Below are 72,089 nucleotides of genomic sequence, written 5' to 3' on the forward strand. Positions count from 1 at the left end.
CTCCCCAAACTAGTCCCACTGCCCTGCTCGCTCCCCATAGTCCTGTATCAATCCCCTAACTAATGCCACTGCCCCGCTCTCTCCCCATAGCCCTGTATCAATCCCCAAACTAGTCCCACTGCCCTGCTCTCTCCCCATAGTCCTGTATCAATCCCCTAACTAATGCCACTGCCCCGCTCTCTCCCCATAGTCCTGTATCAATCACAAACTAATCCCACTGTCCCGCTCTCTCCCCATAGCTCTGTATCAATCCCAAACTAATCCCACTGCCCCGCTCTCTCCCCATAGCCCTGTATCAATCCCCAAACTATTCCCACTGTCCCGCTCTCTCCCCGTAGCCCTGTATCAATCCCATAATCTAAACAGACAGAGACAGATAGAGGGACACATACACACACATACCGACACATAGATTATATATATATATGTATATATAGAGCGAGAGAGAGAGACACACATGCACACTCTCTCTCTCTAACTCTCTGTCTGTCTCCCGCTCATTGTCTCTCTCTCTCTCGCTGTCTCTTTCTACATCTCTGACTCTCTGTGTCCCCCTCTCTCTCTCTCTCTCTCTGTCTGTCTCTCTTTCTGTCTCGCTCTCTCTATCTCTCGCTGCCTATCTCTCTCGGTCTCTCTCTCTCTCGCTATCTCTCTTTCTCTGTCTCTTTCTGTCTCTATCTCTCTATCTCTTTTTGTCTATCTGTCTCTCTGTTTTTCTCTCTCTCTGACACCCTCTCTCCGTCTCTCTCTCTGACTCTCTCGCTCTGTCACTCTTTCTGACTCTTTCTCAGTCTGACTCTCTCGCTCTGTCACTCAATCTGACTCTCTCTCTCAGTCCGTCTCTCTTGCTGTCTGGCTCCTTCTCATTCTCTCTCGATGTCCCTCTCTCTCTGAGTCTCTCTATGTCTCTTTGTCTGCCTATCTCTGTCCCCTATCTCTCTCCATCAATCCCTCTCTTTCTCCATCTCTCTCTCTATATCCCTCTGTCTCTCTGTGTATCTTTCTATAACTCTCTCTCTCTCTCTGTCTCTCACTCTCCCACTCGCTGTCCCTCTCAGTCTGTGTCTCTCTCTCTCGCTCTGTCTGTCGATCTCGCTCTGTCTCTCTCTCTGTCTCTTTCTCTCTCTCGGTCTCTCTCTCTGTCTCTGTCTCTCACTCTCGCTTGCTCTCTCTTACTCTCAGTCTCTCTCTCGCTCTGTCTCTCTCTCTCAATCTCTCTCTCTGTCTTTCTTTCTCTCTCTCTGTCTCTCTGTCTATGTCTCTCTCTTTCTCTCTCTCTCACTGCCTCGATCCTGCTCTATATATCTCTTTCTCTCTATCTGTCTCTCAGCCTGTCTCTCTCCCTTTCTCTCTTTTTCTCTCTCTCTCTCAGTATCTCTCGCTCTCTATATTTCTCTGTCTCTCTATCTCTGTCCACTCTCTCTCACTCTCTATCTCTCTCACTGCATCTCTTTGTCTCTCTCTCTCTCTCTCGCTTGCTCTCTCTCTCTCTCTGTCTCTCTCTCCATCTGTCTATATATCTCTCTCTCGCTTTCTCTTTACCTGTCTCTCTTTTTCTCTCTCTCAGACTTTCTCTCTGTCTCCCTCTCTGCCTTTCCTTCTCTCTCACTCTCTCTCTCTTTCTCTCTGTCTCTCTCAGTCTCTCCGTCGTTCTATCTTTCTCTCCCTCTCTCTGTCACTCTTTCTATCTCACTTGCTCTCTCTCTCTGTCTCTCTGGCTGTCTGTCTACCTCTCTGTCTCTCTCTCTCTCTCTGATTCTCACGTTCATTCTCTCTCTCTCTCTCTCTCTCTCTGTCTCTCTCTCTCTGTCTCTCACTCTCTCTGCCTATGTCTCTCTCTCTCTTTTTCCTACTCTGTCTGATTCGCTCTCTGTCTCGCTCTCTCTCGCTATCTCTCTCTCTCTCTCTCTGTCTCGGAAACACGAATCCTGGTATAAAATGGTCATCACGCATCTCATGTAAAATGGATGCTCAATCTCACCCAAACTAATCCCACTGTCCCGCTCTCTCCCCATAGCCCTGTATTAATCCCAAAACTAATCCCACTGCCCCGCTCTCTCCCCATAGCACTGTATCAATCCCCAAACTAATCCCACTGCCCCGCTCTCTCCCCATAGCCCTGTATTAATCCCAAAACTAAACCCACTGCCCCGCTCTCTCCCCATAGCCCTGTATCAATCCCCAAACTAATCCCACTGCCCCGCTCTCTCCCCATAGTCCTGCATCAATCCCCAAACTAATCCCACTGCCCCGCTCTCTCCCCATAGACCTGTATCAATCCCAAAACTAATCTCACTGCCCCGCTCTCTCCCCAACGCCCTGTATCAATCCCAAAACTAATCCCACTGCCCCGCTCTCTCCGCATAGGCCTGTATCAATCCCCAAACTAATCCCACTGCCACGCTCTCTACCCATAGTCCTGTATCAATTCCCAAACTAATCCCACTCTCCCGCTCTCTCCCCATAGTCCTGTATCAATCCCCAAACTAATCCCACTGCCCCGCTCTCTCCACGTAGGCCTGTATCAATCCCCGAACTAATCACACTGCCCCGCTCCCCATAATCCTTTATCATTCCCCAAACTAATCCCACTGCCCCGCTCTCTCCCCATAGGCCTGTATCAATCCCCAAACTAATCCCACTGCCCAGCTCTCTCCCCATAGTCCTGTATCAATCCCCAAACTAATCCCACTGCCGCGCTCTCTCCCCATAGTCCTGTATCAATCTCCAAACTAATCCCACTGCCCCGCTCTCTCCCCATGGGCTTGTATCAATCCCCAAACTAATCCCACTGCCCCGCTCTCTCCCCATAGTCCTGTATCAATCCCCAAACTAATCCCACTGCCCCGCTCTCTCCCCATAGTCCTGTTTCAATCCCCAAACTAATCCCACTGCCCCGCTCTCTCCCCATAGTCCTGTATCAATCCCCAAACTAATCCCACTGCCCCGCTCTCTCCCCATAGTCCTTTATCAATCCCCAAACTAATCCCACTGCCCCGCTCTCTCCCCATAGTCCTGTATCAATCCCCAAACTAATCCCACCGCCTCGCTCTCTCCCCATAGTCCTGTATCAATCCTCAAACTAATCTCACTGCCCCGCTCTCTCCCCATAGGCCTGTATCAATCCCCAAACTAATCCCACTGCTCCGCTCTCTCCCCATAGTCCTGTGTCAATCGCAGAATCTATACAGAGAGACAGATAGAGACACACACACACTCTCCCTCTCTCTCTCTCTCTCTCTGTCTCTCACTCTCTCTCGCTCACTCTCTCTCGCTCACTCTCTCTCTCTCTCTGTCTCTCTCTCTCTTGCTTTGTCTTTCTGTGTCTCTGTTTTTCTCGATCTGTATTTCCCTCTCTCTCTCTGTCTGTCTCTCTCTCTCTATCGCTCTCTCTGTCTCTCTTTCTGTCTCTCTCTCTCTCTCTATCTCTGTCTCTCTCTTTGTCTCTCTCTCTCTGTCTCTCTCTCTCTCTTTATCTGTTGGCCTTCATAGCAAGAGGATTTGAGTATAGGAGCAGGGAGGTCTTACTGCAGTTGTACAGGGCCTTGGTGAGGCCTCACCTGGAATATTGTGTTCAGTTTTGGTCTAATCTGAGGAAGGATGTTCTTGCTATCGAGGGAGTACAGCGAAGGCTCACCAGACTGAATCCCGGGATGGCAGGACTGACAAAGGAGGAGAGACTGGATCAACTGGGCCTTTATACACTGGAGTTTAGAAGAATGAGAGGGGATCTCACATAAACATGTAAACTTCTGACGGGACTGGACAGGTTAGAGGCAGGAAGAATGTTCCCGTTGCTGGGGAGTTCCAGAACCAGGGGTCACAGTCTAAGAATAAGGCGTAAGCCATTTCTGACCCAGATGAGGAGTAACTTCTTCACTCAGAGAGTGGTTAACCTGTGGAATTCTCTACCGCAGCGAGTTGTTGATGTCAATTCATTGGATATATTCAAAAGGCAATCGGATATGGCCCTTACAGCCAAAGGGATCAAGGGGTATGGAGAGAATGCAGGACAGGGGTACTGAGGGAATGATCAGACATGATCTTACTGAATAGTGGTGCAGGCTCGATGGGCCGAATGTCCTGCACCTGTACCTATTTTTTTTGTTTCTACGTTTCTATGTCTATATGGCTCTCTCTGTTTTACACTCTCTCTGAATCTCTCTCTCAGTCTCATTCATTCTCTCTGTCTTGCTTTCATTCTCTCTTTCCTTCTGTCTCTCTCTATCTGTCTCTCTCTCTCTCACTCTCTCGATGTCTCTCTCTCTCTCTCTTTCTCTGCCTCTCTATATATCTCTGTCTCTCTATCTCTCTCTCTCTGTCTCTCTCTGTCTCCCACTCTCTCTCTCTCTCTCTCTCTCTCTCTCTCTCTTTCAGTCTCCCTGTCTCTCTCCATCTCTGCATCTTTGTCCCTTTCTCTCTCTCGCTCTCTCTTTCAGTCTCCCTGTCTCTCTCTCCCTCTCTGTATCTCTGTCCCTCTCTCTCGCGCTCTCTCGCTTTCAGTCTCACTGTCTCTCTCCCTCTCTGTATCTGTGTCCCTGTCTCTCTCTCCCTCTCTGTATCTCTGTCAGTCTCTCTGTCTCCCTCTCTCCGTCTTGCTTCCTCACTCTCTCCCTCGCTCACAATTTCTATCCATCCATCTCTCTTTCACTTTTTCCTCTGTCTCTGCTGCTGTCCGTTTCAGATCTTTCTCTTTCTTTCTCTTTTCTGCCAACACGCTCCCTCTATCCCTAATTCTCTCACTCCTTGTCCACCTCTCTTTTTCTCTCTCCCTGTCTCTCATTCCCATTCTGATGTTTCCTTGATTGAAAAGTACCCCGACATATTGCAGCCTGATGGTTGAAACCCACAGCAAGAAATCACATTTCTGGGACATTTTTGATTTGCTCACCATCCAATTGTGGCTTGGAATGTGTGGGCTAAATCTAGTTTCTCCATCGGAAAACTGAGTGTTTCAGATTGAGCAATATATGGGATCAAAGGCTGATTCAGACAATGCTGCATTGTGGAACGGTGTGATATCTTCACAGGGCAGGACATGGAGAAGCAAGTTTTGTTGGTTTGAATAAGGTGTAAATACGATTGTGTCGCCCCGTCACAGATACACAGGATTGAAGCTGTTTACCATCAATGCCCTGAAAGAATGAAATGGTTCAACAAGGTGTGACTGACTTCAAACTCTTCAAACACATGAAGGACCCAGAGACTGGGACCAATACACAAAGCCCCGAGCCCAGGCAGGCAAACCAGGTCTGTTCACAGATCACCCAGACACGTGTCCTGGTGTAAAATGATCACCACGCATCTCATGTAAAATGGGTGCTCAATTTCACCCAAACTAATCCCACTGTCCCGCTCTCTCCCCATAGTCCTGTATCAATCCCCAAACTAATCCCACTGCCCCGCTCTGACCGCATAGTCCTGTATCAATCCGCAAACTAATCCCACTGCCCCGCTCTCTCCCCATAGTCCTGTATCAATCCTCAAACTAATCCAACTGCCCCGCTCTCTCCCCATAGTCCTGTATCAATCTTCAAACTAATCCCACTGCCCCGCTCTCTCCCCATAGTCCTGTATCAATCCTCAAACTAATCCCACTGCCCCGCTCTCTCCCCATAGTCCTTTACCAATCCTCAAACTAATCCCACTGCCCCGCTCTCTCCCCATAGTCCTGTGTCAATCCTCAAACTAATCCCACTGCCCCGCTCTCTCCCCATAGTCCTGTATCAATCTCCAAACTAATCCCACTGCCCCGCTCACTCCCCATAGCCCTTTATCAATCCTCAAACTAATCCCACTGCCCCACTCTCTCCCCATAGTCCTGTATCAATCCCCAAACTAATCCCACTGCCCCGCTCTCTACCCAGAGTCCTGTATCAATCCCCAAACTAATCTCACTGCCCCGCAGTCTCCCCATAGCCTGTATCAATCCCCAAACTAATCCCACTGCCCCGCTCTCGCCATAGCCCTGTATCAATCCCCAAACTAATCCCACTGCCCCGCTCTCTCCCCATAGCCCTGTATCAATCCCCAAACTAATCCCACTGTCCCGACCTCTCCCCATAGCCCTGTATCAATCCCCAAACTAATCCCACTGCCCCACTCTCTCCCCATAGCCCTGTATCAAACCCAGAATCTATACAGAAAGAGAGCGAGAGTAGAGACACAGAATCTCTCTCTCTCTCTGTCACTCTCTCTATGTCTCTCACTCTTTGTCTCGCTCTCTGTCTCTCTCTCTGTGTCTGTCTCTCTCCCTGTCTATCTTTATCTGTCACTCTCTCTCTGTCTACCTCCCTCTCTCTCTGTCTCCCTCTCTGCATCTCTCTCACCCTCTCTCTCTCTTTGTCTCTATCTGTCACTCTCTCTGTCATTGTATGTCTCAGTCTCTCTCTCGCTCTCTCTCGCTATCTGTGACTTTCTCTGTCTCTTTCTCTGTTTCACTCTCTCTGTCTTTCACACTCTCTCTCTGTCCATCTCTCTCTCTCTCCATCACTCTCTCTATGTATCTCTCTGTAACTGTCTCTCTCTCTGTCACTCTGTCCCTCTCTCTCATTGCCCTGTTTCAATCTCCAAACTAATCCCACTGCCCCACTCTATCCCCATAGCTCTGGATCAATCCCCAAACTAATCCACTGTCCCGCTCTATCCCCATAGCTCTGTATCAAACACGAAATTAATCCCACTGCCCTGCGCTCTCCCCATAGCCCTGTATCAATCCCAAACTAATCCCACTGCCCCGCTCTCCCTCACTCTATGTCTCTCATCTTCTCTCTCTCTCCCGCTCTATCTCTCTCTAACTCTCTGTCTCTCTCTTTCTCCCTCTCTCTCTGTCTCCCTCTCTCTATGTCTGTCTGTCTCTCTCTCTCTCTCTCTCTCTCTCTGTCTCTCTCTGTCTCTCTCTCTGCCTGTATCATCTGTGAACTCACAATAACTTGACCCCGAGCGGATAGGGTCAGGAGCAGAGGCCAGAGGTCAGGAGTTAGAAAATGTGATACCAAATGACTCATTGTAAATCCCAGTAAGACTGCAAATAAACCGATACAAATATAAAATGTGAGAAGACTTTAATAAAAACTAAACGCAGACAGCAGCTCCATCCCCGCCCTTTCTCATCACTGCAATAAGTTGTGCTCTGAAAGTGAGCACATTGCTCAGGTATCAGCACCACGCACCATTGGTGATGGGTAATACACAAACTATCTCTCTTCACAGAGACCCGCAGTTTGTAAACCTTCGCTTTAAAGGGCTGAATTTTCACATTTCCTCCGTGCGGGCTGTAAACCTGGAGCCGATCCCCTAACACCCGAGTTGTGGGAGGTAAAAGTGAGAATTCACCCCAGAGTGTTTAACCTTCCCTTGTAGTACATTGTAGACCACTGACAGTCAGGAGATGGGGATAGTGAGCTGGGCAAAGTTCTGTAAAGTTTTACTGTACAATATCACCTGCTGCTGGTGTACATCAGTACTGCAGTAATACCAACATTGGAGAAACATTCGCCTCATTTCACAATTCAGGCAACGTCTTTCTTCACAACTGAGAGATAATTGGATCAGAGAGAAGGTAAAATAAACAGGGGCCTGGAAAGCTGTAATTAAATCCCCTCACCTTTCTGAGTACATAACTAACTCAGAGAATTGTGAACCTGCGGAATTCTCTGCCTGACTCCAATGACTGAGTGAATCCCTTCCCACACTCAGAGAGGTGAACGGTATCTCCCCAGTGTGAACTATCTGGTGTATCAGCCGGTGGGATAACTGAGTGAATCCCTTCCCACACACAGAGAGGTGGACAGTCTCTCCCCAGTGTGAACTCGCTGGTGTATCAGCAGGTGGGATAACTGAGTGAATCCCTTCCCACACTCAGAGAGGTGAACGGTCTCTCCCCAGTGTGAACTCTCTGGTGTATCAGCAGGTGGGATAACTGAGTGAATCCCATCCCACACTCAGAGAGACGAACAGTCTCTCGCCAGTGTGAACTCTCTGGTGTATCAGTAGGTGGGATAACTGAGTGAATCCCTTCCCACACTCACTGAGGTGAACGGCCTCTCCCCAGTGTGAAGTCACTGGTGTATCAGCAGGTGGGATAACTGAGTGAATCCCTTCCCACACTCAGAGAGGTGAACGGCCTCTCCCCAGTGTGAACTCTCTGGTGTATCAGTCGGTGGGATAACTGAGTGAATCCCTTCCCACACTCAGAGAAGTTAACGGCCTCTCCCCAGTGTGAACTCACTGGTGTATCAGCAGGTTGGATAACTGTGTGAATCTCTTCCCACACTCAGAGAGGTGAACAGTCTCTCCCCAGTGTGAATTCGCTGGTGTATCAGCAGGTGGGATAACTGATTGAATCCCTTCCCACACTCAGAGAGGTGAACAGTCTCTCCCCAGTGTGAACTCGCTGGTGTATCAGCAGATGGGATAACTGAGTGAATCCCTTCCCACACTCAGAGAGGTGAACAGTCTCTCCCCAGTGTGAACTCGCTGGTGTATCAGCAGGTGGGATAACTGAGTGAATCCCTTCCACACTCAGAGAGGTGAACGGTCTCTCCCCAGTGTGAACTCACTGGTGTATCACCAGGTGGGATAACTGAGTGAATCCCTTCCCACACTCAGAGAGGTGAACAGTCTCTCCCCAGTGTGAACTCTCTGGTGTATCAGTAGGTGGGATGACTGAGTGAATCCCTTCCCACACTCAGAGAGGTGAACGGCCTCTCCCCAGTGTGAACTCACTGGTGTATCAGCAGGTGGGATAACTGAGTGAATCCCTTCCCACACTCAGAGAGGTGAACGGCCTCTCCCCAGTGTGACCTCGCTGGTGTATCAGTAGGTGGGATAACTGAGTGAATCCCTTCCCACACTCAGAGAGGTGAACGGTCTCTCCCCAGTGTGAACTCGCTGGTGTATCAGTAGGTGGGATAACTGAGTGAATCCCTTACCACACTCAGAGAGGTGAACGGCCTCTCCCCAGTGTGAACTCACTGGTGTATCAGCAGGTGGGATAACTGAGTGAATCCCTTCCCACACTCAGAGAGTTGAACGGTCTCTCCCCAGTGTGAACTCACCGATGTGTTTATAGCTGGGACGGATAGTTGAATCGTTTCCCACAGTCCCCACATTTACAGGTTTTTCTCCAGTGTGACTGCGCTTGTGTCTCTCCAGGTTGGATGATTGGCTGAATCCTTGCCCACACACACAGCAAGTGTACAGTTTATCCCCGCTGTGAACAGTGTTTTTTGCTTACATGGTCAAAGGCCGAAGATATTCAGGTCCCGATGAATCGAGTGACTCCATCAGGTCTGGATGTGATGTTTATTTCGAGCCTCTGGTCGACAATTCCTCCCCGTTTAATACCCTGTAAAGTGAACTTCTGTAAAGTAAAGTGAAAGAATAAGAATAGAACATAAGAAATAGGAGCAGGAGAAGGCAATACAGCCCCTCGAGCCTGCTCCACCATTCAATAAGATCATGGCTGATCTGATCATGGACTCAGCTCCACTTCGCTGCCCACTCCCTATAAACCTTTACTCCCATAATCGCTCAAAAATCTGTCTATCTCCGCCTTAAATATATTCAATGTCCCGTCTTCCACAGCTCTCTGGGACAGAGAATTCCACAGATTTATAACCCTCTGAGAAAAAATTCCTCCTCATCTCAGTTTTAAATGGGCGACCCCTTACTCTGAAACTATGCCCCCTCGTTTTAGTTTCCCCTATGAGTGTGAACATCCTCTCTGCATCCACCTTGTCAAGCCCCCTCAGTATCTTTTATGTTTCAATAAGATCACCTCTCATTCTTCTTAACTCCAATGTGTAAAGGCCCAAACTACTCAAACATTTCTTAATAAGTCAAACCCCTCACCTAAGGAATCAACCTCGTGAACCTTCTCTGAACGGTCTGCAATGCAAGTATATCCTTCCTTAAATACAGAGACCAAAACTGCACGCAGTACTCCAGGTGTGGCCTCATCAATACCCTGTACAGTTGTAGCAGGACTTCTCTGCTTTTCTTGTCTATCCCCCTTGCAATCCCAACTTCTCCAGTCTATCCAGGTAACTGAAGTTCCTCATCCCTGGAATCATTCTCGTAAATCTTTCCTGCACCCTCTCTAAGGCTTTCATATTCTTCCTAAACTGCGTTGCCCAAAGCTGGGTCTGGATCACTGGAACCTGAGACTAGTCCCTCACACACTGAGCCTCACATTCACACACAGTTCAGCTGGGTCTGGATCACCAGACCCTGAGACTGGTCCCTCACACACTGAGCCTCACATTCACAAACATTTCAGCTGGGTCTGGATCACTGGACCCTGAGATTGGTCCCTCACACACTGAGCCTCGTTTCACACACACTTCAGCTGGGTCTGGATCACTGGACCCTGAGACTGGTCCCTCACACACGGAGCCTCATATTCACACACAATTCAGCTGGGTCTGGATCACTGGACCCTCAGACTGGTCCCTCACACACTGAGCCTCACATTCACACACACTTCAGCTGGGTCTGGATCACTGGACACTGAGACTGGTCCCTCACACACTGAGCCTCACATTCACACACACTTCAGCTGGGTCTGGATCACTAGTCCCTGAGACTGGTCCCTCACACACTGAGCCTCACATTCACACACACTTCAGCTGGGTCTGGATCACTGGACACTGAGACTGGTCCCTCACACACTGAGCCTCACATTCACACACACTTCAGCTGGTACTGGATCACTGGACCCTGAGACTGGTCCCTGACACACTGAGCCCCACATTCACACACACTTCAGCTGGGTCTGGATCACTAGACCCTGAGACTGGTCCCTCACACACTGAGCCTCACACTCACACACACTTCAGCTGGGTCTGGATCACTAGACCCTGAGACTGGTCCCTCACACACTGAGCCTCACATTCACACACACTTCAGCTGGGTCTGGATCAGTGGAACCTGAGACTGGTCCCTCACACACTAAGCCTCACATTCACACACACTTCAGCTGGGTCTGGATCACTGGACCCTGAGGCTGGTCCCTCACACACTGAGCCTCACATTCACACACACTTCAGCTGGGTCTGGATCACTGGACCCTGAGACTAGTCCCTCACACACTGAGCCTCACATTCACACACACTTCAGCTGGGTCTGGATCACTGGACCCTGAGACTGGTCCCTCACACACTGAACCTCACATTCACACACACTTCAGCTGGGTCTGAATCACTGGACGCTGAGACTGGTCCCTCACACACTGAGGCTCACATTCACACACACTTCAGCTGGGTCTGGATCACTCGACCCTGAGACTGGTCCCTCACACACTGAGCCACACATTCACACACCCTTCAGCTGGGTCTGGATCACTCGACCCTGAGACTGGTCCCTCACACACTGATCCTCACATTCACACACACTTCAGCTGGACCTGGATCACTGGACTCTGAGACTGGTCCCTCACACACTGAGCCTCACATTCACACACACTTCAGCTGGGTCTGGATCACTGGACCCTGAGACTGGTCCCTCACACATAGAGCCTCACATTCACATAATTCAGCTGGCTCTGGATCACTGGACCCTGAGACTGGTCCCTCACACACTGATCCTCACATTCACACACACTTCAGTTGGGTCTGGATCACTGGACCCTGAGACTGGTCCCTCACACACTGAGCCTCACAATCACACACACTTCAGCTGGGTCTGGATCACTAGACCCTGAGACTGGTCCCTCACACACTGAGCCCCATATTCACACACACTTCAGCTGGGTCTGGATCACTCGACCCTGAGACTGGTCCCTCACACACTGATCCTCACATTCACACACACTTCAGCTGGGTCTGGATCACTGGACCCTGAGACTGGTCCCTCACACACTGAGCCCCACATTCACACACACTTCAGCTGGGTCTGGATCACTAGACCCTGAGACTGGTCCCTCACACACTGAGCCCCATATTCACACACACTTCAGCTGGGTCTGGATCACTCGACCCTGAGACTGGTCCCTCACACACTGAGCCTCACATTCACACACACTTCAGCTGGATCTGGATCACTGGACCCTCAGACTGGTCCCTCACACACTGAGCCTCACATTCACACACACTTCAGCTGGGTCTGGATCACTGGACCCTGAGACTGGTCCCTCACACACTGAGCCTCACATTCACACACACTTCAGCTGGGTCTGGATCACTGGACCCTGAGGCTGGTTCCTCACACACTGAGCCTCACATTCACACACACTTCAGCTGGTACTGGATCACTGGACCCTGAGACTGGTCCCTGACACACTGAGCCCCACATTCACACACACTTCAGCTGGATCTGGATCACTAGACCCTGAGACTGGTCCCTCACACACTGAGCCTCACACTCACACACACTTCAGCTGGGTCTGGATCACTAGACCCTGAGACTGGTCCCTCACACACTGAGCCTCACATTCACACACACTTCAGCTGGGTCTGGATCAGTGGACCCTGAGACTGGTCCCTCACACACTAAGCCTCACATTCACACACACTTCAGCTGGGTCTGGATCACTGGACCCTGAGGCTGGTCCCTCACACACTGAGCCTCACATTCACACACACTTCAGCTGGGTCTGGATCACTGGACCCTGAGACTAGTCCCTCACACACTGAGCCTCACATTCACACACACTTCAGCTGGGTCTGGATCACTGGACCCTGAGACTGGTCCCTCACACACTGAACCTCACATTCACACACACTTCAGCTGGGTCTGAATCACTGGACGCTGAGACTGGTCCCTCACACACTGAGGCTCACATTCACACACACTTCAGCTGGGTCTGGATCACTCGACCCTGAGACTGGTCCCTCACACACTGAGCCCCACATTCACACACACTTCAGCTGGGTCTGGATCACTCGACCCTGAGACTGGTCCCTCACACACTGATCCTCACATTCACACACACTTCAGCTGGACCTGGATCACTGGACTCTGAGACTGGTCCCTCACACACTGAGCCTCACATTCACACACACTTCAGCTGGGTCTGGAATCACTGGACCCTGAGACTGGTCCCTCACACATAGAGCCTCACATTCACATAATTCAGCTGGCTCTGGATCACTGGACCCTGAGACTGGTCCCTCACACACTGATCCTCACATTCACATACACTTCATTTGGTCTGGATCACTGGACCCTGAGACTGGTCCCTCACACACTGAGCCTCACAATCACACACACTTCAGCTGGGTCTGGATCACTAGACCCTGAGACTGGTCCCTCACACACTGAGCCCCATATTCACACACACTTCAGCTGGGTCTGGATCACTCGACCCTGAGACTGGTCCCTCACACACTGATCCTCACATTCACACACACTTCAGCTGGGTCTGGATCACTGGACCCTGAGACTGGTCCCTCACACACTGAGCCCCACATTCACACACACTTCAGCTGGCTCTGGATCACTAGACCCTGAGACTGGTCCCTCACACACTGAGCCCCATATTCACACACACTTCAGCTGGGTCTGGATCACTCGACCCTGAGACTGGTCCCTCACACACTGATCCTCACATTCACACACACTTCAGCTGGATCTGGATCACTGGACCCTCAGACTGGTCCCTCACACACTGAGCCTCACATTCACACACACTTCAGCTGGGTCTGGATCACTGGACCCTGAGACTGGTCCCTCACACACTGAGCCTCACATTCACACACACTTCAGCTGGGTCTGGATCACTGGACCCTGAGGCTGGTCCCTCACACACTGAGCCTCACATTCACACACACTTCAGCTGGGTCTGGATCACTGGACCCTGAGACTGGTCCCTCACACACTCATCCTCACATTCACACACATTTCAGGTGGGTCTGTGTCGAAATCTCGACCTCCGAAAAGAATGACTACGACACTTACAGCTCCGGTAGAAGTTTCTTTAATTTACTTGCGAGCAAGGGGCAGATTACACTCAGTCAAGGGCTAAGTGAACACCTCCGAAATGGTTCAGTTTAACAAGTTATTTATACAGTAAAACCCAAGTTATGGCCTCTCCCTGTGTATTGCTCTGTCTCACAGTTAGTGAATACAGATAAAGAGTTAATTACTATATCCTGGTCCTGACATGGTATCCAGATATTTCCTTTTGTCAGGGTTATCAGTTGGCCAGCCGGCCATTACTCCATGAGTCATAGGTAATGGGCTATCACCTGTCTTGTATTGTGTCAGGAAAGTCCAATTTCCTGGTCAGTTTATCTGTTTGCATCAAATGGATGAGTTCTCTGCAAGAGATAATGGCTAGAAGATAAGGGTGGGGTGACATGGAACTTCTGTAGTGTAGTCAATAGGAGAGCACCATGGGGGTTACTTGTGTCAGCAGGACTTGTCTCCTAGCTGTCTGATGGCCATCAGCCATCTCAAACCAGGTTTAGCTGTTTGTGCAAGCTGACTGCTTAAATGCAGAAAGTTCTGGAAGGGCCAGGACTCCATTTTGATATATATATATTGCAAAGGGCACACAAATACCGTATGGTATCAGCTTAGATAAAAATACATTTCCACATTCCCCCATTTTGTCCTTCACAAGGACAACTCAATCCATTCTGATCTTGTACAGTCTCTCCATTTCCATTTCCACACAAGAGCCTTCAGCAGTTTTTGCTACCATAACTCTAGCCGTGGTCTCGGTAGGTAACATAGTTTCTCCAACCCTGGCACAGCAACACTTAACGATGACAAATAATAGATACATGGCGAAGACTATCAGCAGGAATATGATCAAACCCTGTACCACAGATTTCCCCAGGGCTCCCAACCATCCTGATGCCCAACCCCACAAGGTGATACCGTCCTGGCCAAATGTCTGTTTATACTCTATTACCTTTTTCCTGATGTTTTCAGCTAGACTGCCGATATCTTCTGATTTATCTGGGATATACATACAGCATTCTCCACCTATTAATGCGCATGTTCCTCCCTCCTTGGCTAGGAGATAATCTAAGGCCATACGATTTTGGAGAGCCACTGTTACCATAGCTACCATTTCGTCATTTATCCCTTCAAAGGCTTGGGAAGTTGCGTTGGCTACTGATTCGACTAAGTTAGCCAGTTCCCGTAACTGCCATTCGGTCGATGCTATTCCATAGGGTGGCACCATTACCTTGAGTATTCCGTTTAGCCACGTCAAATCCCGTTTAAACCTGTGGCTTCCATAGGCCTCCCTTAGAGTCCTTACTGATCTGATAAGGGGTACCACATAACCTAAGTAACAGGACCCTGTCCAGTCGGCTGGTAACCATGGGTAGGCTTTATGGCCACAAATAAAGTAGGTGCAATTATAGGACGTCAGCTCCTGGTCCTTTTGCACTGTCCCGACTCGAGTGGTCTCACCTTCCCACCCTTCACCTGGGGCTTTGTTATGGACCGTTGTCCAGCCAACGGTTGCTATCTTTCTCTCAGTGGGATTAGTTGTGGCTTGCCATTTAATCATTTGGGAACACTTGCTGCGTCCCATTTCTGGTCCTGTCGTCTCATTACTCACTCGGCATATTATACCTTCAGGATTTCTTATTCTGGGAGTAATGCTTTGGAAGGGAGGCTGATGGTTATTATCATAATTGGGCTGGTACCATCCCTGGAAGGCTGTAAGTTTATACCCTGCCGACCTCCATTCTGTTTGCTCCTTCATTTCTGGCCCCTTAGTTAGTTTTGTCCTATTTTGCACTGTCAACCATTCTACCATTTCTGATTCGTTAAAGGGGACAGATCTCAGGGGAATACCCCCCCCTGGAGTGGACATATACATGGGAACATATCCAACAACTCAACAAGTTACTTTCTTAAGCATACTTATGACTCAGTGCCATAAATACGTTTACGTGCAGTTCCCTTCGGTGGTGGGTCTGTACCCCTGGTGTAATCAATAATGTGAAGTAAAACCCTGTCAATCCCAGCACCATCAGTCCCCATAGTCCATACAGTTCCTTATTCAGTCTTCCTTTTTCTGTTCCTCTGGTTCCTTCTTCCCTTCCTCCTGGTCGGGTGCCCGTTTGCAATGGGATGCGTGGATCCATGTTGTTCTTTCCTTTACCTTGATTGCAGTATTGGTCGCCAGCAAGACCTGGTATGGTCCTTCGAATCTTGGCTGCAGACTGCTTTTTCTTTTAAAAATCTTGATGTAAACGAATTCCCCTGGCTCCAGGTTATGACACTTCCCTTCCGCTGGCTTGACTTGGGCTTCCTTTACCTGTGAATGAAAGCTGGAAATACATGTGGTTAGTGCAATACAATAATTCAACATATTTTCCTCCATTTTGTGGATGTCCATCTGTTTTGCAGTAAATGGTGCTGTAAAAGGTAGTCGTTGGGGATGTTCCATAACTATCTCATGCGCTGACAGGCCTGTTGTTCTGTTGGTTGCAGATCGCATTACCATCAAAGCTGAGGGCAGCAGTTCTGTCCATTTCAGTCCAGTGTCATTGCATAGTTTTGCCAGCTTATTTTTAAGCATTCCATTATATCTTTCAACAAGTCCAGCTGATTGTGGATGATAACTGCAATGAAAACGTTGATTAATCTGTAAAGCTTTACACATTTCTCTTATAACAGTTCCCGTGAAATGTGACCCGTTATCACTAGAAAGCTTAGCAGGGATTCCGAAGCGCGGTACGATTTATTTTAACAAACATTTAGAGAACACATCTACAATAACTAATACATACTTGAATCCCATACACATAGCTAATTCAATAAAATCAATTTGTCAATGTACAAAAGGCCCGACTGGATTTGGGTGGAAGGCAGATTCAACTTTTTCCGTCTTACCCGGATTCATTGTCTGACAGGTAACACAATTTTCACAGATTTGTTTTGCAATTGCCGAAATACCTTGTGCATACCAAGTTGCCAAAATATAATCTGCCAATCCCCCTTTGCCCGCATGTGTGAATGTATGAACACATCGGGCAATCCATGGAAGTAAGGATCTGGGGGCCACCACGCGGCCGTCATGGTGAACCCATATTCCTTCTGGATTCTTATAACATTGATCCTTCATCCAGGTCACCACCTCCTCCATACTGGCCTGTGTCTGAAAGTTCAGCACGTCATTAATAGTGGGTGGCGGGTCTGAGCAATTATTTTTCCTTAGTGGGAACAATGACACCTGCATCCCCCCTTTTGACAGAGCTGCTGACTTAGCTACATTATCAGCTCTGGCATTCCCAAGTGCCACCTCATTCGACTGGCCTGTATGTGCTTGGCATTTCATAATGGCAAGTTTCAAGGGGCATGGAATGGCTCGCAGGAGATTTTCCACTTGTTCTGCATTTTTGATAGGGGTTCCTGAAGAAGTCAGGTACCCGCGAATCTTCCAAATTTGTCCATAGTCATGTGATACCCCAAAAGCATACCTGGAGTCAGTGTAGATATTAACTGTGTGTCCTTCAGCCAGAATACAGGCTCGAGTTAACGCAAACAATTCGGCTTATTGGGCTGAAAACTAGTCTGGAATAGAGGCTGTTTCGACAACATTAAACTGAGTTACAATTGCATAAGCCGCTCTAGGTTGGCCCCTATCATTTCGTAGGGCTGATCCGTCAACATAGTACACTAGATCAGGATTACACATTGGTACATCTGTTAAATTGATACATGGTTTAGTCACTAATTCGGTTACCATTTCACATGAATGGGGTTCGCCGTCGTCTTCCGTGGGGAGTAGAGTGGCTGGATTTAAGGTAGTGCATCATTTGATGATAAGGTTCGGATTTGATAACAGTTCGACCTCGTATTTAGTGGTTCTTGCAGAGGTTAGGTGTTGGGTGGCACACTTAGTAAGTAAAATCTCGACAGAGTGTGGGATAGACAAAATGGTCTGATGATTTAGAGTTATTGTCTGAGCCTGTTGCATAGCATAATAAGCTGCTGCCAATGAAGGAAGACATCCTGGTAGTCCGCGTGCCACTGGGTCTAGTTGGGTACTGAAATATGCTACCGGTCGCTGCCTGTCCCCATGTAACTGAGTCAAAACAGATTGTGCAAAACCCGACCTTGTGATGCACAAATAAGTTGAATAGCTTAGTGTAATCTGATAATCCCAAGGCTGGTGCTGAAGTGAGGGGCTGCTTAAGACTCTGGAAAGCATTCCGGGATACTTCATTCCAAATCCTTCTTTAAGAATTGTGAGAATATAGTAGATTCATTCACAGCTCGTAGGTCATTGACAAACCTCCATTTGTCACTGTTGGGCTTCTGAACTGGAAGAATCGGTGTGTTGCACGGACTTATCATTTATGCCTATAGTGATTCCCAGATCACAGAATGTAAAGTACTTGTTTTCTAATCTTATTAAAGGCGTCCAAACCCAAGATTTTTCCAATACACCCAAAATGTTGATCAAGGAGATCACCTGAAATATCTCAAAATCCCAATTCAACTATTGTACTGCCACTCTTTATCTAAAAAAACAAATCCTCTGACTGAGCTAGAAGCTTTTGTACCAAGATTTTACACCAAGGACAATGAGAGTGTACTCCCCCAGCCTGCACCTCGAGAGACCCACAAAGGCTTTTAAAAAAAAAAGTCATTACAACTTTTAACCAGCGGGACAATGTCTCAACAAACCTATCCTTTGTGCATTTCCTAGCTCCGTAACTTCTCATCCGAATAAATCCACACCTGCGCATCTAACTTAAAATGTCTTAAACTTCCCACATACAGGGCAACACTATGAAGGGTTAAAAAACGTCACTTTGTTTGAAAAAGTGGGTGGAGCTAAAACAAACAGGCAGTTACACAACCTTTCCAAACAGGCTTCCAGACACAAGGAAAAAAGACAGAAGCACTCTCATTCAAAGACAAGACATTCACAAAAGTCTCTCTCCATTCAATAAAGCTTTTTTTTTTGGCTAGCTTTATTTTTTTTGAATCCATAAGTCACTATCAGGTTCTCTTTTTTTTTACATTTGTTTTACTTCCTCTGTTAATTTTACATGGGCTTGAAGAATCGGAACCCAGGCCTTTTCTATTACTTTCCTTTTTTTTTCTAACTGGATCTCTGTTTATAAGACACTCCTCTAGACATGTTGTTCTCTCTAAATTAAATGAACCATCGGGTGGAAATGGCCTGTTTTCACCCTCAGTCCACTTTACCGTTTTTGTTTCTTTGGTCAATAGAAGACTGACCACAATTCTGGAGCATGACATAGGCTGCTGTGCCTTTTGAGGTGTTTTAACTTGCTCGGGAACCTATTCTGGATGATTAACATTTTCCACAGTTTCTGATCTCACAATCCTTTCGGCCAAACGAGTTCTCTACGCCCACTTCTCCTGGCCGTTACGTGGCCTGAAAAGGCTCTTAATTCGGGCTCAGTCTGGGTGTGTGAGATATGTTGGCACGAACCAACCGTAGTTGATCAATCAGTTACTGTTTCTTTTCTTAATCAATCCTTGTGTTTTTTTTTCCCGAGTCACAACTTTCCCGAGTGACTCTTCCCGTTTCTCTAATGGCAATGACTCACAAAGGTATTGCACACAACAGTATAACAAGGACAACAAACAATATTCTCAGTCTGCGTTGTACGCCACTACAGACCGAGTCCTTAACTTATCCTAATAAAAAAAACTGATAAAACTTATGGTTCCGTACCCAAACTCTTTGATCGATTGCGCTTTCTTTTTTTTTCTGTACTCTTATCACATAAGAACCCCTTCCGAATTAAAAACAATAAAAATCTTGTCACATAAGAACCTGGAACCCTTTTAGATCGACTAGCGCTCCCTTACCTACTGAAACCTTCCCCGGGCTGTTTCTAGATTTTTCCAGAACCTGTTCTCTTCTGCTGGCGAGCTGAGAAAGAAATGGTTACAAAAAATACCTTTAGCTTTTAAATGCCGAGTGTTGTAGATTGCAGTACCTCAGCTGTGGACAACAGTTTACATGTGCGATTCAACAGTGAAGAAACCTCTTGTGAGCAAAGGCTCACCTTGTTTGGCCACTGAAGCCTTTCACTGGAGAGGCAATATGCCTGTATCCGTTTTACTCACAGGACAGATAGTATGCATCTCGGTGGAACCTCCAAGAAGTAACTGTCGAAATCTCGACCTGCGAAAAGAATGACTCCGACACTTACAGCTCCGGCAGAAGTTTCTTTAATTTACTTGCTACCAAGGGGCAAGTTACACTCAATCAAGGGCGAAGTGAACACCTCCGAAATGGTTCAGTGTAACAAGATATTTATACAGTAAAACCCAAGTTCTGGCCTCTCCCTGTGTATTGCTCTGTCTCACAGTCAGTGAATACAGATAAAGAGTTAATTACTATATCCTGGTCCTGACATGGTATCCAGATATTTACTTTTGTCAGGGTTATCAGTTGGCCATCCATCCATTACTCCATGAGTCATAGGTAATGGGCTATCACCTGTCTTGTATTGTGTCAGGAAAGTTCAATTTCCTGGTCAGTTTATCTGTTTGCATCAAATGGATGAGGTCTCTGCAAGAGATAATGGCTAGAAGATAAGGGTGGGGTGACATGAAACTTCTGTAGTGCAGACAATAGGAGAGCACCATGGGGGTTACTTGTCTCAGCATGACTTGTCTCCTAGCTGTCTGATGGCCATCAGCCATTTCAAACCAGGTTTAGCTGTTTATGCAAGCTGACTGCTAAAATGCAGAAAGTTCTGGAAGGGCCAGGACTCCATTTTGATATATATATATTGCAAAGGGCACACAAATACCGTATGGTATCAACTTAGATAAAAATACATTTCCAAATCTGGATCACTAGACCCTGAGACTGGTCCCTCACACACCGAGCCTCGCATTCACACACACTTCAGCTGGGTCCGGATCACTGGACCCTGAGACTGGTCCCTCACACACTGAGCCTCACATTCACACACACTTCAGCTGGGTCTGGATCACTAGACCCTGAGACTGGTCCCTCACACACTGAGCCTCACATTCACACACACTTCAGCTAGGTCTGGACCCTGAGACTGGTCCCTCACACACTGAGCCTCACATTCACACACTCTTCAGCTGGGTCTGGATCACTGGACCCTGAGACTAGTCCCTCACACACTGAGCCTCACATTCACACAAACTTCAGCTGGGTCTGGATCACTGGACCCTGAGACTCGTCCCTCACACACTGAGCCTCACATTCACACACACTTCAGCTGGGTCTGGATCACTGGACCCTGAGACTGGTCCCTCACACACTGATCCTCACATTCACACACACTTCAGCTGGGTCTGGATCACTGGACCCTGAGACTGGTCCCTCACACACTGAGCTTCACATTCACACACACTTCAGCTGGGTCTGGATCACTGGACCCTGATACCGGATATGCAGCGAATGAGTTAGGACAATGGCGGGGTTTTCCTGCAGAAAGTGAGCCTCAGTATGTTTTCGGTGAAGGAGAGCTCGATAAATGTGACACTATTTTACTGCTCACAAGGTTAGAATCACATTGCTGTCACGGTGCCCAATCTGACCTTCGGTCACAGATATCTGACAGCACGCAATGGCCACCTGGGTCATTTCTTCCTGAGAAGAGTCTGCAGCTGCCCACACACTGTCCTACTGGTTCTCATTGCCAGTGGTGTTGTTACTCTGCAAACACCATTGTACATCGACAGCGGGAAAGGGGACTCGCTGCTGGAAACACCACCGTTCACGGACACCAGGACAATAGACTCACGTCCGGAATTAACATCACTTCAGTTCCAATAAATTCCACAGAGCCGCAGGTGATGGAGAAGCTGTTCGTGAACTGGAGAATGTAAACTTTCAAAGACAATTCATGCTGATTGATATAATGATCTGTTTATTATTCTCCAGGCAATTCCACACACAAAAACCAATACAGTTATCATTCACTTCCTGATATTCTTCAGCTATTAAATCGAAAGGTGTATTCTCCTTTTACACTCCCCTGGGATAACCCATGTGTTCTGATGTTCTTTCGGCAATAAACATTCCATGGTCACAACATCCTAAACCTCAATGCTGGGACTTGTATCTCTTTGTGTCCACGAGCATGATTTTATCCAATTAAACTGCCACTGCTGTTATAACCCACTGTCTACATAATGGTCTTCTACCTTGTTCACAGACACTTACATAGGAAACCGCAGGCCTTGTCAGATATTGTCCAGTGTGATGTCTGAAGAAGCCTGGGCCTGAGTTGGAGCCTGCTGAGGTTCAGGTAAAATATAACTCAGGATACGATATGTGATGTAATGCAGGTCTTATGTTGGGAATTGCTCTGAACTTTTCTTTCCTGAACTAAATTAAATAATATTCTCAGAGGATACTTCAATCCATTTTTTAGTTCATCTCTGAATTTAGTCTGGGTTACTGCATAAATACACGTGTTTGTACAGCAACTCAAAAGCAGCAGCATGTAGCTGGTAAAGTCTGCAATGAGCATCGGGTCATTGAAACCTGTAGAATAATAGTGGTTTGTAATTCGGTACAATAAGAAATATATCACATACGCCATCCAGAGCAGTATGAAGTTACCGGATATAGCGAAGAGTAAGATGATGGATTTCCTTCGGTTCTCCATCTCCGGATCATTGTGATTCACATCTTTCTTGCTGCCCCTCAGCCTCCTGCGGACTCTGCTGGCCGCCAAAATGTATCGTACAGTCAGAGCATTGAGCAGCAGTATCAGGAATATTGGGAGCAGTGGGGTAAAACAGCGGTTAATCCAGTCAAATGCTACCCAAGCAGTTACAGTGTAATACTCGGGTTTTGCATTACAGCCCCAGGGTACATGGTCGATTGTATAGTAGGGTTCAAAAGTAAAGAACCAGGGGATGTTTTTTATACAGAACAGCAGGCACACGGTTCCTATAACCAGGGATGCAGTTTTCTCGGTGCAATATTTAGTCCTCAGCTTCTGGCAACAAATGGTAACAAAACGATCGAAAGTGAAAGCGATGGTTAACCAGACAGAAATATCGGTGACTGCACGCATCAGCGCTGTGAGGAAAGAACACACAGGTGTGATGTACAGGAAGGTAGTCGGGAAATAATAATCATTAATCCGAAACAGTATCACATCAGTGATAATGACCAGTAGATCCGCCGCTGCCATGGTCACCAGGTAGCGAGTGATACATCTGGAGAGACCGCACTTTCCCCGGGACAGGATCACAATCGTCACCACATTAGCTGTAAAAGGGAAACACACAGGAACAGGGAATCAGCCGTCAGGTTACAGCAAGGGAGCCAGTTACACAGGATTTGGTGTGAAATGTACTTTACTGCAGGATCTGGGGACTGGAACTGAACTCTTTACCGCTGCTAGAATTGTCTAGCAGAACAGGATTTTAACATACAATTGCAATGTTAAATATCTATGAGTGTGCGTTAAATACCCGAAAATAAACGATTCACAAAGAGTATTGAATATACAAATAGACTCTGGAAATTTCCTCGGAGCTGTTACCCTTCTGCCACTGCAACTTCGTAGAAAGTGGTGTAGAAATCCACCGGAGTTCCGAGTAAACTACTGGCCATTTAAATGTAGGAATAAATGGACAGTGTGAGAAGGAGTTATGGATAATTGCGAAAAGTAGCAGTTCAGTGACAGAGGAGGAAATGAAAAGAAAACTATTTGAAAATAAGTCATGAATGGTCAATTCTAAATTGGGAGATGTTTGGGGAGCGGTGAGAATGACGCCTGACCGAAATGCAGTGAATGCTAAAGGCGAACAACCGAGGGTGAGACAAAGTGCGGGAATTGGGTCCGTGGACAGGAAAGGGGAGCGGATACAAGGTGTGTGTACGAAATGGCTCAGAGTTCTCATGTTGTGTTCGCAGACTGGAGGCGATGAGTAACGACCTTTGGACAAACTACTGTCAAACACCATGATAATAGGGGAGTTGGTATGTTTGAACTCAGCCAAGTTGCAACAATTATGTTTATAATCCACCAGATAAACATTTAATCTGAACAACTGACTTCTTGGCCGGAAGTCGCAGGTCTTTACATTGGTGTCTTGTACAGTGCAAACCCCATCTGGACAAACTCTAACAATAACCACAAGCGGGAGAAGTTCAGATGTGATCATGAACAAACAACTTTATCTTGCACCTTCTTCTGTGATCCTAGGAAAAATATACATTCCAAAGTACACAATGGCACAAGGGGCATAATCTTCAACTCGCTTTTGACGCCTCTAATAATGGAGCAAACTTCAGAGGGAGCTGTGGGTGGCGATCTCTAGACCGAAGCAAAGATACAGTACAAGTGACAATAGAGGCTGCAGTCCAGCCCAGGAGATAACTGCCGAGATTCAGCTTCAGAAAGGCTCCGTGGTAAGGTCTTAGCTCTGAATTGGCAGAATCCATCTTTAATATTAATCCGGCACATAGCAATCTGGAGAATCTGTCTCTCTGGTGAGAAAGACTGGCGGAAAGTACATCCCAGGGGATGTGGGACATTATATGTACCTGAGCTTCCAGCACAATCTATCAACAATGTAAGATATGCTCAGAAATGTTTGATTCCGATTCCTTGGTAAGCAGGATAGTGTGACATATAGCAATTGTTCCAACTTGATATACGTAAAGAGCTCCATGTGATCATTAGTAAAGAAATAGAGACAGACAGAGAGCGAGAGAGAGACTACATATACAAAAGAAACATCGGCACTGCAAAGATATCCTGAACAAGATAAGGCGGCTGGTGTAGAAATAATTAACTGCATTCCCGTTCAACTGTGTTTAGACAATACAGTCTTATCTGGGAATTAAATTACATGGGTATATGAGATTAATATAGTTAAGTTTGATTGTGTGATTATGTGGGGGGGGGGTGGTGGTGTGGTTACCATGGATACAGAAGTGTAATGGAAATCTACAGAGAAAAATGGACAAAGTAACTCTGAATCAAACACAAGAGATGGGCCGTCCTGTGCTATTTACAAGACGGAGGTGGGCCTCCTTCTTGAACCGCTGCAGTCCGTGTGGTGACGGTGCTCCACAGAGTTGTTAGCTGGTGAGCTGCATGAAATAATGGCGAAGATATGAGGAGATAATATTTCCGACTGGGCTTTGCAAACGGCCAAATCTGTCAGTAATTTATGTATCTGAACTATAGAGCCACATAAAAGTTGGTAAAATCATGTTCCCTGTTCAGTATTTGTCAAATCACTTAATTAATTCAACAATTGTAACATTATTACAACAACAACAATAATTTCTAACTATATAGCGCCTTTATAAAATTTCCCGAGGTGCTTCACAGGAGTGATATAAGACATAACAAATAAATTTGGTCCGAGCCACATAAGAATAAGTTACGACCGATGACCAAATGTTTGGTCAGAGGTAGGTTATAAGCACTGTCTTCAAGGAAGAAAGGGAGTTATCGAGGCGGTGAGGATTTCGGGAGGCTGTTCCAGAGCTCAGGGCTCGGACAGCTGAAGGCACGGCCACTAATGTTTGAGCAGTTATAATCAGGGATGCACAAGAGGGTAGAATTTGAGGAGCGCAGACATCTTGGGTGTTTGCGATGCTAAAGCAGATTATAGAGATAGCGAGGGATGAGGCCATGGAGGGATTTGTACACAGAAGGAGAATTTTGGAATCGAGGTATTGTTGAACCGGGATCAATGTAGCTCAGCGAGCACAGGTGGGATTACGTGCGAGATTGGACATGCACTGGCGAGTTTTGAATGAGCTCAAGTTTACATAGGGTAGAATGTAGGAGGTGAGCCAGGAGTGTGTTGAAGCTGTACAAACTAGAGGTAATTAAGGCATGGATGGAGGTTTCATCAGCAGAGGAACTGAGGCAGGGGCGGACACGGGCAATGTTATGGAGGTGGAAAAAGGTGGATTTAGTTATGCTGCAGAGATATGGCCAGAAGATTATTTCCCGTTCTAATAGGATAGCTAGATTGCGAACTGTCTGGTTCAGTCACAGACTGAACACGGGAGAGGGATCGAGTCGTTGGTTATTGAACACAGTTTGTGGCGGGACCCAAAGAAAATGCCATCGGTATTCCCAATATTTAATTGGATAACATTTCTGCTCAACAAGTACTGAATGTCGGACAAGCAGTCTGCCAATTTAGGGACCTTGGAGGCCTCGAGAGAAGTGGTGGTGAGGCAGAGCTAGGTATCAGCAGCCTACATGTGGAAACTGAAGCTGTGTTTTCGGTTGATGTCGGCAAGGGGCATCATATAGTGGAGAACAGGAGGGGGCCAATGATACATTCCTGGGGAACAAGATATGCAACGAATTATCGTGAGAATAGAAGCGAATGCAAGTGATTTTCTGGCTACGATTAGGGAGATACGGATGGAACCAGGCGTGTACACTCCCACCCAGTTGGAGAGCCATTGGTGGAAAATGGATTACTCAACCATATCAAAGGCTGCGGACCGGTCGAGAATGATGAGGAGGGAAAGTTTATCTTTGTCAATGTCACAAAAGATGCCATTTGTGAGTTTGATAAGAGCAGTTTCGGTAGTGTGGCATGGTCAATAACAGACTGAAGGGTTTCAAACATGGAGTTCCGGGAGGTGACAACATGTTCAAGGACTTTGGAGTGGAAATTAAGGTTGGAGAGGGGGCGATAGCTTGCAAGGCCAGTGTGGTGAAGGGTTGTTTTTTGAGGAGAGGGGTGATAACGGTAAATTTGAAGGAGAGGAGCTTGGTGGGAATAGGGTCAAGATCAAGTGAGCAGGAAGTGTGTCTCATGGATAAGATGAGCATGGAAAAGTCAAGAGGGGCCGATCAGGGAGAGACTAGAGAGATATGCGACTTCATGGCTAGGGCAGGCTGGAAAGTTAGATGATGTTTGACCCGTTGGGCTAGAGGAAGGAAGAGAAGTGGCAGAGGCAGCTGATTGGGTGGTCTCAATCTTTGAGACAAATAATTCCATTAGCTACTCACACTTGTTGTTGGAGGTGAGTGTGTAGGAGACTGGGGAGAGGCGTTTAACAAGAAGGTTAACAGTCGAGAATAGTAGCCGGGGGTTATATTTCCATTCTAGAATGATGTTGGAAAAGTGAGCAGTTTTAGCAGACACGTGTAGGGCCCGATAATACTTTATGCAGTCTAGCCAAATATGGCGTAGAATGGTTAAATCAGTTGTCCGACACATCTGTACAAGTCTGCGGCCCTTGTACTTGAGTGAGCGAGACTGAGGGCTGTACCAGCGGAAAGGCCAGGGTGAGAGAGATTAATTGTTTTAATAGGAAATAGGGCATCAAAGGTGATGGTGAGGGGATATTTGGGGAGATTGGTGGCTGCAGAAATGTCATTGTCAATTAATTCATTATCTCCTCGGCTTAAACAGGGTCACATTTAAATATTGGTGATACCTGATTAACAAATATTCTCGTAACAAAACGATTTGACAATTATTCTTGTTTCTATTTGCAGCTGCTATATAATGACAGGACAAAAAGGGAAACAATGTCCTTCTCTCACAGAATCCAAACACCACTGTTGTCAGTTACAAATCAACATATCATTACTACTGTGTCTTAATATTTCTATTTTCCAAGCTCTCCATCCCTTCAGTTTCTGGTTCCACTGCCAGTGCAATGTCCCAAATATAATCATTACATGTGTGTATAACTGATTGCAAATATTTAAAAAAGAAATTCGTGGCTACGGACCATAACTGTGCTTGGTGCACGAATTCAGCTCTGAATAAATACATCACCACTATGGTTTCAGGATTTCCTTAAAACACAACCTTATTTGTCAGAAATGGCGTGAAATAAAACACGTGTATTTTACACTCCAGCAAAGTTAATATGGCCTTTCACTGTTTGTCAGAAGATGGTTTCTAAAACTTCGTAACATACCTTGTAATGTAACTAAATGTATATCTCTACTACAGCAAGATCCACAAATACAACATCTGATTGGTAAAGTTGGCTAAGGTTTGCGTTATTCGGAAAAACTGCCATGGGAATGCCATGCGAATGTCAGACTAGATTTTCGACAGGTTGGGTATCAAACCCAAAAACTTCTGATTCAGATGGGAGCCCCGGCTGTTACATTTAAAGGCCAGGTAGATAAGTTAACCAGAGCATGCAAAGAGGAGAACATTAGCGAGGGGTTCCTGACGCTGCTAACGATTAACTGAAACAATTCCACACTCTAACGACATCCCACTATGTGAATACTGGGCTCATTCTCACATGGAACCGCATTGCTCCGAGACATTCCATGTAAAACAATGTTAGATTTTGAGTTGGAGATTCAAAAACATTGTAACGTCAATAAACATCTCGCAGAGTTTGGAGGGAATGGAGGAAAGATATTCTCGGAATTTCCGATAGTGACCCAAATCTGACAAATAATCACCTCAGGACCGACAGAACAATGACTAGGCCCTCGAGGTAATGCAGCGAGACACGGATTTATGCAATCGGTAACCTGTTAAAATGAGTGCTGGAAACTCTATGGGCTGCAATAATATCATCGGACATTTTTTCCTGTAGAACATTCAGATACACTGAAATTGGACCTGCGATTACCGGAAATCTCATTGCAGAAATGATGACTCTGGTGCTTGACGTATAGGAACGCAGGATTAGATCATTCTGCCCCACAAGCCTTTTCCACCATTCCAGTAGACCATGGGTGATCGGCACCCTCACTCCAATTACCGTCTTGGTTCCATATCCCTTGATACCCTGACCTTGACACATCTATCGATCAGAGTCTGTAAATTTACAATTGACCATTAATTGACAGGATTTTGGGAGAACGAGTGTAAATTTCGACTAAACTTTGTGCGAGAAAGTGTTTACTGATTTCACTCCTACACGGCCGAGCTCCAATTTTAAGATAATGCCTTCTGGTTTAGATTAAACCGCCATCGGAAACAATTTCTGTGCCTCCACGATCGAACACTTTATCTATTTAAATAGCTCGGTTATATCACGTTTCACCCTTCTAAACACAATGGAATACAAGGCAAGGTTATGTAACCTTTCCTCATATTTGAATACTTTAAACCGTGGTATCAGTCTGGTTAACTTGTACTGAAACCCCTCGAAGGCCATTCCATCTATCCTGCGATATGTTGCCCAAAACTAACGTATATATTCCAAATGAGATCAGAACAAATCTCTGTACAGCGAGAACAGCACGTCCTCAGTTGTAAATATCTTCCCCCTTGTGATAAAAGCCAAAATTCTCTCAACATTTATCCCGATTCTGTGGTTCCTTCCGTGCAACCAACTATCGATCCAAGTCGTAAGATTACTGCTAATTACGTGGGTTCCCATTTTTATGAATAATAACTGAAAAACATTATCAAAGCAGGGACTTAACTGAAAATGTAATACAATTTGAGACGATGGGAACAGACATTCCAATGCACCGAGTACTGATCATATTTATTGTTAAAATTACCGCAGCTGACAAAATATTGAATGGAAATTACAATTTGGCGCTTTTGCTTCACAAACTAAGCACGTCACCGGGAACACCAATTACCACGCTGAGAACTGGAACACCACAAATGGTAATAAAATAAATCCAACAGTATTGATCTCTGAGAAATGATGGGGATTCTTGGTGCGGCACATGTTACAACGGACCATTTGAGCTGATATAGTGAGAGATACTCTTAATAATACAGGGGCGAAGCTTGCAGTAGTATCATTAAGCTGCATTGATCCTGAGATTTGTGAGAGTCAGCGGGACAGTGAGACAACTCACTTCAATCTGTTCTCATTGAGTAACCTCTTCAAACAGACTCTGCAGAGTGTTAAAAACAACAGCCGTAATATTGGACTTTAATGCTGATCATGTTTCTTCAAACACAAACATGCAAGGCAATTTATTAGTACAGGGTGGTGGGAACTCAGGAGACATAATGTGAGATTTCAGTTTCGCAACTTAAGTGCGAAAGTTAGTCAATGGTACTATGGGTGATAAAACACGCTGGTTCGATACCCTGGGCTCTGCCACGTAAACTGTAAATGTGAGGTAGAGGAATGTAACACAGACACAGATTCCAGCGCGATATGACAGATGTGTTTAAAATTATTGACAGGATGGAAGAAGATAGATAGAAGCAGACTGATTCCAGTAGATGTGTGTTGCAGAACGAGGCGCTGTAGAAAGTAGATGAAATAGAAGACAATGGGACAGAGAGAAGAGAGAGCGGGAGAAGCTTTTTTATACAGGGGTTGGGGAGGCGGTGGAGTTCAGTCACATGGATAGAGGGTGAGGCAGAAACTGTCAGAATTCAAAGTAGATTGGGTCCGTGGCTGGAGGAAGAGGCGATAAAGGGATATGGAGACCGGGTGGGTAAATGTGACTAGAAATTCCTCAATCTCTCAGTATCTGAAGCGAAATTAAAGTGAATGTGTGTGGATCACCGAGCGGACAGACTTACTGAGGGTACAGTCGATGTTCTATCACCCTGCAAGCGTTTGGTCTGAACAATAAATGTGTGCGATTAGTATAAAGGGACCTGACCCGGCATGGAGACGGGGCTTTGGTTAAAATGCAGGTATTGAATCTAAAACGGTTTTTTAAATGTGGACAAACCCAGGACAGCTGCATAGAGCGCCGCTGCCTTGTTTCAATCGCTCTCTCACAGCACGGATTCCCTGTCTGACCTATACCGCTGCAGGAATGGATGTGACAGAAACCAGCTGCCTCCCACCGGCTGAAGACAGAACAATCTCCGCCGGGAGGGTGAAGGCGGGTCTGAGAACAGGCTGGTCACCGGTCAGTGGAGAAGATGAGGGAGAGAGTCTGTGTTCCTGCATGGAGCACAATCCCACTCTCGGCATGGATTGTGATCACCAGGAATAATATCCGGCACTTTGCTGGAACCAGACCGAGAACAGCGGGTAGATTCTGATTAAAGGGACTGAACAAATCCCGGTCCTGACTGTCTGAATTCCCAGGTATATGTCCATGATCGGCTGTCAGTGTCCGTCTCCACAGCGGGAGTCAATGGGAGACAAACTGGAGCATTTTACAACAAGCTGAATGTTCAGTAAAATATAATCTGTCAGATATTACCGAGTGTTACGGGAAAGGAGAGCAGGCACGGAAACATGGGATTAATATAATCCATTGAATCACTCATTGCACGATTCTCAGATAAAACCGAACCAGTTTGAAAGAATTTACATGGGGAAATAATCTGAAGCTTTTATGGGGTGTTAAAGAAAATTAGAAAGGCAACAAATGATCAGTCACTTAAAAAGGTAGAGCGGGAAATACAGTCACTGACTTTCAGCCTTTTAACTGAATTGAGAAGAATATTTTAAAAATATAATTACTGAAATAAGAGCAGGAATAAAGTTAATCCCAACTTTATTCACGACGTCAGTAACGGAATTTAATCACTTACCGGGGATTCCCACGGCTGCTATAATCGGATAGTAAATCATTACCGCCTGTATAACTGGTGGTAACCAGGAAAATGGATAGGCAACAAACGGAACTCTCATTCTGTCCGAGAAGTGATGATGACTCTTGGCACTGAACACAGGGCTACAACTGACTGTGAGATGAGAGCTGAAGAGAAAAACGTAATTATAATTGCGGGAGATTTCCCGTGGGACCATGAAAGATCAGTTGCATTGATATTACTTCCAGTCATTTGGCAGCACGTCAACACCCTTCACAGTAATGTTTGTGCTGCACTAATTATATCCAAACTAATAATACAAGTGTTTGACGTGAAACCACCCAAAGATTGGAGTGATATTTTGCTCACATTTCTAACGAACAATGGACAGAAAGCCGGGCTCTGCCGGCAATGCTGCACCACATTTAACAGAAGCAGCTCCAGTTTTCCTCCTGGTATGTGAGACGGTTAAATCCTGTCGATGCACAAACTGAATTCTCCGAATTCTGAAACATGTTTCAATGTTTACACCACTCCGGGCGTTCGTCACTCATCCGTTTCACTGTGGGAGTTCTGGTTGGCAATTGAATCAGAAATATATGTCTTTAGCACGGAAGAGGTCGGGCATTGCACTAGCACCTTGCAGAAAAATGAATCTAAATTATAGTGTAAAAAGTTGCTGAATTAATAGCGGAGAAAATGCAGTCTCATACTACAGCTCACTCACTTATTTTGCCTGCATATCGTAAAATTGTCAAAATAATGCTTGAATGAAGCTCAACAAGAAATTGCAAAAATTCCGCTGTCTGTCAATACAATTCGGAGAAGGATAAATGATATGTCATCTAACATTGAAGAAAATGTAGCCCAGAAACTTACAAACTCGAATTTTGTTTTGCAAATGGACGAGTCTGTCGACATTATTAGTAAAGCACAATTATTATCATTTGTTCACTTCATGAATGAAAACGAGATATTGCACCAATTTCTGTGCTGGAGAAAACTTCCAGAAAATGCTAGAGGTCAAGACATGTTTGATTCTGTGAATTCATATTTAGAAGACTTCAAAATTTCATGGGACCCATGTGTTGGAATCTGCACGGACGGTGCTCCATCTATGGTGGGATGTGTCAAATGATGCATTACCCTCGCAAAAAAAATAATCCAAATATCTTATTCACCCATTGCTTTTTGCATAGAGAAGCACTTGTTGCAAAGACATTACCACTAGAATTAAAATCTTGTTAGATCAAGTTGTTAATATTGTAAATTATATAAAATCAAGTGCTTCAAAAACTCGCTTGTTTAAACAGCTCTGCAAAGCTATGGATGCACAACACGAATGTTTACTTTTGTATTCAGAGGTAAGATGACTTTCAAAGGAAAAGTCTTATGTCATGTATTTGAACTTAAAAGAAGAATTCTCAGTATTTTTGAAAGAGAAGGAAACGATATATTTTGCAAATACCTTAAGAGTTAAATGTGGTGTGCTAAGTTAGCATATTTGGCAGGTATATTTAATTGTTTTAGCAGCGTTAATACCAGTATGCAAGGGCCAAGTGTGAACATTCTCACCTCTACAGACAAGCTATTAGCTGTTCAGGAAACATTTCTATCTGGATAAAGAGAGCAACAGAAAACAATCTTGAAATGTTCCCTTTGATACCAAATCACAGTATTAAAAAGGTTGCTCCTATAGTGATAGAGCATTTGGCATCACTGGAAGAGAACATCAACAAATATTTTCCATCTTTGGATGTAGAGAAGTGTGACTGGGTAAGAAATCCATTTTCTCCAATTAGTATGTCAGATTTTGATCTTACATTGCAAGAAGAAGAATTGACTTCTATTTCTACAGACCGTGGTCTTAAAATAAAACATTCAGATATGTCTCTTGATGCGTTCTGAATTTCTATTGAAGAAGAATATCCTGTAATATCAAAAAAAGCCTTGATAATACTGATGCAGTTTTCAACATCATATCTCTGTGAATTAGGGTTCTCAACTCTTACGAACATCAAATGTAAAAAAATGGGAAAAAGCTGGCGGAATTGAACACGAAATGAGAGTCGCCTTATCGGTTATACGCCCTAATACTGGTGACATAACTAAAAAACGTCAGGTTCAAGTATCACGTTAAAATACTAATTAATCTATAATTAACGTGAGGAATTATTATTATAGTTTATTATGTTATTGTTACGTTCAGAATGAAAAATAATTAATAATATACATGTGTACAATGTTGAATATCTTCATATACTGTGATTAATAAAATGTTTTTTAAATTTTCTGAAACTTGCTTTTATTTAACCTGTGTTCACCTTTTAATTCCTTCACTTGTGCCGCCAAAAATTCTAGTATTCGAAAGTGTGCCGTGAACACAAAAAGGTTGAGAGCCACTGTTCCAGAGAGGATCTCTGTTCATAAATAGAAGTATAGAGTACAAAAGTGTGGCTATTATGATGAACCTGCACAAAGCATTGGTTCGGCCTCAACTGGAGGATTATGCCCAATTGTGGGCAAAGCACTTTAGGGAGAATATGAAGGCCTGCGAGAGGGTGCAGGAAAGATTTACGAGAATGATTCCAGGGATGAGGGACATCAGTTATCTGGACAGACTGGAGAAGCTGGGATTGCAAGGGGAATAGAGTATAAAAGCAGAAAAGTCCTGCTACAACTGTACAGGGTATTGATGAGGCCACACCTGGAGTACTGCGTGCAGTTTTGGTCTCTGTCTTTAAGGAAGGATATACTTGCATTGGAGACAGTTCAGAGAAGGTTCACGAGGTTGATTCCTGAGGTGAGGGGGTTGACTTATGAAGAAAGGTTTGAGTCGTTTGGGCCTTTACACATTGGAGTTAAGAAGAATGAGAGGTGATTTTATTGAAACAAAAAGGTTACTGAGGGGGCGTGACATAGTGGATGCAGAGAGGATGTTCCCAATCATAGGGGAAACTAAAACCAGGGGGCGCAGATTCAAAGTAAGGGGTCGCCCATTTAAAACTGAGATGAGGAGGAATTTTTTCTTTGAGGGTTGTAAATCTGTGGAATTCTCTGCCCCAGAGAGCTGTGGAAGATTGGACGTTGAATATATTTAACGCGGGGATAGACAGATTTTTGAGCGATTGTGGGAGTAAAGGTTTATGGGGAGCGGGCAGCGAAGTGGAGCTGAGTCCATGATCAGATCAGCCATGATCTTATTGAATAGTGGAGCAGGCTCGAGGGGCCGTATGGCCTTCTCCTGCTCCTATTTCTTATGTTCTAATGTTCTTCTTTCACATTACTTTACAGAAGTTCACTTTACAGGGTATTAAACGGGGAGGATTTGTCGACCAGAGGTTCAAACCAAACATTACATTCAAATCTGATGGAGTCACTCGTTTCATCGGGACCTGAATATCCTCGGCCTTTGACCATGGAAGCAAAAAACACTGTTCACAGCGGGGAGAAACTGTACACGTGCTGTGTGTGTGGGCAAGGATTCAGCCGATCATCCAACCTGGAGAGACATAGAAACATAGAAACATAGAAAATAGGTGCAGGAGTAGGCCATTCGGCCCTTCTAGCCTGCACCGCCATTCAATGAGTTCATGGCTGACATGCAACTTCAGTACCACATTCCTGCTTTCTCGCCATATCCCTTGATCCCCCTACTAGTAAGGAGTACATCTAACTCCTTTTTGAATATATTTAGTGAATTGACCTCAACAACTTTCTGTGGCAGAGAATTCCACATGTTCACCACTCTCTGGGTGAAGAAGTTCCTCCTCATCTCGGTCCTAAATGGCTTACCCCTTATCCTTAGTCTGTGTCCCCTGGTTCTGGACTTCCCCAACATGGGGAACATTCTTCCTGCATCCAACCTGTCTAACCCCGTCAGAATCTTAAACCTTTCTATGAGGTCCCCTCTCATTCTTCTGAACTCCAGTGAATACAAGCCCAGTTGATCCAGTCTTTCTTGATAGGTCAGTCCCGCCATCCCGGGAATCAGTCTGGTGAACCTACGCTGCACTCCCTCAATAGCAAGAATGTCATTCCTCAGGTTAGGAGACCAAAACTGTACACAATACTCCAGGTGTGGCCTCACCAAGGCCCTGTACAACTGTAGCAACACGTCCCTGCCCCTGTACTCAAATCCCCTCGCTATGAAGGACAACATGCCATTTGCTTTCTTAACCGCCTGCTGTACCTGCATGCCAACCTTCAATGACTGATGTACCATGACACGCAGGTCTCTTTTCCTAATCTGTCACCATTCAGATAATAGTCTGTCTCTCTGTTTTTACCACCAAAGTGGATAACCTCACATTTATCCACATTATACTTCATCTGCCATGCATTTGCCCACTCACCTAACCTATCCAAGTCGTTCTGCAGCCTCATAGCATCCTCCTCGCAGCTCACACTGCCACCAAACTTAGTGTCTAAATCATTAATGTACAGTGTAAACAGCTGGGGCCCCAGCACAGAACCTTGCGGTACCCCACTAGTCACTGCCTGCCATTCTGAAAAGTACCCATTTACTCCTACTCTTTGTTTCCTGTCTGACAACCAGTTCTCAATCCATGTCAGCACACTACCCCAATCCCATGTGATTTAACTTTGCACATCAATCTCTTGTGTGGGACCTTGTCGAAAGCCTTCTGAAAGTCCAAATATACCACATCAACTGGTTCTCCCTTGTCCACTCTACTGGAAACATCCTCAAAAAATTCCAAAAGATTTGTCAAGCATGATTTCCCTTTCACAAATCCATGCTGACTTGGACCTATCATCACCTCTTTCCAAATGCACTGCTATGACATCCTTAATAATTGATTCCATCATTTTACCCACTACCGATGTCAGGCTGACCGGTCTATAATTCCCTGTTTTCTCTCTCCCTCCTTTTTTTAAAAGTGGAGTTACATTGGCTACCCTCCACTCCATAGGAACTGATCCAGAGTCAATGGAATGTTGGAAAATGACTGTCAATGCATCCACCATTTCCAAGGCCACCTCCTTAACTACTCTGGGATGCAGTCCATCAGGCCCTGGGGAGTTATCGGCCTTCAATCCCATCAATTTCCCCAACACAATTTCCTGACTAATAAGGATTTCCCTCAGTTCCTCCTCCTTACTAGACCCTCTGACTCCTTTTATATCCGGAAGGTTGTTCGTGTCCTCCTTAGTGAATACCGAACCAAAGTACTTGTTCAATTGGTCCGCCATTTCTTTGTTCCCCGTTATGACTTCCCCTGATTCTGACTGCAGGGGACCTACGTTTGTCTTTACTAACCTTTTTCCCTTTACATATCTGTAGAAACTTTTGCAATCCGTCTTAATGTTCCCTGCAAGCTTCTTCTCGTACTTCATTTTCCCTGCCCTAATCAAACCCTTTGTCCTCCTCTGCTGAGTTCTAAATTTCTCCCAGTCCCCGGGTTCGCTGCTATTTCTGGCCAATTGTTATGCCACTTCCTTGGCTTTAATACTATCCCTGATTTCCCTTGATAGCCACGGTTGAGCCACCTTCCCTTTTTTATTTTTCGAAATGTCTGCCATTGCCCATCCACAGTCAAACCCCTTAAGTATCATTCGCCAAACTATCCTAGCCAATTCACGCCTCATACCTTCAAAGTTACCCTTCTTTAAGTTCTGGACCATGGTCTCTGAATTAACTGTTTCATTCTCCATCCTAATGCAGAATTCCACCATATTATGGTCACTCTTCTCAAGGGGCCTCGCACAACGAGATTGCTAATTAATCCTCTCTCATTACACAACACCCAGTCTAAGATGGCCTCCCCCCTAGTTGGTTCCTCAACATATTGGTCTAAAAAACCATCCCTTATGCATTCCAGGAAATCTGCCTCCACCATATTGCTTCCAGTTTGGTTAACCCAATCTATGTGCATATTAAAGTCACCCATTATAACTGCTGCACCTTTGTTGCATGCACCCCTAATTTCCTGTTTGATGCCCTCCCCAACATCACTACTACTGTTTGGAGGTCTGTACACAACTCCCACTAACGTTTTTTGCTCTTTGGTGTTCTGCAGCTCTACCCATATAGATTCCACATCATCCAAGCTAATGTCCTTCCTAACTATTGCCTTAATCTCCTCCTTAACCAGCAATGCTACCCCACCTCCTTTTCCTTTTATTCTATCTTTCCTGAATTTTGAATACCCCTGGATGTTGAGTTCCCAGCCCTGATCATCCTGGAGCCACGTCTCACAAGTGCAGTCACACTGGAGAAAAACTGTGCGAATGTAGGGATTGTGGGAAACGTTTCAACTATCCGTCCCAGCTGGAAACACATCGGCGAGTTCACACTGGGGAGAAATTTTTCAATTCTCTGAGTGTGTGAAGGGATTCACTCAGTTATCCCAACTATTGACACACCAGCGAGTTCACACTGGGGAGAGACCATTCACCTCTCTGTATGTGGGAAGGGATTAACGCAGTTATCCCACCTGCTGATACACCAGTGTGTTCACACTGGGGAGAGGCCGTTCACCTCTCTGAGTGTGGGAAGGGATTCACTCAGTTATCCCACCTGCTGACACACCAGTGAGTTCACACTGGGGAGAGGCCGTTCACCTCTCTGAGTGTGGGAAGGGATTCACTCAGTCATTGGAGTCAGGCAGAGAATTCCGCAGGTTCACAATTCTCTGAGTGAGTTACGTACTCAGAAAGGTGAGGGGATTTAGTGCCAACTTTCCAGGCCCCTGTTTATTTTCCGGCCTTCTCTCTGATCCAATTATCTCTCAGTTCTGAAGAAAGACCTTGCCTGAATTGTGAAATGAACCGAATGTTTCTCCAATGTTGGTATTACTGCAGTACTGATGTACACCAGCAGCTGCTAATATTGTACTGTAAAACTTTACAGACCTTTGCCCAGCTCACCATCCCCATCTCCTGACTGTCAGTGGTCTACAATGTACTACAAGGGAAGTTTAAACACTCTGGGGTGAATTCTCACTTTTACCTCCCACAATTCGGGTGTTAGGGGATCGGCTCCAGGTTTACAGCCCGCATGGAGGAAATGTGAACATTCAGCCCTTTAAAGCGAAGGTTTATAAACTCCGGGTCTCTGTGAAGAGAGATAGTTTGTGTATTACCCATCACCAATGGTGCGTGGTGCTGATAGCTGAGCAATGTGCTCACTTTCAGAGCATAATTTATTGCAGTGATGAGAAAGGGCGGGGATGGAGCTGCTGTCGGCGTTGACATTTTATTAAAGTCTTCTCACATTTTATATTTGTATCGGTTTATTTACAGTCTCACTGGGATTTACAATGTGTCATTTGGTATTACATGTTCTAACTCCCGACCTCTGACCTCTGCTCCTGACACTATCCGCGCGGGGTCAAGTCGTTGTCAGGTCACGGATGATGCGTGCAGAGAGAGAGACAGAGAGGGAGAGGGAGAGAGACAGACAGACATAGAGAGAGAGAGACAGAGAGAGAAAGACAGAGAGAGAGAGTGAGAGAGAGCGACAGTCAGAGAGAGTGAATGACAGAGAGAGAGAGAGAGAGGGAAAGGCGCAGAGAGAGAGAGAGGGAGAGAGGGAAAGACAGAGAGCGAGAGAGAAGGAAAGACAGAGACCGACACAGAGAGTGAGAGACAGAGAGAGAGAGAGAGAGGCGGGGAAAGACAGAGTGAGAGAGAGGGAAAGACAGAGAGAGAGAGAGAGAGAGGGAAAGACAGACAGAGAGAGAGAGAGAGAGAGACAGAGAGCGAGAGACAGTGGGAGAGGGAGAGACAGAGAGAAAGATAGACACAGAGAAACAGCGAGAGGAAAAGACAAAGAGAGAGACAGGCAGAGAGACAGAAACCGAGACACACAGAGAGTGAGAGAGAGAGAGAGACAGAGAGAGAGAGACAGAGAGAGAGAGAGAGAGGGAGAGGGGGGGGTGAGACAGAGAGAGAGACAGAAAGTGGGAAAGACAGAGAGAGAGAGAGAGAGGGAAAGACATTGAGAGAGAGGGAAAGAGAGTGAGAATGAGACAGACAGACAGAGAGAGAGAGAGATAGAGGGATAGAGAGATAGACAGAGAGATGGAGAGGGACAGAGAGAGAGAAGGAGACAGAGAGTGAGAGAGGAAAAGAGGGAAAGGCACAGAGAGAAGGAGGGAGAGAGACGGAGAGAGCGAGAGGGGGACAGAGAGAGAGAGAGACAAACAGAGAGAGATAGAGACAGAAAGAGAGAGAGACAAAGAGAGAGAGGGAGAGAGAGAGAAATAAAACGAGTGAGAGAGAAATAGAGGGAGAGACAAAGAGACAGAGAGACAAAGAGAGAGAAACAAAGAGAGAGAGAGAGAGAGGGAGAGCGGGATAGACAGAGAGACACAGGGAGAGAGAGAGACACACACAGAACAGACAGAGAGAGAGCGGGGCGGTGGGATTAGTTTGGGGACTGGAACAGGGCTATGGGGAGAGTGCGGGGCAGTGGGATTAGTTTGGGGATTGATACAGGACTATGGGGAGAGTACGGGGCAGTGGGATTAGTTTGGGATTGATACAGGACTATGGGGAGAGTGCGGGGCAGTGGGATTAGTTTGGGGATTGATACCGGACTATGGGGAGAGTGCGGGGCAGTGGGATTAGTTTGTGGATTGATACAGGACTATGGGGTGAGAGCGGGGCAGTGGGATTAGTTTGGGGATTGATGCAGCGCTATGGGGAGAGAGCGGGGCAGTGTGATTAGTTTGCGATTGATACAGGGCTGTGGGGAGAGAGCGGGGCAGTGGGATTAGTTTGGGGATTGATACAGGGCTATGGGGAGAGAGCGGGGCTGTGGGATTAGTTTGCGATTGACACAGAGCTGTGGGGAGAGAGCGGGGCAGTGGGATTAGTTTGCGATTGATACAGGGCTGTGGGGAGAGAGCGGGGCAGTGGGATTAGTTTGGGGATTGATACAGGGCTATGGGGAGAGAGCGGGGCTGTGGGATTAGTTTGTGTGAGATTGAGCAGCCATTTTACATGAGATGTGTGTTTCAGAGACCGAGAGAGAGACGAGAGAGATAGAGAGATGACAGAGATAGAGAGAGATAAAGAGACACGAGGGCGAGAGGGACAGAAATAGAGTATGAGAGAGACACAGATACAGAGATAAATAGCGAGATAGAGCCACAGATAGACAGCGAGAGAGAGATAGAGTGTGACAGAGATAGAGCAAGATCGAGAGATAGAGAGAGACAGGCAATGAGAGAGAGAGAGAGAGGTACAGATACAGAGAGAGAGAGAGACAGCTAGAGAGAGACAGAGAGATAGAGATACAGATCGAGAGGTAGTGAGGGAGTGAGAGTGAGAGACAGTGAGAGAGAGAGACAGACAGAGAGAGGGAAAAAGGGAGAGAGAGACAGAGAGAGAGAGTGGGAGATACAGAGAGAGAGAGAGAGTGACAGAGAGACAGACAGAGAGAGAGAAAAACACACACACAGAAATAGAGAGGGACAGAATGTGAGAGTCAGAGACAGCCAGAGCAAAACAGAGACAGAGGGAGATAAAGAGACAGAGACAGAGAGCGTGAGACAGAGAGAGTGAGAGAAATAGAGACAGAGAGTGAGAGAGAGAGAGAGACAGAGATTGAGAGACCGACAGAGAGAAAGTGAGAGAGAGAGAGACATACAGAGTGAGAGAAAGATAGAGCGAGAGAGAGTGAGAGAAACACAGTGACAGAGAGAGAGCGAGACAGAGCAGAAGACAGAAAGACAGAGAGATAAAGAGAGACAGAGAGAGAGACAGAGATAGACAGATAGAGAGGGAGAGACAGAAAGATAGAGACAGAGAGAGCGAGTGATAAACACAGAGTGACAGAGAGGGAGAGAAAGATAGAGCGAGAGACAGACTGAGAGAGAGACAGAGAGAAAGAGAGCGAGAGAGACAGACAGAGAGAGACAGAGAGAGAGAAGGAACGAGGGATAGAGAGAGTCAGAGAGAAAAACAGAGACAGATAGAGAGAAAGAGAGAGAAAGAGAGAGAGACACAGAGAAGGGAGGCAGAGAGAGAGAGAGACAGAGAAAAATACAGAGAGAGAGGGAGAGAGAGAGAGAGCGATAGAGAGAAAGAGAGAGATTTAGAGATTGGGAGATTTCTTGATGTTTAAAGCTTAAATTTTGTTGGTGAAGGATTCAGCCAGCCGACAGAAGCCTTGGGATGTTTCTGTCTTTGAAAAAAAAGGTACAAAATCCGAGGTAAAAAAAAGCACACGGTGTGAACATCTCGAGATTAAAAATGGCAGGTGTAATCGGATATTTGGAGGAATCTAGACATGACCGGGAAGGTTTTAAAGCGTATGTGGATTGGCTAGAAATGTATTTCACTGTATGTTATGAATGTTGCTGTTGCTCACAGACTGGACTACTATTGGACATATTGTTGTGAATGGTGCTGCTGTTCACAGATTGGACTACTATTGGACATATTGTTGTGAATGGTGCTGCTGTTCATAGATTGGACTACTATTGGACATATTGTTGTGAATGGTGGTGCTGTTCACAGATTGGTCTACTATTGGACATATTGTTGTGAATGGTGCTGCTGCTCACAGATTGGACTACTATTAGACATATTGTTGTGAATGGTGCTGCTGTTCACAGATTGGACTACTATTGGACATATTGTTGTGAATGGTGCTGCTGTTCACAGATTGGACGACTATTGGACATATTGTTGTGAATGGTGCTGTTCACAGATTGGACTACTATTGGACATATTGTTGTGAATGGTGCTGCTGCTCTCAGATTGAACTACTATTGGACATATTGTTGTGAATGGTGCTGTTCACAGATTGGACTACTATTGGACATATTGTTGTGAATGGTGCTGCTCACAGATTGGACTACTATTGGACATATTGTTGTGAATGGTGCTGCTACTCACAGATTGGACTACTATTGGACATATTGTTGTGAATGGTGATGCTGCTCACAGATTGGACTACTATTGGACATATTGTTGTGAATGGTGCTGCTGTTCACAGATTGGACTATTATTGGACATATTGTTGTGAATGGTGCTGCTACTCACAGATTGGACTACTATTGGACATATTGTTGTGAATGGTGCTGCTGTTCACAGATTGGACTACTATTGGACATATTGTTGTGAATGGTGCTGCTGTTCACAGATTGGACTACTATTGGACATATTGTTGTGAATGGTGCTGCTACTCACAGATTGGACTACTATTGGACATATTGTTGTGAATGGTGCTGCTACTCACAGATTGGACTACTATTGGACATATTGTTGTGAATGGTGCTGCTGTTCACAGATTGGACTACTATTGGACATATTGTTGTGAATGGTGCTGCTGTTCACAGATTGGACTACTATTGGACATATTGTTGTGAATGGTGCTGCTGTTCACAGATTGGACTACTATTGGACATATTGTTGTGAATGGTGCTGCTGTTCACAGATTGGACTACTATTAGACATATTGTTGTGAATGGTGCTGCTGCTCTCAAATTGAACTACTATTGGACATATTGTTGTGAATGGTGCTGCTGCTCTCAGATTGGTCTACTATTGGACATATTGTTGTGAATGGTGCTGCTCACAGATTGGACTACTATTGGACATATTGTTGTGAATGGTGCTGCTGCTCTCAGATTGAACTACTATTAGACATATTGTTGTGAATGGTGCTTCTGTTCACAGATTGGACTACTATTTGACATATTGTTGTGAATGGAGCTGCTGTTCACAGATTGGACTACTATTGGACATATTGTTGTGAATGGTGCTGCTGCTCTCAGATTGAACTACTATTAGACATATTGTTGTGAATGGTGCTGCTGTTCACAGATTGGACTACTATTAGACATATTGTTGTGAATGGTGCTGCTGCTCTCAGATTGGACTATTATTGGACATATTGTTGTGAATGGTGCTGCTGTTCACAGATTGGACTACCATTTGAGATATTGTTGTGAATGGTGCTGCTGCTCACAGATTGGACTAGCATTGGACATATTGTTGTGAATGGTGCTGCTGCTCACAGATTGGACTATTATTGGACATATTGTTCTGAATGGTGCTGCTGTTCACAGATTGGACTACTATTTGACATATTGTTGTGAATGGTGCTGCTGCTCTCAGAATGGACTATTATTGGACATATTGTTGTGAATGGTGCTGCTGTTCACAGATTGGACTACTATTTGACATATTGTTGTGAATGATGCTGCTGCTCGCAGATTGGACTATTATTGGACATATTGTTGTGAATGGTGCTGCTGTTCACAGATTGGACTACTATTGGACATATTGTTGTGAATGGTGCTGCTACTCACTGATTGGACTACTATTGGACATATTGTTGTGAATGGTGCTGCTACTCACAGATTGGACTACGATTGGACATATTGTTGTGAATGGTGCTGTTCACAGATTGGACTACTATTGGACATATTGTTGTGAATGGTGCTGCTACTCACTGATTGGACTACTATTGGACATATTGTTGTGAATGGTGCTGCTGTTCACAGATTGGACTACAATTAGACATATTGTTGTGAATGGAGCTGTTCACAGATTGGACTACTATTGGACATATTTTTGTGAATGATGCTACTCACAGATTGGACTACTATTGGACATATTGTTGTGAATGGTGCTGCTGCTCTCAGATTGAACTACTATTGGACATATTGTTGTGAATGGTGCTGCTGCTCTCAGATTGGACTATTATTGGACATATTGTTGTGAATGGTGCTGCTACTCACAGATTGGACTACTGTTGGACATATTGTTGTGAATGGTGCTGCTGCTCACAGATTGGACTATTATTGGACATATTGTTGTGAATGGTGCTGCTGCTCACAGATTGAACTACTATTGGACATATTGTTGTGAATGGTGCTGTTCACAGATTGGACTACTATTGGACATATTGGTGTGAATGCTGCTGCTGCTCACAGATTGGACTACTATTGGACATATTGTTGTGAATGGTGCTGTTCACAGATTGGACTACTATTGGACATATTGTTGTGAATGGAGCTGTTCACAGATTGGACTACTATTGGACATATTGTTGTGAATGATGCTACTCACAGATTGGACTACTATTGGACATATTGTTGTGAATGGTGCTGCTGCTCTCAGATTGAACTACTATTGGACATATTGTAGTGAATGGTGCTGCTGCTCTCAGATTGGACTATTATTGGACATATTGTTGTGAATGGTGCTGCTACTCACAGATTGGACTACTGTTGGACATATTGTTGTGAATGGTGCTGCTGCTCACAGATTGGACTATTATTGGACATATTGTTGTGAATGGTGCTGCTGCTCACGGATTGAACTACTATTGGACATATTGTTGTGAATGGTGCTGTTCACAGATTGGACTACTATTGGACATATTGGTGTGAATGGTGCTGCTGCTCACAGATTGGACTACTATTGGACATATTGTTGTGAATGGTGCTGTTCACAGATTGGACTACTATTGGACATATTGTTGTGAATGGTGCTGTTCACAGATTGGACTACTATTGGACATATTGTTGTGAATGGTGCTGCTGCTCTCAGATTGAACTACTATTGGACATATTGTCGTGAATGGTGCTGTTCACAGATTGGACTACTATTGGACATATTGTTGTGAATGGTGCTGCTGCTCACAGATTGGACTACTATTGGACATATTGTTGTGAATGGTGCTGTTCACAGATTGGACTACGATTAGACATATTGTTGTGAATGGTGCTGCTGCTCTCAGATTGAACTACTATTCGACATATTGTTGTGAATGATGCTGTTCACAGATTGAACTACTATTGGACATATGGTTGTGAATGGTGCTGCTGTTCACAGATTGGACTACTATTAGACATATTGTTGTGAATGGTGCTGCTGTTCACAGATTGGACTAGTATTTGACATATTGTTGTGAATGGTGCTGTTCACAGATTGGACTACTATTAGACATATTGTTGTGAATGGTGCTGCTGTTCACAGATTGGACTACTATTAGGCATATTGTTGTGAATGGTGCTGCTGTTCACAGATTGGATTACTATTGGACATATTGCTGTGAATGTTGCTGCTCACAGATTGGACTACTATTGGACATATTGTTGTGAATGGTGCTGTTCACAGATTGGACTACTATTAGACATATTGTTGTGAATGGTGCTGCCGCTCTCAGATTGAACTACTATTGGACATATTGTTGTGAATGGTGCTGCTGCTCACAGATTGGACTACTATTGGACATATTGTTGTGAATGTAGCTGTTCACAGATTGGACTACTATTAGACATATTGTTGTGAATGGTGCTGCTGTTCACAGATTGGACTACTATTGGACATATTGTTGTGAATGGTGCTGTTCACAGATTGGATAACTATTGAACATATTGTTGTGAATGGTGCTGCTGCTCTCAGATTGAACTACGATTGGACATATTGTTGTGAATGGTGCTGTTCACAGATTGGACTACTATTGGATATACTGTTGTGAATGGTGCTGCTGTACACAGATTGGACTACTATTGGACATATTGTTGTGAATGGTGCTGCTGTTCATAGATTGCACTACTATTGGACATATTGTTGTGAATGGTGCTGCTGCTCTCAGATTGGACTATTATTGGACATATTGTTGTGAATGGTGCTGCTGTTCACAGATTGGACTACTATTGGACATATTGTAATGAATGGTGCTGCTATTCACAGATTGGACTACGATTGGACATATTGTTGTGAATGGTGCTGCTGTTCACAGATTGGACAACTATTGGACATATTGTTGTGAATGGTGCTGCTCATAGATTGGACTACTATTAGACAAATTGTTGTGAATGGAGCTGCTGTTCACAGATTGGACTACTATTGGACATATTGTTGTGAATGGTGCTGCTGTTCACAGATTGGACTACTATTGAACATATTGTTGTGAATGGTGCTGCTGCTCACAGATTGGACTACTATTGGACATATTGTTGTGAATGGTGCTACTACTCACAGATTGGACGACGATTGGACATATTGTTGTGAATGGTGCTGCTGTTCACAGATTGGACTACTATTGGACATATTGTTGTGAATAGTGCTGCTGCTCACAGATTGGACTACTATTGGACATATTGTTGTGAATGGTGCTGCTCTTCACAGATTGGACTACTATTGGACATATTGTTGTGAATGTTGCTGCTGCTCACAGATTGGACTACTATTAGACATATTGTTGTGAATGGTGCTGCTGTTCACAGATTGGACTACTATTGGGCATATTGTTGTGAATGGTGCTGCTGCTCACAGATTGAACTACTATTGGACATATTGCTGTGAATGGTGCTGCTGCTCACAGATTGGACTACTATTAGACATATTGTTGTGAATGGTGCTGCTGTTCACAGATTGGACTACTATTGGACATATTGTTGTGAATGGTGCTGTTCACATATTGGACTACTATTGGACATATTGTCGTGAATGGTGCTGTTCACAGATTGGACTACTATTAGACATATTGTTGTGAATGGTGCTGCTGTTCACAGATTGGACTACTATTGGACATATTGTTGTGAATGGTGCTGCTCACAGATTGGACTACTATTGGACATATTGTTGTGAATGGTGCTGTTCACATATTGGACTACTATTGGACATATTGTCGTGAATGGTGCTGTTCACAGATTGGACTACTATTAGACATATTGTTGTGAATGGTGCTGCTGTTCACAGATTGGACTACTATTGGACATATTGTTGTGAATGGTGCTGCTGCTCACAGATTGGACTACTATTAAACATATTGTTGTGAATGCTGCTGCTCACAGATTGGACAAATATTGGACATTTTCTTGTGAATGCTGCTGCTGCTCACAGATTGGACTACTATTGGACATATTGTTGTGAATGGTGCTGCTGTTCACAGATTGGACTACTATTGGACATATTGTTGGGAATGGTGTTGCTGCTCACAGATTGGACTACTATTAGACATATTGTTGTGAATGGTGCTGCTGTTCACATATTGGACTACTATTGGACATATTATTGTGAATGGTGCTGCTTTTCACAGATTGGACTACGATTGGACATATTGTTGTGAATGGTGCTGTTCGCAGATTGGACTACTATTGGACATATTGTTGTGAATGGTGCTGCTGTTCACAGATTGGACTACTATTGGACATATTGTTGTGAATGGTGCTGCTGCTCACAGATTGGACTACTATTGGACATATTGTTGTGAATGGTGCTGCTGTTCACAGATTGGACTACTATTGGACATATTGTTGTGAATGGTGCTGCTGCTCACAGATTGGACTACTATTGGACATATTGTTGTGAATGGTGCTGCTGCTCACAGATTGAACTACTATTGGACATATTGTTGTGAATGGTGCTGTTGCTCACAGATTAGACAACTACTGGATATATTGCTGTGAATGGTGCTGCTGCTCACAGATTGGACTACTATTGGACATACTGTTGTGAATGGTGCTGCTGTTCACAGATTGGACTACTATTGGACATACTGTTGTGAATGGCGCTGCTGTTCACAGATTGGACTACGATTGGACATATTGTTGTGAATGGTGCTGCTGCTCACAGATTGAACTACTATTGGACATATTGTTGTGAATGGTGCTGCTGCTCACAGATTGAACTACTATTGGAAAGATTCTTGTGAATGGTGCTGCTGCTCACAGATTGGACTATTTTTGGACATATTGTTGTGAATGGTGCTGCTGCTCACAGATTGGATTACTATTAGTCATATTGTTGTGAATGGTGCTGCTGTTCACAGATTGGACTACTATTGGACATATTGTTGTGAATGGTGCTGCTCTTCACAGATTGGTCTACTATTGGACATATTGTTGTGAATGGTGCTGCTGTTCACAGATTGGACTACTATTGGACATATTGTTGTGAATGGTGCTGCTGCTCACAGATTGGACTATTTTTGGACATATTGTTGTGAATGGTGCTGCTCTTCACAGATTGGTCTACTATTGGACATATTGTTGTGAATGGTGCTGCTACTCACAGATTGGACTACTGTTGGACATATTGTTGTGAATGGTGCTGCTGTTCACAGATTGGACTACTATTGGACATATTGTTGTGAATGGTGCTGCTGCTCACAGATTGGACTACTATTTTTGGACATATTGTTGTGAATGGTGCTGCTCTTCACAGATTGGACTACTATTGGACATATTGTTGTGAATGGTGCTGCTGTTCACAGATTGAACTACTATTGGACATATTGTTTTGAATCGTGCTGTTCCTCACAGATTGGACTACTATTGGACATATTGTTGTGAATGGTGCTGCTGTTCACAGATTGGACTACTATTAGACATATTGTTGTGAATGGTGCTGCTGTTCACAGATTGGACTACTATTGGACATATTGTTGTGAATGGTGCTGCTGTTCACAGATTGGACGACTATTAGACATATTGTTGTGAATGGTGCTGCTGCTCACAGATTGGACTACTATTGAACATATTGTTGTGAATGGTGCTGCTGTTCACAGATTGGACTACTATTCGAAATATGGTTGTGAATGGTGCTGCTGCTCACAGATTGGACTACTATTGGACATATTGTTGTGAGTGGTGCTGCTGCTCACAGATTGGACTACTATTGGACATATTGTTGTGAATGGTGCTGCTGTGCACAGATTGGACGACTATTGGACATATTGTTGTGAATGGTGCTGCTGCTCACAGATTGGACTACGATTGGACATATTGTTTTGAATGGTGCTGCTGTTCACAGATTGGACTACTATTAGACATATTGTTATGAATGGAACTGCTACTCACAGATTGGACTACTATTGGACATATTGTTGTGAATGGTGCTGCTGTTCACAGATTGAACTACTATTGGACATATTGTCGTGAATGGTGCTGTTCACAGATTGGACTACTATTGGACATATTGTTGTGAATGGTGCTGCTGCTCACAGATTGGACTACTATTGGACATATTGTTGTGAATGGTGCTGTTCACAGATTGGACTACTATTAGACATATTGTTGTGAATGGTGCCGCTGCTCTCAGATTGAACTACTATTAGACATATTGTTGTGAATGATGCTGTTCACAGATTGAACTACTATTGGACATATGGTTGTGAATGGTGCTGCTGTTCACAGATTGGACTACTATTAGACATATTGTTGTGAATGGTGCTGCTGTTCACAGATTGGACTACTATTGGACATATTGTTGTAAATGGTGCTGTTCACAGATTGGACTACTATTAGACATATTGTTGTGAATGGTGCTGCTGTTCACAGATTGGACTACTATTAGGCATATTGTTGTGAATGGTGCTGCTGTTCACAGATTGGATTACTATTGGACATATTGCTGTGAATGTTGCTGCTCACAGATTGGACTACTATTGGACATATTGTTGTGAATGGTGCTGTTCGCAGATTGGACTACTATTAGACATATTGTTGTGAATGGTGCTGCCGCTCTCAGATTGAACTACTATTGGACATATTGTTGTGAATGGTGCTGCTGCTCACAGATTGGACTACTATTGGACATATTGTTGTTAATGTTGCTGTTCACAGATTGGACTACTATTAGACATATTGTTGTGAATGGTGCTGCTGTTCACAGATTGGACTACTATTGGACATATTGTTGTGAATGGTGCTGTTCACAGATTGGACTACTATTAGACATATTGTTGTGAATGGTGCTGCTGATCTCAGATTGAACTACTATTGGACATATTGTTGTGAAAGGTGCTGCTGCTCACAGATTGGACGACTATTGGACATATTGTTGTGAATGGTGCTGTTCACAGATTGGACAACTATTGAACATATTGTTGTGAATGGTGCTGCTGCTCACAGATTGAACTACTATTGGACATATTATTGTGAATGGTGCTGTTCACAGATTGGACTACTATTCGACATATTGTTGTGAATGGTGCTGTTTACAGATTGGACTACTATTGGATATACTGTTGTGAATGGTGCTGCTGTTCACAGATTGGACTACTATTGGACATATTGTTGTGAATGGTGCTGTTGTTCATAGATTGCACTACTATTGGACATATTGTTGTGAATGGTGCTGCTGCTCTCAGATTGGACTACTTTTGGACATATTGTTGTGAATGGTGCTGCTGTTCACAGATTGGACTACTATTGGACATATTGTTGTGAATGGTGCTGCTGTTCACAGATTGGACTACGATTGGACATATTGTTGTGAATGGTGCTGCTGTTCACAGATTGGACAACTATTGGACATATTGTTGTGATTGGTGCTGCTCACAGATTGGACTACTATTCGACATATTGTTGTGAATTGTGCTGTTCACAGATTGGACTACTATTAGACATATTGTTGTGAATGGAGCTGCTGTTCACAGATTGGACTACTGTTGGACATATTGTTGTGAATCGTGCTGCTGTTCACAGATTGGACTACTATTGAACATATTGTTGTGAATGGTGCTGCTGTTCACAGATTGGACGACTATTGGACATATTGTTGTGAATGGTGCTGCTGTTCACAGATTGGACTACTATTGGACATATTCTTGTGAATGGTACTGCTGCTCACAGATTGGACTACTATTGGACATATTGTTGTGAATGGTGCTGCTCTTCACAGATTGGACTACTATTGGACATATTGTTGTGAATGTTGCTGCTGCTCACAGATTGGACTACTATTAAACATATTGTTGTGAATGGTGCTGCTGTTCACAGATTGGACTACTATTGGGCATATTGTTGTGAATGGTGCTGCTGCTCACAGATTGGACTACTATTGGACATATTGTTGTGAATGGTGTTGCTGCTCACAGATTGGACTACTATTAGACATATTGTTGTGAATGGTGCTGCTGTTCACATATTGGACTACTATTGGACATATTGTTGTGAATGGTGCTGTTCACATATTGGACTACTATTGGACATATTGTCGTGAATGGTGCTGTTCACAGATTGGACTACTATTAGATATATTGTTGTGAATGGTGCTGCTGTTCACACAGTGGACTTCTATTGGACATATTGTTGTGAATGGTGCTTCTCACAGATTGGACTACTATTGGACATATTGTTGTGAATGGTGCTGTTCACATATTGGACTACTATTGGACATATTGTCGTGAATGGTGCTGTTCACAGATTGGACTACTATTAGACATATTGTTGTGAATGGTGCTGCTGTTCACATATTGGACTACTATTGGACATATTGTTGTGAATGGTGCTGCTGCTCACAGATTGGACTAGTATTAAACATATTGTTGTGAATGCTGCTGCTCACAGATTGGACTAGTATTGGACATATTCTTGTGAATGGTGCTGCTGCTCACAGATTGGACTACTATTGGACATATTGTTGTGAATGGTGCTGCTGTTCACAGATTGGACTACTATTGGACATATTGTTGTGAATGGTGTTGCTGCTCACAGATTGGACTACTATTAGACATATTGTTGTGAATGGTGCTGCTGTTCACATATTGGACTACTATTGGACATATTGTTGTGAATGGTGCTGCTGTTCACAGATTGGACTACGATTGGACATATTGTTGTGAATGGTGCTGTTCACAGATTGGACTACTATTGGATATATTGTTGTGAATGGTGCAGCTGTTCACAGATTGGACTACTATTGGACATATTGCTGTGAATGGTGCTGCTGCTCACAGATTGGACTACTATTGGACATATTGTTGTGAATGGTGCTGCTGTTCACAGATTGGACTACTATTGGACATATTGTTGTGAATGGTGCTGCTGCTCACAGATTGGACTACTATTGGACATATTGTTGTGAATGGTGCTGCTGCTCACAGATTGAACTACTATTGGACATATTGTTGTGAATGGTGCTGTTGCTCACAGATTAGACGACGACTGGACATATTGCTGTGAATGGTGCTGCTGCTCACAGATTGGACTACTATTGGATCAACTGTTGTGAATTGTGCTGCTGTTCACAGATTGGACTACTATTGGACATACTGTTGTGAATGGCGCTGCTGTTCACAGATTGGACTACGATTGGACATATTGTTGTGAATGGTGCTGCTGCTCACAGATTGAACTAGTATTGGACATATTGTTGTTAATGGTGCTGCTGCTCACAGATTGAACTACTATTGGACATATTGTTGTGAATGGTGCTGCTGCTCACAGATTGAACTACTATTAGAAAGATTCTTGTGAATGGTGCTGCTGCTCACAGATTGGACTATTTTTGGACATATTGTTGTGAATGGTGCTGCTGCTCACAGATTGGACTACTATTGGACATATTGTTGTGAATGGTGCTGCTGTTCACAGATTTGACTACTATTGGACATATTGTTGTGAATGGTGCTGCTGCTCACAGATTGGAGTATTTTTGGACATATTGTTGTGAATGGTGCTGCTCTTCACAGATTGGTCTACTATTGGAAATATTGTTGTGAATGGTGCTGCTGTTCACCAATTGGACTACTATTGGACATATTGTTGTGAATGGTGCTGCTGTTCACAGATTGGACTACTATTGGACATATTGTTTTGAATCGTGCTGTTCCTCACAGATTGGACTACTATTAGACATATTGTTGTGAATGGTGCTGCTGTTCACAGATTGGACTACTATTGGGCATATGGTTGTGAATGGTGCTGCTGCTCAGAGATTGAACTACTATTGGACATATTGTTGTGAATGGTGCTGCTGTTCACAGATTGGACGACTATTAGACATATTGTTGCGAATGGTGCTGCTGCTCACAGATTGGACTACTATTGAACATATTGTTGTGAATGGTGCTGCTGTTCACAGATTGGACTACTATTCGAAATATGGTTGTGAATGGTGCTGCTGCTCACAGATTGGACTACTATTGGACATATTGCTGTGAATGTTGCTGCTCACAGATTGGACTACTATTGGACATATTGTTGTGAATGGTGCTGCTGTTCACAGATTGGACTACTATAAGACATATTGTTGTGAATGGTGCTGCTGTTCACAGATTGGACTACTATTTGACATATTGTTGTGAATGGTGCTGCTGTTCACAGATTGGACTACTATTGGACATATTGTTGTGAATGGTGCTGCTGCTCACAGATTGGACTACTATTGGACATATTGCTGTGAATGTTGCTGCTCACAGATTGGACTACTATTGGACATATTGTTGTGAATGGTGCTGCTGTTCACAGATTGGACTACTATTAGACATATTGTTGTGAATGGTGCTGCTGTTCACAGATTGGACTACTATTGGACATATTGTTGTGAATAGTGCTGCTGTTCACAGATTGGACTACTATTGGACATATTGTTGTGAATGGTGCTGCTGTTCACAGATTGGACTGCTATTGGACATATTGTTGTGAATGGTGCTGCTGTTCACAGATTGGACTACTATTGGACATATTGCTGTGAATGTTGCTGCTCACAGATTGGACTACTAATGGACATATTGTTGTGAATGGTGCTGCTGTTCACAGATTGGACTACGATTGGACATATTGTTGTGAATGGTGCTGTTCACAGATTGGACTACTATTGGACATATTGTTGTGAATGGTGCTGCTGTTAACAGATTGGACTACTATTGGACATATTGTTGTGAATGGTGCTGCTGTTCACAGATTGGACTACTATTGGACATATTGTTGTGAATGGTGCTGCTGTTCACAGATTGGATTACTGTTGGACATATTGTTGTGAATGGTGCTGCTGTTCACAGATTGGACTACTATTGGACATATTGTTGTGAATGGTGCTGCTCACAGATTGGAATACTATTGGACATATTGTTGTGAATGGTGCTGCTGCTCACAGATTGGACTACTATTGGACATATTGCTGTGAATGGTGCTGCTGTTCACAGATTGGACTAATATTGGACATATTGTTGTGAATGGTGCTGCTGTTCACAGTTGGACTACTATTGAACATCTTGTTGCGAATGGTGCTGCTTCTCACAGATTGGACTACTATTGGACATATTGTTGTGAATGGTGCTGCTGCTCACAGATTGGACTACTATTAGACATATTGTTGTGAATGGTGCTGCTGTTCACAGATTGGACTGCTATTGTACATATTGTTGTGAATGGTGCTGCAGTTCACAGATTGGACTACTATTGGACATATTGTTGTGAATGGTGCTGCTGCTCACAGATTGGACTACTATTGGACATATTTTTGTGAATGGTGCTGCTGCTCACAGATTGGACTACTATTGGACATATTGTTGTGAATGGTGCTGCTGTTCACAGATTGGATTACTATTAGACATATTGTTGTGAATGGTGCTGCTGTTCACAGATTGGACTACTATTGAATATATTGTTGTGAATGGTGCTGCTGCTCACAGATTGGACTACTATTGGACATATTGTTGTGAATGGTGCTGCTGACAGATTGGACTACTATTGGACATATTGTTGTGAATGGTGCTGCTGTTCACAGATTGGACTACTATTGGACATATTGTTGTGAATGGTGCTGCTGTTCATAGATTGCACTACGATTGGACATATTGTTGTGAATGGTGCTGCTGTTCACAGATTGGACAACTATTGGACATATTGTTGTGAATGGTGCTGCTCACAGATTGGACTACTTTGGATATTGTTGTGAATGGAGCTGCTGTTCACAGATTGGACTACTATTGGACATATTGTTGTGAATGGTGCTGCTGTTCACAGATTGGACTACTATTGGACATATTGTTGTGAATGGTGCTGATGTTCACAGATTGGACTACTATTGAACATATTGTTGTGAATGGTGCTGCTGCTCACAGATTGGACTACTATTGGACATATTGTTGTGAATGGTGCTGCTACTCACAGATTGGACTGCTATTGGACATATTGTTGTGAATGGTGCTGCTGTTCACAGATTGGACTACTATTGGACATATTGTTGTGAATGGTGCTGCTACTCACAGATTGGACTACTGTTGGTCATATTGTTGTGAATGGTGCTGCTGTTCACAGATTGGACTACTATTGGACATATTGTTGTGAATGGTGCTGCTGTTCACAGATTGGACTACTATTAGACATATTGTTGTGAATGGTGCTGCTGTTCACAGATTGAACTACTATTGGACATATTGTTGTGAATGGTGCTGCTGATCACAGATTGGACTACTATTGGACATATTCTTGTGAATGGTGCTGCTCACAGATTGGACTACTATTGGACATATTGTTGTGAATGGTGCTGCTGTTCACAGATTGGACTACTATTAGACATATTGTTGTGAATGGTGCTGCTGTTCACAGATTGAACTACTATTGGACATATTGTTGTGAATGGTGCTGCTGTTCACAGATTGGACTACTATTGTAGATATTGTTGTGAATGGTGATGTTGATCACAGATTTGACTACTATTGGACATATTGTTGTGAATGGTGCTGTTCACAGATTGGACTGCTATTGGACATATTGTTATGAATGGTGCTGCTGTTCACAGATTGGACTACTATAAGACATATTGTTGTGAATGTTGCTGCTGCTCATAGATTGGACTACTATTGGACATATTATTGTGAATGGTACTGCCGCTCACAGATTGGACTACTATTCGACATATTGTTGTGAATCGTGCTGCTGTTCACAGATTGGACTAATATTGGACATATTGTTGTGAATGGTTTTGCTCACAGATTGGACTACTATTGGACATATTGTTGTGAATGCAGCTGTTCACAGATTGGACTACTATTGGACATATTGTTGTGATGGAGCTGTTCACAGATTGGACTACTATTGGACATATTGTTGTGAATGATGCTGCTGTTCACAGATTGGACTACTATTGGACATATTGTTGTGAATGGTGCTGTTCACAGATTGGACTACTATTAGAAATATTCTTGTGAATGGTGCTGCTGCTCACAGATTGGACTACTATTGGACATATTCTTGTGAATGGTGCTGCTCACAGATTGGACTACTATTGGACATATTGTTGTGAATGGTGCTGCTGCTCACAGATTGGACTATTTTTGGACATATTGTTGTGAATGGTGCTGCTCTTCACAGATTGGTCTACTATTGGAAATATTGTTGTTAATGGTGCTGCTGTTCACAGATTGGACTACTATTGGACATATTGTTGTGAATGGTGCTGCTCTTCACAGATTGGAATACTATTGGACATATTGTTGTGAATGGTGCTGCTGCTCACAAATTGGACTACTATTTTTGGAGATATTGTTGTGAATGGTGCTGCTCTTCACAGATTGGACTATTATTGGACATATTGTTGTGAATGGTGCTGCTGTTCACAGATTGGACTACTATTGGACATATTGTTTTGAATCGTGCTGTTCCTCACAGATTTGACTACTATTAGACATATTGTTGTGAATGGTGCTGCTGTTCACAGATTGGACTACTATTAGTCATATTGTTGTGAATGGTGCTGCTGTTCACAGATTGGACTACTATTGGACATATTGTTGTGAATGGTGCTGTTCACATATTGGACTACTATTGGACATATTGTCGTGAATGGTGCTGTTCACAGATTGGACTACTATTAGACATATTGTTGTGAATGGTGCTGCTGTTCACATATTGGACTACTATTGGACATATTGTTGTGAATGGTGCTGCTGCTCACAGATTGGACTAGTATTAAACATATTGTTGTGAATGCAGCTGCTCGCAGATTGGACTAGTATTGGACATATTCTTGTGAATTTTGCTGCTGCTCACAGATTGGACGACTATTGGACATATTGTTGTGAATGGTGCTGCTGTTCACAGATTGGACTACTATTGGACATATTGTTGTGAATGGTGTTGCTGCTCACAGATTGGACTACTATTAGACATATTGTTGTGAATGGTGCTGCTGTTCACATATTGGACTACTATTGGTCATATTGTTGTGAATGGTGCTGCTGTTCACAGATTGGACTACGATTGGACATATTGTTGTGAATGGTGCTGTTCACAGATTGGACGACTATTGGACATATTGTTGTGAATGGTGCTGCTGTTCACAGATTGGACTACTATTGGACATATTGTTGTGAATGGTGCTGCTGCTCACAGATTGGACTACTATTGGACATATTGTTGTGAATGGTGCTGCTGTTCACAGATTGGACTACTATTGGACATATTGTTGTGAATGGTGCTGCTGCTCACAGATTGGACTACTATTGGACATATTGTTGTGAATGGTGCTGCTGTTCACAGATTGGACTACTATTAGTCATATTGTTGTGAATGGTGCTGCTGTTCACAGATTGGACTACTATTGGACATATTGTTGTGAATGGTGCTGTTCACATATTGGACTACTATTGGACATATTGTCGTGAATGGTGCTGTTCACAGATTGGACTACTATTAGACATATTGTTGTGAATGGTGCTGCTGTTCACATATTGGACTACTATTGGACATATTGTTGTGAATGGTGCTGCTGCTCACAGATTGGACTAGTATTAAACATATTGTTGTGAATGCTGCTGCTCACAGATTGGACTAGTATTGGACATATTCTTGTGAATGGTGCTGCTGCTCACAGATTGGACTACTATTGGACATATTGTTGTGAATGGTGCTGCTGTTCACAGATTGGACTACTATTGGACATATTGTTGTGAATGGTGTTGCTGCTCACAGATTGGACTACTATTAGACATATTGTTGTGAATGGTGCTGCTGTTCACATATTGGACTACTATTGGTCATAGTGTTGTGAATGGTGCTGCTGTTCACAGATTGGACTACGATTGGACATATTGTTGTGAATGGTGCTGTTCACAGATTGGACGACTATTGGACATATTGTTGTGAATGGTGCTGCTGTTCACAGATTGGACTACTATTGGACATATTGTTGTGAATGGTGCTGCTGCTCACAGATTGAACTACTATTGGACATATTGTTGTGAATGGTGCTGCTGCTCACAGATTGAACTACTATTAGAAAGATTCTTGTGAATGGTGCTCCTGCTCACAGATTGGACTGTTTTTGGACATATTGTTGTGAATGGTGCTGCTGCTCACAGATTGGACTACTATTAGTCATGTTGTTGTGAATGGTGCTGCTGTTCACAGATTGGACTACTATTGGACATATTGTTGTGAATGGTGCTGCTCTTCACAGATTGGTCTACTATTGGAGATATTGTTGTGAATGGTGCTGCTGTTCACAGATAGGACTGCTATTGGACATATTGTTGTGAATGGTGCTGCTGCTCACAGATTGGACTATTTTTGGACATATTGTTGTGAATGGTGCTGCTCTTCACAGATTGGTCTACTATTGGAAATATTGTTGTGAATGGTGCTGCTGTTCACAGATTGGACTACTATTGGACATATTGTTGTGAATGGTGCTGTTCACATATTGGACTACTATTGGACATATTGTCGTGAATGGTGCTGTTCACAGATTGGACTAATATTAGACATATTGTTGTGAATGGTGCTGCTGTTCACATATTGGACTACTAATGGACATATTGTTGTGAATGGTGCTGCTGCTCACAGATTGGACTCGTATTAAACATATTGTTGTGAATGCTGCTGCTCACAGATTCGACTAGTATTGGACATATTCTTGTGAATGGTGCTGCTGCTCACAGATTGGACTACTATTGGACATATTGTTGTGAATGGTGCTGCTGTTCACAGATTGGACTACTATTGGACATATTGTTGTGAATGGTGTTGCTGCTCACAGATTGGACTACTATTAGACATATTGTTGTGAATGGTGCTGCTGTTCACATATTGGACTACTATTGGTCATATTGTTGTGAATGGTGCTGCTGTTCACAGATTGGACTACGATTGGACATATTGTTGTGAATGGTGCTGTTCACAGATTGGACGACTATTGGACATATTGTTGTGAATGGTGCTGCTGTTCACAGATTGGACTACTATTGGACATATTGTTGTGAATGGTGCTGCTGCTCACAGATTGGACTACTATTGGACATATTGTTGTGAATGGTGCTGCTGTTCACAGATTGGACTACTATTGGACATATTGTTGTGAATGGTGCTGCTGCTCACAGATTGGACTACGATTGGACATATTGTTGTGAATGGTGCTGCTGCTCACAGATTGAACTACTATTGGACATATTGTTGTGAATGGTGCTGTTGCTCACAGATTAGACGACTACTGGACATATTGCTGTGAATGGTGCTGCTGCTCACAGATTGGACTACGATTGGACATATTGTTGTGAATGGTGCTGCTGCTCACAGATTGAACTACTATTGGACATATTGTTGTGAATGGTGCTGTTGCTCACAGATTAGACGACTACTGGACATATTGCTGTGAATGGTGCTGCTGCTCACAGATTGGACTACTATTGGACAAACTGTTGTGAATGGTGCTGCTGTTCACAGATTGGACTACTATTGGACATACTGTTGTGAATGGCGCTGCTGTTCACAGATTGGACTACGATTGGACATATTGTTGTGAATGGTGCTGCTGCTCACAGATTGAACTACTATTGGACATATTGTTGTTAATGGTGCTGCTGCTCACAGATTGAACTACTATTGGACATATTGTTGTGAATGGTGCTGCTGCTCACAGATTGAACTACTATTAGAAAGATTCTTGTGAATGGTGCTCCTGCTCACAGATTGGACTATTTTTGGACATATTGTTGTGAATGGTGCTGCTGCTCACAGATTGGACTACTATTAGTCATATTGTTGTGAATGGTGCTGCTGTTCACAGATTGGACTACTATTGGACATATTGTTGTGAATGGTGCTGCTCTTCACAGATTGGTCTACTATTGGAGATATTGTTGTGAATGGTGCTGCTGTTCACAGATTGGACTGCTATTGGACATATTGTTGTGAATGGTGCTGCTGCTCACAGATTGGACTATTTTTGGACATATTGTTGTGAATGGTGCTGCTCTTCACAGATTGGTCTACTATTGGAAATATTGTTGTGAATGGTGCTGCTGTTCACAGATTGGACTACTATTGGACATATTGTTGTGAATGGTGCTGCTGCTCACAGATTGGACTACTATTTTTGGACATATTGTTGTGAATGGTGCTGCTCTTCACAGATTGAACTACTATTGGACATATTGTTGTGAATGGTGCTGCTGTTCACAGATTGGACTACTATTGGACATATTGTTTTGAATCGTGCTGTTCCTCACAGATTGGAATATTATTAGACATATTGTTGTGAATGGTGCTGCTGTTCACAGATTGGACTACTATTGGGCATATTGTTGTGAATGGTGCTGCTGCTCACAGATTGAACTACTATTGGACATATTGTTGTGAATGGTGCTGCTGTTCACAGATTGGACGACTATTAGACATATTGTTGTGAATGGTGCTTCTGCTCACAGATTGGACTACTATTGAACATATTGTTGTGAATGGTGCTGCTGTTCACAGATTGGACTACTATTCGAAATATGGTTGTGAATGGTGCTGCTGCTCACAGATTGGACTACTATTGGACATATTGTTGTGAATGGTGTTGCTGCTCACAGATTGGACTACTATTGGACATATTGTTGTGAATGGTGCTGCTGTTCACAGATTGGACGACTATTGGACATATTGTTGTGAATGGTGCTGCTGCTCACAGATTGCGCTACGATTGGACATATTGTTGTGAATGGTGCTGCTGTTCACAGATTGGACTACGATTAGACATATTGTTATGAATGGTGCTGCTACTCACAGATTGGACTACTATTGGACATATTGTTGTGAATGGTGCTGCTGTTCACAGATTGGACAACTATTGGACATTTTGTTGTGAATGGTGCTGCTGTTCACAGATTGGACTACTATTGAACATATTGTTGTGAATGGTGCTGCTGTTCACAGATTGGACTTCTATTGGACATATTGTTGTGAATGGTGCTGCTGTTCACAGATTGGACTACTATTGGACATATTGTTGTGAATGGTGCTGCTGTTCACAGATTGGAAAACTATTGGACATATTGTTGTGAATGGTGCTGTTCACAGATTGGACTACTATTGGACATATTGTTGTGAATGGTGCTGCTGTTAACAGATTGGACTACTATTGGACATATTGTTGTGAATGGTGCTGCTGTTCACAGATTGGACTACTATTGGACATATTGTTGTGAATGGTGCTGCTGTTCACAGATTGGATTACTATTGGACATATTGTTGTGAATGGTGCTGCTGCTCACAGATTGGACTACTATTGGACATATTGTTGTGAATGGTGCTGCTGTTCACAGATTGGACTACTATTGGACATGTTGCTGTGAATGTTGCTGATCACAGATTGGACTACTATTGGACATATTGTTGTGAATGGTGCTGCTGTTCACAGATTGGACTACTATTGGACATATTGTTGTGAATGGTGCTGCTCACAGATTGGACTACTATTGGACATATTGTTGTGAATGGTGCTGCTGCTCACAGATTGGACTACTATTGGACATATTGCTGTGAATGGTGCTGCTGTTCACAGATTGGACTACTATTGGAAATATTGTTGTGAATGGTGCTGCTGCTCACAGATTGGACTAATATTGGACATATTGTTGTGAATGGTGCTGCTGTTCACAGTTGGACTACTATTGAACATATTGTTGTGAATGGTGCTGCTGCTCACAGATTGGACTAATATTGGACATATTGTTGTGAATTGTGCTGCTGTTCACAGTTGGACTACTATTGAACATCTTGTTGTGAATGGTGCTGCTTCTCACAGATTGGACTACTATTGGACATATTGTTGTGAATGGTGCTGCTGCTCACAGATTGGACTACTATTAGACATATTGTTGTGAATGGTGCTGCTGTTGACAGATTGGACTACTATTGGACATATTGTTGTGAATGGTGCTGCTGTTCACAGATTGGACTACTATTGGACATATTGTTGTGAATGGTGCTGCTGTTCACAGATTGGATTACTATTGGACATATTGTTGTGAATGGTGCTGCTGCTCACAGATTGGACTACTATTGGACATATTGTTGTGAATGGTGCTGCTGTTCACAGATTGGACTACTATTGGACATGTTGCTGTGAATGTTGCTGATCACAGATTGGACTACTATTGGACATATTGTTGTGAATGGTGCTGCTCACAGATTGGACTACTATTGGACATATTGTTGTGAATGGTGCTGCTGCTCACAGAGTGGACTCTATTGGACATATTGCTGTGAATGGTGCTGCTGTTCACAGATTGGACTACTATTGGACATATTGTTGTGAATGGTGCTGCTGCTCACAGATTGGACTAATATTGGACATATTGTTGTGAATGGTGCTGCTGTTCACAGTTGGACTACTATTGAACATCTTGTTGTGAATGGTGCTGCTTCTCACAGATTGGACTACTATTGGACATATTGTTGTGAATGGTGCTGCTGCTCACAGATTGGACTACTATTAGACATATTGTTGTGAATGGTGCTGCTGTTCACAGATTGGACTACTATTGGACATATTGTTGTGAATGGTGCTGCAGTTCACAGATTGGACTACTATTGGACATATTGTTGTGAATGGTGCTGCTGCTCACAGATTGGACTACTATTGGACATATTTTTGTGAATTGTGCTGCTGCTCACAGATTGGACTACTATTGGACATATTGTTGTGAATGGTGCTGCTGTTCACAGATTGGATTACTATTAGACATATTGTTGTGAATGGTGCTGCTGTTCACAGATTGGACAACTATTGGACATATTGTTGTGAATGGTGCTGCTCACAGTTTGGACTACTATTAGACATATTGTTGTGAATGGAGCTGCTGTTCACAGATTGGACTACTATTGGACATATTGTTGTGAATGGTGCTGCTCTTCACAGATTGGACTACTATTGGACATATTGTTGTGAATGGTGCAGCTGTTCACAGATTGGACTTCTATTGGTCATATTGTTGTGAATGGTGCTGCTGTTCACAGATTGGACTAATATTGGACATATTGTTGTGAATGGTGCTGCTGTTCACAGTTGGACTACTATTGAACATATTGTTGTGAATGGTGCTGCTGCTCACAGATTGGACTAATATTGGACATATTGTTGTGAATGGTGCTGCTGTTCACAGTTGGACTACTATTGAACATCTTGTTGTGAATGGTGCTGCTTCTCACAGATTGGACTACTATTGGACATATTGTTGTGAATGGTGCTGCTGCTCACAGATTGGACTACTATTAGACATATTGTTGTGAATGGTGCTGCTGTTAACAGATTGGACTACTATTGGACATATTGTTGTGAATGGTGCTGCTGTTCACAGATTGGACTACTATTGGACATATTGTTGTGAATGGTGCTGCTGTTCACAGATTGGATTACTATTGGACATATTGTTGTGAATGGTGCTGCTGCTCACAGATTGGACTACTATTGGACATATTGTTGTGAATGGTGCTGCTGTTCACAGATTGGACTACTATTGGACATGTTGCTGTGAATGTTGCTGATCACAGATTGGACTACTATTGGACATATTGTTGTGAATGGTGCTGCTCACAGATTGGACTACTATTGGACATATTGTTGTGAATGGTGCTGCTGCTCACAGATTGGACTCTATTGGACATATTGCTGTGAATGGTGCTGCTGTTCACAGATTGGACTACTATTGGACATATTGTTGTGAATGGTGCTGCAGTTCACAGATTGGACTACTATTGGACATATTGTTGTGAATGGTGCTGCTGCTCACAGATTGGACTACTTTTGGACATATTTTTGTGAATTGTGCTGCTGCTCACAGATTGGACTACTATTGGACATATTGTTGTGAATGGTGCTGCTGTTCACAGATTGGATTACTATTAGACATATTGTTGTGAATGGTGCTGCTGTTCACAGATTGGACAACTATTGGACATATTGTTGTGAATGGTGCTGCTCACAGATTGGACTACTATTAGACATATTGTTGTGAATGGAGCTGCTGTTCACAGATTGGACTACTATTGGACATATTGTTGTGAATGGTGCTGCTGTTCACAGATTGGACTACTATTGGACATATTGTTGTGAATGGTGCTGCTGTTCACAGATTGGACTTTTATTGGACATATTGTTGTGACTGGTGCTGCTGTTCACAGTTTGGACTACTATTGGACATATTGTTGTGAATGGTGCTGCTGTTCACAGATTGGACTACTATTGAACATATTGTTGTGAATGGTGCTGCTGCTCACAGATTGGACTACTATTGGACATATTGTTGTGAATGGTGCTGCTACTCACAGATTGGACTACTATTGGACATATTGTTGTGAATGGTGCTGCTGTTCACAGATTGGACTACTATTGGACATATTGTTGTGAATGGTGCTGCTACTCACAGATTGGACTACTATTGGTCATACTGTTGTGAATGGTGCTGCTGTTCACAGATTGGACTACTATTGGACATATTGTTGTGAATGGTGCTGCTGTTCACAGATTGGACTACTATTAGACATATTGTTGTGAATGGTGCTGCTGTTCACAGATTGGACTACTATTGAACATATTGTTGTGAATGGTGCTGCTGTTCACAGATTGGACTACTATTGGACATATTGTTGTGAATGGAGCTGCTGCTCACAGATTGGACTACTATTGGACATATTGTTGTGAATGTTGCTGTTCACAGATTGGACTACTATTGAACATATTGTTGTGAATGGTGCTGTTGCTCACAGATTGAACTACTATTGGACATATTGTTGTGAATGGTGCTGTTCACAGATTGGACTACTATTGAACATATTGTTGTGAATGCTGCTGCTGTTCACAGATTGGACTACTATTGGACATATTGTTGTGAATGGTGCTGCTGTTCACAGATTGAACTACTATTAGACATATTGCTGTGAATGGTGCTGCTGCTCACAGATTGGACTACTATTGGACATATTGTTGTGAATGGAGCTGCTGCTCACAGATTGGACTACTATTGGACATATTGTTGTGAATGGTGCTGTTCACAGATTGGACTACTATTGAACATATTGTTTTGAATCGTGCTGTTCCTCACAGATTGGACTACTATTAGACATATTGTTGTGAATGGTGCTGCTGTTCACAGATTGGACGACTATTAGACATATTGTTGTGAATGGTGCTGCTGCTCACAGATTGGACTACCATTGAACATATTGTTGTGAATGGTGCTGCTGTTCACAGATTGGACTACTATTCGAAATATGGTTGTGAATGGTGCTGCTGCTCACAGATTGGACTACTATTGGACATATTGTTGTGAATGGTGCTGCTGCTCACAGATTGGACTACTATTGGACATATTGTTGTGAATGGTGCTGCTGTTCACAGATTGGACGACTATTGGACATATTGTTGTGAATGGTGCTGCTGCTCACAGATTGCACTACGATTGGACATATTGTTGTGAATGGTGCTGCTGTACACAGATTGGACTACGATTAGACATATTGTTATGAATGGTGCTGCTACTCACAGATTGGACTACTATTGGACATATTGTTGTGAATGGTGCTGCTGTTCACAGATTGGACTACTATTGGACATATTGTTGTGAATGGTGCTGCTGTTCACAGATTGGACTACTATTAGACATATTGTTGTGAATGGTCCTGCTGTTCACAGATTGGACTACTATTGGACATAATGTTGTGAATGGTGCTGCTGTTCACAGATTGGACTACTATTGAACATATTGTTGTGAATGGTGCTGCTGTTCACAGATTGGACTACTATTGGACATATTGTTGTGAATGGTGCTGCTGTTCACAGATTGGACTACTATTGGACATATTGTTGTGAATGGTGCTGCTGTTCACAGATTGGACTGCTATTGGACATATTGTTGTGAATGGTGCTGCTGTTCACAGATTGGACTACTATTGGACATATTGCTGTGAATGTTGCTGCTCACAGATTGGACTACTATTGGACATATTGTTGTGAATGGTGCTGCTGTTCACAGATTGGACTACTATTGGACATATTGTTGTGAATGGTGCTGTTGTTCACAGATTGGACTACTATTGGACATATTGTTGTGAATGGTGCTGCTGTTAACAGATTGGACTACTATTGGACATATTGTTGTGAATGGTGCTGCTGTTCACAGATTGGACTACTATTGGACATATTGTTGTGAATGGTGCTGCTGTTCACAGATTGGATTACTATTGGACATATTGTTGTGAATGGTGCTGCTGCTCACAGATTGGACTACTATTGGACATATTGTTGTGAATGGTGCTGCTGTTCACAGATTGGACTACTATTGGACATATTGTTGTGAATGGTGCTGCTACTCACAGATTGGACTACTATTGGTCATATTGTTGTGAATGGTGCTGCTGTTCACAGATTGGACTACTATTGGACATATTGTTGTGAATGGTGCTGCTGTTCACAGATTGGACTACTATTAGACATATTGTTGTGAATGGTGCTGCTGTTCACAGATTGGACTACTATTGAACATATTGTTGTGAATGGTGCTGCTGTTCACAGATTGGACTACTATTGGACATATTGTTGTGAATGGAGCTGTTCACAGATTGGACTACTATTGAACATATTGTTGTGAATGGTGCTGTTGCTCACAGATTGAACTACTATTGGACATATTGTTGTGAATGGTGCTGTTCACAGATTGGACTACTATTGGACATATTGTTCTGAATGGTGCTGCTGTTCACAGATTGGACTACTATTGGACATATTGTTGTGAATGGAGCTGCTGCTCACAGATTGGACTACTATTGGACATATTGTTGTGAATGGTGCTGTTCACAGATTGGACTACTATTGAACATATTGTTTTGAATCGTGCTGTTCCTCACAGATTGGACTACTATTAGACATATTGTTGTGAATGGTGCTGCTGTTCACAGATTGGACTACTATTGGTCATATTGTTGTGAATGGTGCTGCTGCTCACAGATTGAACTACTATTGGACATATTGTTGTGAATGGTGCTGCTGTTCACAGATTGGACGACTATTAGACATATTGTTGTGAATGGTGCTGCTGTTCACAGATTGGACTACTATTCGAAATATGGTTGTGAATGGTGCTGCTGCTCACAGATTGGACTACTATTGGACATATTGTTGTGAATGGTGCTGCTGCTCACAGATTGGACTACTATTGGACATATTGTTGTTAATGGTGCTGCTGTTCACAGATTGGACGATTATTGGACATATTGTTGTGAATGGTGCTGCTGCTCATAGATTGCACTACGATTGGACATATTGTTGTGAATGGTGCTGCTGTTCACAGATTGGACTACGATTAGACATATTTTTATGAATGTTGCTGCTACTCACAGATTGGACTACTATTGGACATATTGTTGTGAATGGTGCTGCTGTTCACAGATTGGACTGCTATTGGACATATTGTTGTGAATGGTGCTGCTGTTCACAGATTGGACTACTATTAGACATATTGTTGTGAATGGTGCTGCTGTTCACAGATTGGACTACTATTGGACATATTGCTGTGAATGGTGCTGCTGTTCACAGATTGGACTACTATTGGACATATTGTTGTGAATGGTGCTGCTGCTCACAGATTGGACTAATATTGGACATATTGTTGTGAATGGTGCTGCTGTTCACAGTTGGACTACTATTGAACATATTGTTGTGAATGGTGCTGCTGCTCACAGATTGGACTAATATTGGACATATTGTTGTGAATGGTGCTGCTGTTCACAGTTGGACTACTATTGAACATCTTGTTGTGAATGGTGCTGCTTCTCACAGATTGGACTACTATTGGACATATTGTTGTGAATGGTGCTGCTTCTCACAGATTGGACTACTATTGGACATATTGTTGTGAATGGTGCTGCTGCTCACAGATTGGACTAGTATTGGACATATTCTTGTGAATGGTGCTGCTGCTCACAGATTGGACTACTATTGGACATATTGTTGTGAATGGTGCTGCTGTTCACAGATTGGACTACTATTGGACATATTGTTGTGAATGGTGTTGCTGCTCACAGATTGGACTACTGTTAGACATATTGTTGTGAATGGTGCTGCTGTTCACATATTGGACTACTATTGGTCATATTGTTGTGAATGGTGCTGCTGTTCACAGATTGGACTACGATTGGACATATTGTTGTGAATGGTGCTGTTCACAGATTGGACGACTATTGGACATATTGTTGTGAATGGTGCTGCTGTTCACAGATTGGACTACTATTGGACATATTGTTGTGAATGGTGCTGCTGCTCACAGATTGGACTTCTATTGGACATATTGTTGTGAATGGTGCTGCTGTTCACAGATTGGACTACTATTGGACATATTGTTGTGAATGGTGCTGCTGCTCACAGATTGGACTACGATTGGACATATTGTTGTGAATGGTGCTGCTGCTCACAGATTGAACTACTATTGGACATATTGTTGTGAATGGTGCTGTTGCTCACAGATTAGACGACTACTGGACATATTGCTGTGAATGGTGCTGCTGCTCACAGATTGGACTACTGTTGGACAAACTGTTGTGAATGGTGCTGCTGTTCACAGATTGGACTACTATTGGACATACTGTTGTGAATGGCGCTGCTGTTCACAGATTGGACTACGATTGGACATATTGTTGTGAATGGTGCTGCTGCTCACAGATTGAACTACTATTGGACATATTGTTGTTAATGGTGCTGCTGCTCACAGATTGAACTACTATTGGACATATTGTTGTGAATGGTGCTGCTGCTCACAGATTGAACTACTATTAGAAAGATTCTTGTGAATGGTGCTCCTGCTCACAGATTGGACTATTTTTGGACATATTGTTGTGAATGGTGCTGCTGCTCACAGTTTGGACTATTTTTGGACATATTGTTGTGAATGGTGCTGCTCTTCACAGATTGGTCTACTATTGGAAATATTGTTGTGAATGGTGCTGCTGTTCACAGATTGGACTACTATTGGACATATTGTTGTGAATGGTGCTGCTGTTCACAGATTGGACTACTATTGGACATATTGTTGTGAATGGTGCTGCTGCTCACAGATTGGACTATTATTTTTGGACATATTGTTGTGAATGGTGCTGCTCTTCACAGATTGAACTACTATTGGACATATTGTTGTGAATGGTGCTGCTGTTCACAGATTGGACTACTATTGGACATATTGTTTTGAATCGTGCTGTTCCTCACAGATTGGACTATTATTAGACATATTGTTGTGAATGGTGCTGCTGTTCACAGATTGGACTACTATTGGGCATATTGTTGTGAATGGTGCTGCTGCTCACAGATTGAACTACTATTGGACATATTGTTGTGAATGGTGCTGCTGTTCACAGATTGGACGACTATTAGACATATTGTTGTGAATGGTGCTGCTGCTCACAGATTGGACTACTATTGAACATATTGTTGTGAATGGTGCTGCTGTTCACAGATTGGACTACTATTCGAAATATGGTTGTGAATGGTGCTGCTGCTCACAGATTGGACTACTATTGGACATATTGTTGTGAATGGTGTTGCTGCTCACAGATTGGACTACTATTGGACATATTGTTGTGAATGGTGCTGCTGTTCACAGATTGGACGACTATTGGACATATTGTTGTGAATGGTGCTGCTGCTCACAGATTGCGCTACGATTGGACATATTGTTGTGAATGGTGCTGCTGTTCACAGATTGGACTACGATTAGACATATTGTTATGAATGGTGCTGCTACTCACAGATTGGACTACTATTGGACATATTGTTGTGAATGGTGCTGCTGTTCACAGATTGGACAACTATTGGACATTTTGTTGTGAATGGTGCTGCTGTTCACAGATTGGACTACTATTGAACATATTGTTGTGAATGGTGCTGCTGTTCACAGATTGGACTACTATTGGACATATTGTTGTGAATGGTGCTGCTGTTCACAGATTGGACTACTATTGGACATATTGTTGTGAATGGTGCAGCTGTTCACAGATTGGACTACTATTGGACATATTGTTGTGAATGGTGCTGCTGTTAACAGATTGGACTACTATTGGACATATTGTTGTGAATGGTGCTGCTGTTCACAGATTGGACTACTATTGGACATATTGTTGTGAATGGTGCTGCTGTTCACAGATTGGATTACTATTGGACATATTGTTGTGAATGGTGCTGCTGCTCACAGATTGGACTACTATTGGACATATTGTTGTGAATGGTGCTGCTGTTCACAGATTGGACTACTATTGGACATGTTGCTGTGAATGTTGCTGATCACAGATTGGACTACTATTGGACATATTGTTGTGAATGGTGCTGCTGTTCACAGATTGGACTACTATTGGACATATTGTTGTGAATGGTGCTGCTCACAGATTGGACTACTATTGGACATATTGTTGTGAATGGTGCTGCTGCTCACAGATTGGACTACTATTGGACATATTGTTGTGAATGGTGCTGCTGCTCACAGATTGGACTACTATTGAACATATTGTTGTGAATGGTGCTGCTGTTCACAGATTGGACTACTATTCGAAATATGGTTGTGAATGGTGCTGCTGCTCACAGATTGGACTACTATTGGACATATTGTTGTGAATGGTGTTGCTGCTCACAGATTGGACTACTATTGGACATATTGTTGTGAATGGTGCTGCTGTTCACAGATTGGACGACTATTGGACATATTGTTGTGAATGGTGCTGCTGCTCACAGATTGCGCTACGATTGGACATATTGTTGTGAATGGTGCTGCTGTTCACAGATTGGACTACGATTAGACATATTGTTATGAATGGTGCTGCTACTCACAGATTGGACTACTATTGGACATATTGTTGTGAATGGTGCTGCTGTTCACAGATTGGACAACTATTGGACATTTTGTTGTGAATGGTGCTGCTGTTCACAGATTGGACTACTATTGAACATATTGTTGTGAATGGTGCTGCTGTTCACAGATTGGACTACTATTGGACATATTGTTGTGAATGGTGCTGCTGTTCACAGATTGGACTACTATTGGACATATTGTTGTGAATGGTGCTGCTGTTCACAGATTGGACTACTATTGGACATATTGTTGTGAATGGTGCTGCTGTTAACAGATTGGACTACTATTGGACATATTGTTGTGAATGGTGCTGCTGTTCACAGATTGGACTACTATTGGACATATTGTTGTGAATGGTGCTGCTGTTCACAGATTGGATTACTATTGGACATATTGTTGTGAATGGTGCTGCTGCTCACAGATTGGACTACTATTGGACATATTGTTGTGAATGGTGCTGCTGTTCACAGATTGGACTACTATTGGACATGTTGCTGTGAATGTTGCTGATCACAGATTGGACTACTATTGGACATATTGTTGTGAATGGTGCTGCTGTTCACAGATTGGACTACTATTGGACATATTGTTGTGAATGGTGCTGCTCACAGATTGGACTACTATTGGACATATTGTTGTGAATGGTGCTGCTGCTCACAGATTGGACTACTATTGGACATATTGCTGTGAATGGTGCTGCTGTTCACAGATTGGACTACTATTGGACATATTGTTGTGAATGGTGCTGCTGCTCACAGATTGGACTAATATTGGACATATTGTTGTGAATGGTGCTGCTGTTCACAGTTGGACTACTATTGAACATATTGTTGTGAATGGTGCTGCTGCTCACAGATTGGACTAATATTGGACATATTGTTGTGAATGGTGCTGCTGTTAACAGATTGGACTACTATTGGAC

General features: G+C 43.7%; 1 protein-coding gene across 1 annotated transcript; it reads right to left on the reverse strand.

The window, feature by feature from the left end:
* Positions 1-9,259: 9,259 nt before the first annotated feature.
* On the reverse strand, positions 9,260-31,390 carry LOC139249768 (probable G-protein coupled receptor 139). Its single transcript, XM_070872557.1, has 3 exons — positions 31,351-31,390; positions 22,263-23,170; positions 9,260-9,364 (listed from the first exon to the last, which is right to left on the reverse strand). The coding sequence occupies exons 1-3, from the start codon at positions 31,388-31,390 to the stop codon at positions 9,260-9,262; spliced, it is 1,053 nt and encodes a 350-aa protein (XP_070728658.1).
* Positions 31,391-72,089: the final 40,699 nt, after the last annotated feature.

The sequence above is a fragment of the Pristiophorus japonicus genome, unplaced genomic scaffold (genome assembly GCF_044704955.1).
Source record: "Pristiophorus japonicus isolate sPriJap1 unplaced genomic scaffold, sPriJap1.hap1 HAP1_SCAFFOLD_332, whole genome shotgun sequence".
In the NCBI taxonomy this organism is placed as follows: Eukaryota; Metazoa; Chordata; class Chondrichthyes; family Pristiophoridae; genus Pristiophorus; species Pristiophorus japonicus.

Coding starts and splice junctions, on each gene's coding strand:
- LOC139249768 (XM_070872557.1), bottom strand. CDS start 31,390: ATGATTTACTATCCGATTATAGCAGCCGTGGGAATCCCCG. Junction 23,171..31,350: donor AGCAGCCGTGGGAATCCCCG/GTAAGTGATTAA, acceptor TCCCTTTTACAG/CTAATGTGGTGACGATTGTG. Junction 9,365..22,262: donor ATTTAGTTCAGGAAAGAAAA/GTTCAGAGCAAT, acceptor TTTACTTTACAG/AAGTTCACTTTACAGGGTAT.